The sequence below is a fragment of the Pan paniscus genome, chromosome 14, assembly GCF_029289425.2.
Source record: "Pan paniscus chromosome 14, NHGRI_mPanPan1-v2.0_pri, whole genome shotgun sequence".
Lineage (NCBI taxonomy): Eukaryota > Metazoa > Chordata > Mammalia > Primates > Hominidae > Pan > Pan paniscus.
In genome coordinates this window covers 45953821-46019438 of record NC_073263.2, presented here as the reverse complement: position 1 = coordinate 46019438, position 65618 = coordinate 45953821, and the positions used below count along the sequence as shown (strand labels likewise).

Here is a 65618-nt window from a genome sequence, read left to right as displayed (position 1 = left end):
AGTGCACACTACTCAAGTGAGCATTGTATGATGAAGACAGTCAGAACAGAGACCTCTGCATGATGGAAATGACTTGCCGGTGAGAACAAACCAGATTCTCTTTAAACTAGAGGCGATGAATGAAAACGTCCTGCTAACTTTCAGTTTTGCCCTGTTGGAGAATAACATTTGAAATATATGCAGGATAGCGCTCAAAACACAAGAGCAAGGATGTATCTAGCCAGTCGTAGAAAAATAAGTAACACATGACACCACTTATATGAGGTATCCATGTAGTCATATTTGTAGAATCAGAGTAAAATTGTGGTAACCAGGTTCTGGGAGGAGAGGAAGTGGAAAATTACTAATCAACAGGCATACATTTACAGTCAAACAAGATGAATAAGCTCTAGACATCTGCTGTATAACATGGTATCTAAAGTCAATGACAATGTATTGTACACTTAAAAATGTGTTGTGGGGGTAGATCTGGCTGGATGCAGTGGCTCAAGCCTGTAATCCCAGCACTTTGGGAGGCTGAGGCAGGTGGATCACTTGAGGCCAGGAGTTCAAGACCAGCCTGGCCAACATCACAAAACCCCATCTCTACTAAAAATATAAAAATTATCAGGGCATGGTGGCACACACCTGTAATCCCAGCTACTCAGGAGGTGCAGGTTGCAGTGAGCTGAGATCACACCACTGCATTACAGCCTGGGTGACAGAGAGAGACCCTGTCTGCCACCCCCCCCATAAAAAAGAGGGTAGATCTTATATTTTCTTATCACAATATATGTATTATAAACATTTATTTGTTAAATTATTTTTAACATCATAGTATTCTTATCGTAAGCAGTTGCTATTTCAGTACAACTAGCAGTAGAAGACTTTATACTGCTTACAAATGTTATTTCAAATGATAGTGTATCAATAAATAGTTCTATGGTCATAAAACTATAGATCCTGCCTAGTTCTATATATTTTTCCACCTTTAAGAGTCTCCTTTCAGTTTGTCCTTTTCCAGGGCAATGCCTCCATTCTTTCTGCATTCTACTTAAATGATTCTAAAACTATCCTAGCATCCCTGAAAAAGTAATACAGAAGAAGAAAAAAAAAGAAGGTTGTCTGTTGGTGGATAAGCTTTTCCAAAAGTATTTTAATAACTGTGCTATTGAACACAATAAAAAAAGGCAAGAGGAAAGGCAAGAGAAGCATCCCATTTTATTGATTACCCATACCCGAGGTGAAAACCAAGGTGGTTTTGAGTCAAGACAGTGGAGGAACACAGACATTTTTCAGAAGTGTGGTGCCGCAAAGAGTTGGAGAGACTCTTTCCTCTGCATTCAAAACGTACATGAGAATGACGAGAAAAATCAGGGCCATTGCTGATTGCTAATACATTGGCAAGCAGCCATGCTGCGACCCACAAAAAACCTTATGAGCATCTTTTCTATACCAAGAGATTTGGTAAGAAGAAAGTGTGATCATTTCCCTCGAGAAACATAATCTATTACAGAGAGCTCAGAAATAAATCTAAGCATAAAAGACCAAATAAGTTTTGACAAAGGCACCAAGAGGACACAGTAGGGAAAAAATAGTCTCGTCAATAAATGGTGCCAGAAAATCTGGTCGTTCTCATGCGAAAGAATGAAATTGGACCTTTGTCTTACACCGTACACTTAAATAAATTCAAAATGTAAGAAAGTCCTAAATTTAAGACCTGAAATCATTAAACTCCTAGAAGAGAACATGGGGAAAAACTCCTTGACATTAGAGTTGGCAATGGTTTTTTAATATCACACCAAATGCTCTGGCTACAAAAGCAGAAATAAATAATGGGATTACCTCAAACTAAAAAGCTTCTGCACAGTAAAGGAAACACTCAGCAAAATAAAATAGCAACCTGCATATCGGGAAAAATATTTGCAAACCATATATCTGATAAGGGGTTAATATTCAAAATTTATGAAGATTTTATACAACTCAGAAATAGATAAATAGATAAAAAATGGGCAAAGGCCCTGAATAGACATTTCTCCACAGAAGACATAAAAATAATCAACTGGTATATGAACAGATATTCCACATTTCATTGGCATTAATCATCAGGGAAATACAAATCCAAAACTCTTTTAGATACCTCCTTATATCAATTAGGATAGCTATAATAAAAAAAAAAGCGTAACACATTTTAGTAAGAGCATGGAGAAAAGAGTACTCATACTGTTGGTGCAAATGTGAATTGTGCAGCCATTATGGAATATGGTATGGAGGTTTCTAAAAAAATTAGCAATAAAAGTACCCTATGATTTAGCAATCTCTCTTTTGGGTATATACCCAGAAAAAATGAAATTACCACTTCATAAAGCTGTCTGCACTCCCATGTTCGCTGCAGGATTATTCTTGATAGCCAAGATATGAAAACAACCTAAGTGTCTGTTGATGTACAGATAGATAAACTGTGGTATCTAAAAAACAGTGGAATATTATTCAGCCTTAAAAAAAGAGATTCTGCCATTTTTCACATCCTAGGTGAATCTGGAGGAAATTATGCTATGTGAAATAAGCCAAACACAAGAAGGAAAATATTGCATGATCTCAATTATGTGTGGCATCTAAAAATTATATACAGATATAGAGAATGAAACAGTGGTTACCAGAGGCAGGGGCCAAGGGAAGGAAATGGAGATATGTAGCTCGGAGGATATGATGTAACAGATATGGAGGAGAAATGTGTCTAGAGATGTAATGTACAAGGTGAGGACTACAGTTAATAACACTTGAGGACTACAGTTAATAACAGATTTGAGATTTGAGATTTGATAAATGAGTAAGTTTTAGCTACTCTTGCCACAAAAAAAGAAAAAAAAGGGCAATTATGTGAGATAATGGATAATTTGCCTCACTGTAATAACCATTTTACTATCTGTATGTATCACATAACCTTATGTTGTATATCTTTAATATACATAATAAAATTTGTTTTAAAAATTAAGAAAAGAAGCTTAGTCTATTAGGTAAGAAATGTATCGATTTAATAGTGTTGTAATGATAACTGGAATAGAGATGTAAACAAGTAGCTATTTTAACTCTAGGAAGTTGGAGAATATATTCAATAGAAAGTAGGTAAGTCCTCAGCAGCAATTTTATTTTATTATTATTATACTTTAGGAATTTCTTAAGATGTTTTCTAGTTTTCTTGCTGTGTAAGAAGAGTGTCTATTGCAAGTTCTGCCAGGGATTAACAGTTCTAGGCCTGTCTCTGATATACATTAAGACTGTTACCAAATGTACATGGTTTAAGAACCTTACCTATATAGTCTTTTAATCAGCAAAATAAATATGAGGTACTATTTTCCTCATTTTACGAACTTTCTTGTCATTTAGTTTCTTATCAGTTAGAATTCCATTTTAAACACAGTCTGCCTCCAAAACCTACATTTTTGTTTTTTTTTTTTTTTGAGACGGAGTCTGTTGCCCAGGCTGGAGTGCAGTGGTGCGATCTGGGCTCACTGCCAGCTCTGCCTCCCGGGTTCACGCCATTCTCCTGCCTCAGCCTCCCGAGTAGCTGGGACAGCAGGCGCCCGCCATCACGCCTGGCTAATTTTTTTTTTTGTATTTTTTTAGTAGAGACGGGGTTTCACCGTGTTAGCCAGGATGGTCTCTATCTCCTGACCTCGTAATCCGTCCACCTCAGCCTCCCAAAGTACTGGGATTACAGGTGTGAGCCACCGCACCTGGCCCAAAACCTACGTTCTTAACTGCAAATCGTATAGCCTTTCTATCCTTTTAAGGTCATCATTACATTGAGAATGATGTTTTTAGAAAATGTGAAAAGTTCCCTACATGAGCAGTTTAAGCAATGGGAAGTTTGAAGCCAATGATCAAAACTTCACTTCTGGAGGAGAAACGATGCCCTTAGTCTCTAATATGTCAAATGGTCACTTAGTAAATGCTGTCGAGAAGTTTAAGGAATGAATGTCTTTAAAAAATAATACTTAATACTTTCTCCTTAGTAATTATTTCTTTAATCACAGTACCTTTTATAATCTGAAATGTATTAAATTGCTTTTAATTCTTATAGTGCTTTTCGGGAACCTAAAAGATAATTTTTTAGACATAAAAGGAAAATAAAAGATCACTATTTGGATAAGGGACCCACCCTCATAGGGAATTGAATTAGAAAATTAGCAAACGACCTCCAGTTCTCTAAAGTCTTATTTTGAGGGTTTTTTTTTTTTGCCTGCTTTTTTGAAAAAACTAATTTTTATACTGTGAATCTGTTTATTCATAGAAATGCTAATTCTTCATCTCATTTTTGTGAATCCTTTCATTAAAGATTCTGGCAATGAGTGGAGGTGAGGTAAAGACACAGTGAAGAATACAGAGAAGTAGGAGTCTTTTTTTTTTTCTTGTCTTCTTTGCAGCAAAAAGGTTTGAAGGAAGCATGCAAAATTTAGGCTGCGATTCTAATGTTGAACAAATGAGCATATCACTTCTCTTACAGAGACCTTAACTGCTTGAAAAAACAGGGGTTTCTTATAAGGAGGAAAAGGCAATGCCACCCTCAGGATTTCTATTTATGAACTTAAATCCTCCTAAAAAGGACCATTGCCATTCTTGAATTTCAAACATTTAATATTTTAATGCTATTTATTTTAATTTTTCTCACTTTCACAACCATCTTTAACACAATTTACTTTCTTTTTTACATGAGACTGATTATGACCTACTTCAAACGGGTTATTAAGTTTGCTAAAAATTTAGGTCTTCAGTGCCTTGAAATATTTTCAGATTTTGTAGAAAAAAATAGCAAACATAAATTGCAACCAATTTTGGTAAATGAGAGAACAAGTTATTGGATTTGTTCAAGAACTGTTTGGGATACATAGAGGTTAGGAAGTTTTGCAGAATTTTGATAGCCTTGGATAATTTAATCGAATGTTTCCATACTTATTTATATTATGATATAAAAGTGCAGTTACTTAAAATGTAACCCAGGTGTACAGGTTTTCAAGGAGTCTCTCTCTCTCTGCCAGTTAAAACACCACACACTGACTATGATGTTAAATTATCTCTGATTTTTATTTATGATAACTGAAGGGCTGAAAAACCTACATAGCATGACAAATACAACACATCTCAACAAAACTTCTCTGGACCTTCAGAAACTCTAAGGGACAGGCTGCAGGGTGAATCACTGTTGGATGTAATTTTTGCCTGGACGTAGCGAAATTACAGTGTATCAGAAAAGTTCAATGCCAGAGTGGATTTTAGACCTGGGATCATGTTGCCATTTATGAGGAACTAGACAAATACTCTGTATGTTTTCATTTAAGGGAATGTTTAACATGATCTGCACATCTTAGCTCTCAAGTCAAACTTGGCATCAGGACAAACCCTAAAAGAAGGCAGATGAGGAGTGAGCTCCAGAGAGCAGAGCCAGTACCTAGGTGTCTTCCCATAGTTCCAGTGTTCTGAAAAGTCCATTTCTCCTGGACGGGTTATTTGATGTTGAGGCCAATCAAAATGCTACTTCATCATTTTTGAAAGCTTATCTTTATTTTTTTTTAGATCAAAATTGTTACTCTGAATTGTTTCTTTAGGATAGATCATAAAAAGGGAAATTTGGGGTTTGAGTTTTTTGCAGTTGTTGTTTTGTTTTGTTTTTGAAACAGGGTCTTGCTCTGTTGCCCAGGCTGGGGTGCAGTGGTGCGATCTTGGCTCACTGCAACCTCTGCTTCCCGGATTCAAGTGATTCTCCTGCCTCAGCATCCCTAGTGGCTAGACTACAGGTGAGCACCACCGTGCCCAGCTAATTTTTGTATTTTTAGTGGAGATGGGGTTTTGCCATGTTGGCCAGGCTGGTCTCGAACTCCTGACCTCAGGTGATCCACTCGCCTTGGCCTCCCGAAGTGCTGAGATTACAGGCATGAGCTGCCATGCCTGGCCTAAATTGTCATTTAATGACATTCAACACATTTTGCCAAATGTTTCCCCAAAACATTATGCTAATAAACAATCATATCAACAAAGTAAAACTGTGGCAGTGTCCCTGTGTTTGAAGTCCATTTTGAAATTTACTTTCACTTTTCATGATTATGCAAATACTATTTATAAGTTCCTATTTTTGTGAACAAATACTTTGTTTCCTCAAGACTAAAATAAATAATGCTACTTTATGTAGTGCTTTCTTTTGTTCCAAGAGATAATGTGTATACTGGAAAATGAAGATATTATGTGTCAAATAGTATAAATGGTACATTTTCTCACACCTACATTGTATTAACAGGACATATATAAACTATTTTGTTCTGGCTGTGCTATGTAATGCAGGCAAGAAAGCCAAAATTTACTTAAGCAGCTCTGTAAGTTGTAAAGACATTTTAATATTTCCAAACAACATTTAGTGAGCACTATAATTTATTTCTGTCTAAAACCTATTTAGTGCAAAGTGCATGTACTAATTTTATGAAAAAATTCTAAACAATTTCCTATATTCTACTTTTCTGTCTACTCATGAGAAAAAAAAAACATGTAAGTCTCTATTGAGTAGTTGAATTCAATGAAACCTTAGCCAAGGTTGAATAGTACAAGGAAAAGGAGTGATTTATTATTTATTTATTTATTCAATCTTAGATGCTGATTATATATTTTCCTCAAACTAGTATATCTGCTAAATACAGAAATATGTGCATTAGACACTGGCATTTCCACAGCAGAGATGCATAATAGAGACAAAGTCATTTTATGTGTGTTGATACTTTGCAAGCCATGTATCTTATGTACTCAGTATTGACCAAGAATAATTGCATTACTCTGCACTGAGACTTATGTTTTCTTTTATTACATAAATGCATTAAGAGAAGGTTTGAATTTCCTATAGCAACTCTCTGCTCTATATGTTTTGAGATGTGTGTGTATGTGTGTGTGCGTGTCAGTCTTTGAATTAGGACTACTTTTTTCAGTGTATTTTCTGAAAAATGTTTCTGAGTAGGCCTTTTTGGCTAGATTGGAGATACTTCATCTTAATTATAATATTAAAGGATTTCTATGATGTGTCTCTCTGTATAATTACAAATTACTTTTAATTTTGTAAGGTCTAGAAAAATGAGCTGCTGTTTTCTATGTTCTATCATATATTCTTTTTCCATAGCCCTGAATACAAGGGAAAAAAGTCTGAAAATATACCTACACTTGCTAATTATTGAGTATCTTCCCCTTTTATTAAATGCATATTGGCAAATAAGTCTCTGTAGGGAAAAAAAGGCTATCTAGTTATTTTTCCTTAGTAAACTGTATTTCCATTCTCTTCTCATTGTCCTCAAGTTTAAAATCTAGACAACTATTTTCTATTCAGACAAACCCCTCTAGACAGATGTCATTGTGAAAGACCCTAATGGGAGGTTGTTTCTGGTGAAGGCTCATCATTTCTGTGGCATGAAATCAAGAAGTGGAGAAAACGTCCATTCACCCTCATTTATGGAAGTCACTGATCTCCGATAAAGAAAAGTGAAAACTATTTCTACAGTCAGGTAAAATCTGATAAATAACCCATGCTATTTTGATCAATCTTTGCTGCAGATAATCATGTTGTTAAATTAGGAGAATTCAGGATAGTAGTGAAAATAAGTGATTCTTCTTCCGCCATTGAAAATTCTATTGAGAATAAAAGTCAGGCATTTAAAAAGAAAGCCTTTTTCTGTAATTATTTAAGATTAAGTTTCAATACATTAGATTATTAATGGTGACTGTGGAGAGAGTGGATTTTTTTTTTCCATGTCATACTTTGAGCTCGGCTGAGATATTATTTTTTTTGACAAGATCATTGTTCTTCTTCACTCTTAAAATTGTGTTAGAAGTATTACTGCCTTTCCTTTTCTTTTTGTTGCTTATCTGCTGAAACTATTCAGTTCTTCTCTTTTCTCACATGCCACTACTCTTGTTCATTTTGTTTCCATTTTCAGGTTAGCAATGTGTGTGATAGGTAAAAAGGGGGTGTAAAGAGCCTTCCCCACCTAACACTAAGTGTTCCAAGCATCCAAGCAATCGACGTCTCCCTGCCTTGCAGAAACACACCACTGTAGGGAGTGAAATGTACACTGCTTCTGATGTGATATAATTATCTCTTTGGGTTATACGTTGAAAGACACCTAAAAGACCACATAATAATTTAGTTAATTTATGTAGTATAAATACTCACATGCTTACTTTTAAGCACTTACTTTATAGCTGACAGTGTTTGAAGTAAATTTGCATGCACAAACTAATTTATAGCTCTGTAAAATAAGGCATAAAGAGGATTAATATTAGGGCCCTGCTTCCTAGCTTGGGAGAGACTGACCCTTATAATGAGTGAATAAATTATGTACTATTTTTAGAAGGGATGTATGCTGTAGAAAAAAAAATGAGGCAAGGAAAGGGCAATGGGGGAAGGCAAGGGAACTTTGCAATTTCCAAGAGAGTGGTCATAGTACATCTCAGTTACAAGGTGGCATTGTAACAAAGACTTGAGAAGGTGAGGAAACAAGCTTTGAGATATCTCAAAAGAAAAGAAAGAGTGTTCTAAGCAGAAAGAAGGAACTAAGGGATTGGGACAGGAATACATCTGGTGAATTTGAACAATAGCAAGGGGACCAATGTGGCTGGACGAGGTTGATTATAGAGAACAATTATAGGATAATAAGGCTGAGGAAGAGCAGCCCACCTAGAGCAATGGTTCCCAACATTGGCTGTGTGTGAGAGACACTCAGAGTTCTTTGCAGCAACATGGATTGAGTTGGAGGCCGGAATCCTAAGCAAATTAACAGAAACGGAAACCAAATACCACATGTTCTCACTCGTAAGTGGGAACTAAAACATTGAGTTCACATGGACATAAATATGGACACAATAGACAATGGACTACTGGAGGGTGGAGAGGTGGGTGGGTTTCAAAACTACCTATTGGGTACTGTGCTCACTACCTGGGTTATGGGATCTGTACTCCAAACCTCAGCATCGTGCAACATTGCCATGTAACAAATTTGCACATGTATTCACTATATCTAAAATAAAAGTCGAAATAAAAAGTCTTGAGGCAGGGCTAATTAAATCACAATCTCTAGGGTAGAATCCTGGCATTCACAGTTTTTAAATTATGTGCAGCCAAGGTTGAGGACCATTTCAGCCGAGGCCTTATGGGTGATTGTAAGGACACTAGCTTTTAAATGAGACTGGGAGCATTTTGAACAGAAGACTTGCAAGATCTGACTTGCCACAATCACTGTGTTTGCTACATTGAGAAGAGATAGAAGGGGGTTATTGATGCCCATCGTCAATGACCACCTGTAACAAGATTGGGTTTATTGATAGTTGCTAAGCAAGGAAAATAGCCTACTAGGAGAAACTGGGACGTGGCTTAACAAGAGGAACTTGTTCTAGGATTTGGACTTGTGTTGGGTCATTTAGAGAAGGGCTCAAGGAAGCAAGAATTTTCTTTTGATTGGATGTTTTCAAGAAATAGGATAATTCTGTAATTGTATATCTGAACAAATTTTATTTAGGAGGTGAGAGAAATTGAACTAAAGTTATAATTAGTTAAAATACAATACTCATGTCAGTCAGGAAAGGGGAATGAATATTTGAGGAGTTTCGAGTTTACGCTGTGATCTTTTTTTGTCTGTGTTCAGAAATGAATAGAGTGGCCTTCTTTTTGTGTGGTTTTATTTCTCAGTCTACGGAGTGACCTTGTTTAATGTTGTTGATATGTGCAAATCTTTATGTTCAACGGAAGATCACTACAGCTCAGCTGTTATTGTAAGTTCAGGTACTAGCAACACCAAAGTCTAGACGACATCACCAGCAAACTGCCAACTGTTGGCCAGTGTCAGAAATGGAAGCAGAAAGAGCAGTTGGGGAGTATTCCAAGGACTGAATAAGGAAATGATGGTGACTTGAGCTAGGTAGGGAGAGAGCAGTAGAGATGGTCAGAAGTGGGCAGATTCTGGATCTATTCTGAAGGCAGGTAGAAGTGAAAAGCTTTGATAGAAATGAATAAATAATATAAAGATAATAAAGCAAATCAAAGAAATCAAACATTGATTCTTCAAAAAGATTGGTAAAATTGACAAACTTTTAACGAAATGGACCTAGGGAGAGAGAGAAAGGGAGAGAGACAGAGAGAGGGATAGACAGAGAGAGAGAAGATTCAAATTACTATAATCAGAAATAAAAGTGGGGACATTACTTTCAATTCTACATAAATAAAAAAGATTATAAGATTAGAGTACCATATACAAGTACATGCCACAAAATTGGATAACTTAAGTATAATAAACAGATTCCTAGAAATGTAAAACCTACCAAGATTAAAGCACAAAGAAATAGAAAATCTGAATGGACCTACAACTAGCAAAGAGATTTGATGAGTAATGAAAGATCTGCCAACAAAGTAAAGCCCTGGAACTGTCCCATTAGTGTCAGTGGTGAAGTTTGCCAAGTATGTAAAAAAGAGCTAACAACAATCCTCTCAAATTTTCCCAAAAAATTGAAGACAAGGAATATTTTCTAACTTATTCAATGAAGCCAGCATTACCCTGAGACTCAAGCCAGACAAAGAGACTGCAAAAAAAACTATGAACCTATATCCTTTATGATCATTTATGCAAAATCCTCAACAAAATATTAGCAAACTTATTTCAGAAGCATATTAAAAAGATTATACAACATGACCAAGTGGGATTTTTTTCCTGGAATGCAGGAATGGTTCAACCTAGGAATATCTGTCTATGTAATGCACCACATTAACAGAACAAAGGAAAGAAAAAAACACGTGGTCACCTCAATTGATGCAGAAAAAAACATTTGATACAATTCAATATTTAATTCAGGATAAAAATACTCAACAAACCAGGAATAAAAGGAAACCACCTCAACATAATAAAAGCCATGTATGAAAAACTCACAGCTACATTATACTCATTGGTGAAAGACTAAAAGCTTTTCTTCTAAGATCAGGAATAAGGAAAGGATGTCCATCCATATCCATGTTTGCCACTTCTATTCGTAGTACTAGCAAAAGCAATTAGTTTAAAACATAACAAAAAAGAAAATAATAGGAATAAAGAAAATGAAATAAAAGTCATACAAATTGGAAACAAAGAATTTTTATATGTAAATATCCCTGTAAGTTCTACAAAAAACCCTGTTAGAACTAAAAAATGAATTCAACAAAATGTAAAGTTAAAATACAAAAATTGGTTGCATTTCTTTACATTAGCTATGAACCATCCAAAAAGGAAATTAAAAAACCAATTCTCTTGCAATAACATAAAAAAGAATAAAAGTCTTTAGGAATTAAGATGGTGAAAGACTTGTACAATAAAAAATAAAAAACATTTCTGAAATAAATTTTTAAAAATATAGGTAATGAAAAGATATTCCATGTTCATAGATCAGAAGATGTAATATTCTTAAGATGTCAGTATCACTCAAAGTGATCTACAGATTCAATATAATCCCTGTTAAAATACCAGTCACATTTTTTAGCTGAAATAGAAAGTAAGTTCATATTGAATCTCAAAGAACCCCAAATAGACAAAATAATTCTGAAAAAGAGGAACAAAGTTGGAGGACACACACACCCTGATTTCAAAACTTATTACAAAACTACAGTAAACAAAACAGTATGGTACTGCCAAAAAGACCAATGTATAGATCAGTGGCATAGATTACAGAGTCCAGAAATAAATCCTCACATATATGAAAAAGTGATTTTTTTTTTTTTTGGCAAAGGTGCCAACACCATTCAATTGGTAAAATCCAGTATTTTCAATACATGCTGCTGGGAAAACTAGATATCAACTTGCAAAAGTATGAAGTTGGACCCTTACCTAACTTCATATTCAAAAACTAACTCAAAATCAATCCATAAACTAAATATAAGACCTAAAACTATAAAACTCTCAGAAGAAAATATAAGACAGAAACCTTATGATGCTGTGTCTGTCAATGATTTAATGGATGACACCAAAGACACAGGCAACAAAATAAAAAATAGACAAATCGGACTTTATGAGAGCTTTAAAATTTTTTGCATCCTAAAACACTATCAACAGAGTAAAAAGGCAACCCCAAGAAGGGGAGAAACTTCTTGCAAACTATATATCTGATAAGGGATTGATATCCACAATATAGGAGAGAACTTCTAAAACTCAATAATAGACCAACAGCTCAATTCAAAAATAGACAAAATATTTTAATGGACATTTCTCCAAAGAAGACAAAATATTTTAATGGACATTTCTCCAATAAGCATGTGAAAAGATGTCCAACATCACCAACATTAGGGAAATGCAAATCAAAACAATGAGATACCACCTTGCATCCATTAGATTACTACCCAAAAATAATAAAAACCCAAAACAAAACCAAACAAAAAACCAATCCAGAAGTGAACAAGTGTTGGTGAGGATGTGGAAATCAGAACTCTTGTGCACTGTTAAGGAATGTAAAATGGCATAGCTACTGTGGAAGAGGAAAGCAATTCTTCAAAAAAATTAAAAATATAATTACCATATGATTCGGCAATTCCAGTTTTGGGTATATAGTCAAAATAATTAAAAGCAAGATCTCAAAGAGATATTTGCACACTCGTGTTCATAGAAACATTATTCACAATAGCTAAAACCTGAAAGTAACCCAATTATTCATTGACTGATGAGTGGATCAGAAAAATGTGGTGAATGCATACAATGGAATGTTATTTAGTCATAACAAGGAAAGAAATTCTGACATGCACTACAAAGTGAATAAAACTTGAGGACATGGCCAGGTGCGGTTACTCACACCTGTAATCCTAGCACTTTGGGAGGCTGAGGTAGGTGGATCACCTGAGGTCAGGAATTTGAGACCAACATGGCCAACATGGTGAAATCCCATCTCTACTAAAAATACAAAAATTAGCTGGGAGTGGTGGTGTGCATCTGTAATCCCAGCTACTCAGGAGGCTGAGGCAGGAGAATTGCTTGAACCTGGGAAGAGGAGGTTGTAGTGACCTGAAATCGCTCGTGCCACTGCACTCCAGCCTGGGCAATAGAGCAAAACTCTGTCCAAAGAGATAAGTAAATAAATGAAAATAAATAAAATAAAAAAATAAACTTGAGGACATACTGCTCAGTGAAATAAGCCAGTCACAAAAAGAAGTAATGATATGATTAGACTTATCTGAGGTATAGTGAATAGCCTAAATCTTAAAGACAGAAAGTAGAATGGTAGATTCCTGGGCCTGAGGAAAGAAAGGAGTGGATAATTCTTGTGTAATAGGTACAGATGTCAGTTTTGTGAGATGAAAAGAGTTTTGGACATGGATGTTGGTGATGGTTGTGCAACAATATGAAAGCACTTAATACTCCTAAGTTGTGCACTTAAAATGGTTTAGATAATAATACATTTTATGTTATGTGTATTTTCTCACAATAAAGAAAAAGTAGGGGAAAAAGCAAATAAGAAGAGGGCTTGATATACCACTGCTGGTTTAAAGATGTAAGGAGCCACATGAAAAGATATGACAGGTGGGCTTAAGGAGATGAAACAAATCCTCAGCAGACAGGCAGCAATAAAACAAGGATCTCAGTCTTGTAGCCACAAGAAACTGAATTCTGCCAACCATCTAAATGAGAATAAGCCAGGAAGTAGATTTCCCCCCCCAGCCTCCAGATAGAGCCATCGTACCTTGTACTTTTATTACTACCTTTTGAGACCCTAAGCAGACAGCCATGCCATGCCATCCTAGACCTCCGACCTACAGAAACTAAGAGATAATAAATGAGTGTTGCAAGTCTCTAGGTTTGTGGTTGTTTGTTACATAGCAATAGAAAACTAATAGAAACTAAAATAAAACAAATGCCCTGGGTATCAATAGAAAACAAATGCACTGGCAGTTACTTTCTTTCAACACTCTAAAGATAACATTCCTTTTCCTTCTGGTTTCCATTGCATCTATTAAAGAGGTCTAATAATTATTCTTTGAAGGTGATTTATGCTTTTTTTTCCAGCTGCTTTTAACATTTTTCTCTCTGGCACAGATTTTTGGCAGTTTGGCTAGGGTGTGCCTATGTGGGTTTTCTTTGTATTTGTTCTTTTGTGCTCACAGGGATCCTTGAAATATGGCTCTATATTCTTTTCAGTTTTGAAATTTATTAGACAGATTTTTCAAATATTTCTTCAGTTCCTGGAAATACTGTATGCCCCACAATGAGTTCTGAAAGGAGGCCAACATTATTTCAACAAACGATCAACAATATAATTGTTAAGAGGGAATGGGAAGTAGTGATAAAATAACTTACAACATCAGGCATACATAGTCATGAAATAAGATGGAACTATCAAGCCAGGCTCAGTGGCTCACACCTGTAATCTCAGCACTTTGAGAGGCTGAGGCAGGAGGATCGCTTAAGCCCAGGAGTTCCAGACCAGTCTGGGCAACATGGCAAAACCTCATCTCTACAAAAAATACAAAAATTAGCTGGGCATGGTGGCACATGCCTGTAGTCCCAGCTACTCAGAGGCTGAGATGAAAGGATCTCTTGAGCCTGGGAGGTTGAGGCTGCAGTGAGCCGTGATCATGCCACTGCATCCAGCCTGGGCAACACAGCGAGACCCCATCTCAAAAAAACAAAGAAAAGAAAAATGGAATTATTAAATTGTGCTACAAGACATGGGAATATTAATGCAATTGCATTGATTTGGGTTGTAAAAATGGGTAGCGTAAATATAAATAATTCCTTATATCCTGGAGAGCAGGTTATCTTGGGTAATAAGAGATCCCTGTGAATTTTAAGCAAGCAACTTGAGTTTTAGCTTAAAATATTCATATTTTGGCTCTTTAGGTAATTGAGCTTTTGTCAAGAAGTATGAAACATTTGAGATCATTAGCCTAGTCTGGGGAAAAAAAAATATATATATACACACACATATATATAATGCAAAGACAATATAAATAAACACTTAACATGACAGAAAAAAATCACGTTACTTTAAAAATACATCACTGATTTCGGCCTACCCCCAGAGAAAAAATAGTAGGGTCTTTTACGAATCATACATTTTGTTCATCTATATTACTATAGTATACTGTTAATGTGATTATCTAAAAAAAATTATACTATTTGTCTAATAACAACCCACCTCATATCACCATAGCACTAACAATCTTCTCATAAATGTAAGCATAGTAGTGGGTACTGTTATTAACATGAGCTGACTAATACAATTTCACATTTCAAACGCAATTGTGGGTGCTGTGCTACTCCATATTATATTAGTAATTATTGTTCTCTAAAGGTTCTTAAAAGCAAATAAACAAATGCAAGGCAAAACATACGAAATGCAAGGCAAAACATACGAAATGCAAGGCAAATGCATTAAAAACTTTTGAGTGTTAATATATAGATTTTATTTTATCTTTTTAATTTCTTTTGCTTAACCAAATAGATTATGTAGTTTTGATTAACTGGCCATGAAATAGCTCTGCCTACATAGAATTTCCCATGAATAATTGGTTGTGGAGACTTTTGTGTGTGACCCAAATCCTCCCTCAAAATTGAAGTTTGCCCAGCTATTGGGAGTGTGGGCAAATCATGCCTCTCAGCTGATTCTCTCTAGAATTTATTCTCAGGAGATCTAATTAATAACTTGTCAAGCTGATGTCCATCCTTGGGGACAAGTAGTATCTGAAGAATGGCCAGTGAAAGGTATTAAAACTCCATACTCCTGCCTCAATTTAGGGCAACTCTGAAGGGTCACCCCAGCTTCTCAGCTCCCCCTTGAGATTAGCTGAGGTATTTGTTGTGACTGCCTCACATCTCAACTCCCTTTATCCAAATCAGCTTTTTCGCCACAGTTGTTAGTTCCTAGGATTTTACCCAGTTAAATGTTCTCTACACAAATCTCTATCTCAAATCTGCTTTACAGGGAATGTGGCCTCAGACAGGTTTTCATTAGGTTCTGGACATAACTCTCATTAGTCATTGATATGATTCGGCTGTGTCTCCACCCGAATCTCACCTTGATTGTAATTATCCCCACATGTCAAGGATGGAGTCAGGTGGAGATAATTGAATCATGGCGGTTTCCCCCTACTGTTCTCGTGGTAGCGAATAAGTCTCACGAGATCTGATGGTTTTAAAATGGGAGTTTCCCTACACAAGCTTTCTTCTCTGCTACCATTTAAGATGTGCCTTTGCTTCTTTTTTGCCTTCTGCCGTGACTGTGAGGAGTCCCCAGCCATGTGGAATTGTGAGTTCATTAAACCTCTTTCCTTTATAAATTACCCGGTCTTGGGTATGACTTTATTAGCAGCATGAGAACAAACTAGTACAGTCTGTTCTATAAGCCCAAGTCGGATCACAGAGTCCTGCTTTCTGTTTTTTTTTTTTTTCTAGCCCATATTTCTACTAAAACTTGACTCATATAGACTTAAAACAAAATAATTAAGCATGGCTAATATTTATTTAATATTTTATACGTGTCAGGTACTGTATTTTGTAATTTATCTTTTAATAATCTTTCCAAATCTCTAAAAGGAGAATTCTGCTCTTTTATAGAGAAAATAAGGATGGCTCTGAAAATGTTAGTATTAGGGGAAGTAGGGTGAGGGACATAGGGGGCACTTTGTGTTATTTGTGCATTTTACTATCAGTCTAAAATCAGGTCAAAATAAAAATTAAAAAAATGAGTAGTAGAAGCAGGTTGTTAAGATTTTCAGTGTGACTCTAGAATTTTTTTGTTTGTTGTTTGTTTTGGAGTGTAGTGGTAAGATCTCTGCTCACTGCAACCTCCACTTCCCAGGCTCAAGCAATTCTCCTGCCTCAGTCTCCCAAGTAGCTGGGATTATAGGTGCCCGCCACCACACCCAGCTAATTTTTGTATTTTTTTTTTTTTTTTTTAGTAGAGATGGGGTTTCAGCATGTTGGCCAGGCCAGTCTCCAACTCCTGATTTCAAGTCATCCGCCCGCCTCAGCCTCCCGAAGTGCTGGGATTATAGGCATGAGCCACCACTCCTGGCCCAAAGTTCATATTTTAACTACTAACCTAAATTATTTTAAAAACAAAAGTCTCCTTAGACTCAAACCAGGTCAGAGTGACATGATCATGTGCCTGTTTTGTGCAGGGTGAAGTGAGATTATTATCTAGGAAATAGCTGAAATGTCCTAAAGGTGACAAAGAGGAGCTGTGTTTTCAGCCAAATATCAGAACCAGGGCCACTGCCTGCCGCCGAACCCCAGCAGGCACCCCTACTTTGTGTTTATCTGTGGTGGCTACACTTGCCCACCTGGGTGGGAACCCCGAGAATGACTCCAGACTTTTCCAGGGACTGCATGCCAGGGTATTTTTACAATTTATGTGTAGACTTTGTTCGGGTGGAAAAGTTATTTTATGAAGACGAAACAAGCAATTGGGGTACCTACCTTATGGCATTTTTTACATTGAGAGTGTTAAAAATACCCCTCCCCTAACCAAAACCCTGACAAATAGAGCCAGGGAAGCCCACGCAAAAAAGGATTCCTGGGCTTGTATGCCTGATAACAAAAATTTATCACAGAAGACTGCAAAAAACACAATCTTGCACAAAGCCCATTGCAACTTTGCACACAACAATGCTTCTGAAGGATATTTGCCCAACAACTGCCTGTCCAACCTGGGCCTGGCATCACCTTTGTTATTGATCTTTGTAGCCAAGGATAATCATTTCCAAATGATCATATAATCTTCCTCATTTTTTCTTTTGTCTTCCTTTACCTCCGTGAATATGCATATAGTTTACTCTGGCTTGCCTATTTCTATTGCAAGGCTCTGTTTCCAAACGAATATCTTTTTCTTGTGGAGAGCCTCTCTCTGTTTGTTATTTAGGTTGAGAAGAGAAATGTGAACATTTGAGAGCTCAGGTAAAAGGCCTTAGTCTACAGTGAAACTTTTTTGCACCCTTAGATGCTTACTTCCACTACAACTTGCAGGTGGGCCTTGAAAAGTTCTTGGAATAAGTTTGAGCTTCGGTCTTCTCCGATTCATTTAGCATAGATTCTCAAAGTGTGGTCCCTGGACCCACAGCATCAGCATCACCTGGAGATTGTTAGAAATGCAAATCATCGGGCCTCATTCCAGACCCTCAGCTGGAAACTCTAGGGGCATGGCCAGACCCTCTGTAGCTGAACAAGCCATCCAGGTGGTTTTGATGCAGCTAAAGTTCTGGAACAACTAATGTAGCACCATTTGGAAAACTTGGCTGTACAGGCCTCCCTAGCTGGTAAGCTGCTAGCATTTTTTGTTTGTTTGTTTGTTTGTTTTGATACAGGGTCTTGCTCTGTTGACCAGACCGTGACCTCCTGGGTTCAAGCGAGGACTCAGCCTCCTGAGTAGCTGGGACTACAGGTATGTGCCACCACCATGCCCAACTACTTTTTGTATTTTTTTTTTTTTTTTTGTAGGGATGGGGTTTTAGCCCAGGCTAGTCTCAAACTCCTGGACTCAAGCAATCTGCCCACTTTGGCCTCACGAAGTGCTGGGATTATAGGCATGAGCCACTGTGCCCGGCCCTGCCAGCTTTGTATAAGCTGAGGAGTTTTTAAAAATACCTAGACTCAGGGCAAACCCCAGACACTTAAGTCAGATTCTCTGGGAGGTGAAGCCCAGGCACTGGTATTTTTAAAGTCTCTACAGATGGTTCTAATGTGCTGCTAAGTTAGAGAACCGCTGATCTAGACCAGGCCTTTTCAAACTTAATGTGCACGTGAATTACCTGGACCTTGTTAAAATGCAGATTCAGTCTGCATAGGCCTGGGGTGGAGCCTGAGCTTCTGCATTTTTAACAAGTCTCTAGAGGATGCTGCTGCATCTGGGCTGCTAACTACATTTGGAGATAGGAGGTTCTGGAGAGCAGAGGAAAGAGCATGAACCATAACCTAGGGGCTGGTAGTCCTGACTTCCGAGCCAAGGTTTGCCTTTATGTGGCTGGCAACTTGCTTGGACTCCTACCTCAATTCTTTGGGCCCAAGGTTTGTCCTGCCTCAGAAGGATGTCAAGAAAATTGAGTGAGTAATGCAGAATTGTTTCTTAAAGTGTGTGCAGATGCTCCATGAATTTAGAGAGTATGTGGATACACATTAGTAAATTTTAATAGTTGTGAACATGTTGTTATGAGTACTTAGAACAAGTAATAATGGCTTTTGATGTATAGTAGTAAGAAAGCTTCCTTTTAAAAGGCATGTATTTAAGTTTCAAAAGTGGGGCTATTTAAAAATATATGAAATAAATAATAGTAGAGATAATTGACAGAGCAAAATTAGGAAGGCAGGATGAGAATGACTCAAGCTTGGGAAATGCTGAGAAAGCAGATGCCCAAGGGCTATGAAAACTTAAAAAAATAGGTAGCACTTGATTTTGATTGGCTGAATGAGATGATGTGTTTGATCATTTATGGGGTTGGCATTTGGCAACATGCACTGGGTGGCTGGGATCACTGTTTATTAAAAAATATTTGAGTCTCTACTTTGCACTAGATACTCTTTTAGTCTCTTGGAAAAGGGATTGGGGGGCAGGCAGGATAAAAACAAATCATTTATGCCCACAAGAAAATTGCAGGAAGATAAAAGTCATGAAATAAACTCTATGCTTCTAATTTAATATTTTTTTATAGATTATGAGAAAAAAGTTTGGCCCACTATCAGCTAGGAAAGCTGTCTTAGCACAACCATTCATTCTTGCACAAATCAAAATCAAGACAAGCCAGATTTAATTTAATATTTTTTCACAGATTATGAGAAAAAAGTTCTAATTTAATTTTTTTATAGATTATGAGAAAAAAGTTTCGCTCTCTATCAGCTAGGAAAGCTGTCTTAGCACAACCATTCATTCTTGCACAAATCAAAATCAAGATGAGCCAGAAGGCTCCATTCTGACAGCTTCTAATGGAGAAGCTACATTTACTGGACATGGGGAAAGTTGCTGGGCTCTAAGGACTGTGCTCATTTCTTGAACTAGATAAATGGTCTTGGTGTAGCATAATACCAAAACTTCTTGTCGCAGCCCGTAAGGACAGAACTCAATCAGCCTGAAAAGGAAGTCAGTGACTCCGACTCAACACAGGAATGTTCTGTGATTCCTAAAGAAGGATGTAGGAGTGTGGCACAATTCAACCACAGTCTGTGGCCCTGTGCCTCTGCCTTGACATGAGTGGGATTTCCCAGCTGGTCATTTTCTTCTTATCTAAGACATTGGGAACAAATTACTTGACCTCCTCTGGGCTTCAGTACTCCCACTCATCAAATTAGAGGACTGGGCAGTCGCTAGGCTCTCTTTAGGCATCATATTTTAGTTTCTGTGATTTTAAATTTGAGAAGGGGTGTCTAAGGGAGAATACATAGGGGAGGGGGAAAGGCTTATTAAAAGTGTAGTTAGACACTGAATTTTTAAGAATTGCACTTTGTAATAATACCTTTACCTAATCAGGACTGACAATCTTACCTGATGACAGCACCTGGAGGAATGGCTGCATTCAAAAATAAAAATGAAATAAAACAAGACCTTATTTGAACTTAGCAATAATGCTGATTCCTCTTTTGGATTTGAGGAGGTTATAGCTGTTGTAAATGCTTGAATTGGGTCTGCCCAGGCAAAACGGAGTCAAGAGTCCATGTCTGATGAATTTTAACAATGTAGACAATAGAAAGGGTTGCTTAAACTGCCCCTCTTTTACCAAAACACATTTACAAATGAAAGAAAAACACTTCCATTTTTTTAAAACATTTTTTGAGATGAAGTCTTCCTTTGTCACCCAGAGTGGAGTGCAGTGGTGCGATCTTGGCTCACTGCAAACTTTGCCTCCCGGGTTCAAGTGATTCTCCTGCCTCATCCTCCCGAGTAGCTGGGACTACAGGCGCCCACCACCATTCCTAGCTAATTTTTGTATTTTTAGTAGAGACAGGGATTCACCATGTTGGCCAGGCTGGTCTCGAACTCCTGACCCCAGGTGATCCGCCGACCTCGGCCTCTGAAAGTGCTGGGATTACAGGCGTGAGCCAACACGCGTGGCCAAAAAATTTCCATTTTTAATTGCAGGGTCTGGGGAATTAAAATGCATCCGTAATTTCTTGCATCTCTCCGCTCGTGCTTGCATGAATGCAGAGGGATGGAGAGGACATCTTGAGGCAAGCATCCCCCTCTTGTCGCCTGCCATCTGGAGAGAGAGGGCTGTGATTTATCTCACTTTAATCAGGAAGGACCCGATGGGTGGATGGAGAGGTCTGATGGCTTTGTTGCTCCATGTGGGAAAGAAACGGACAGAGTGAATTTGTGTATGATTCCTAAGGAGAAACCGTCTTTGTGCTCTATTTCTTTTTGACCTGGAGCCCCTGAAAGCAAGCTAGTTACAAGTTGAAATAGGCCGTTTCTAAAGTGTGATTTTGTTTGTGTATGAGTCCCTGCCTCGTGGGGGGTGCCTCCCCCCCTGCGATGGGGGTCCTAAGAGCCGGGGTCGGAAGAGCGACTGCCTCTGAGTCCCCGCCTCGCGAGGGGTGCCTCCCCCCCCTGCGATGGGGGTCCTAAGAGCCTGGGGCGGAAGAGGGGCTGGCTCTCAGTCCGTGCCTCGCGGGGGGTGCCATCGTCCCTGCGATGGTGGTCCCAAGAGCCAGCGGGGGAAAAGGGGCTGCCGCTCAGCCACCACAACATGGGGGGCCTTTATGTTCAGATTTTGCCCAAGAGTCAGCTTATTTGCTTCTTGTACTAGCAGGGCAGTTGCTGCCAAGGCCCTCAAACAGGGGAGCCATCCTTCAGAAACCCTGTCTAGTTGTTCAGAGACGTAGGCCACCGGCCTCAGCCAGGGACCCACAGTTTGGGTTAAAAGTCCAGCTGCCATCTTTTCTCTCTCTAACGCATACAATGGAAAAGGCTTTGCCAGATCGGGTATCCCCGGGGCTGGGGCTGCCAGAAGTTTTTCCTTTAACTCATGAAAGACTTGCTGTTGTTGGGATCCCCATTCCAAAGGTTCCGGTCCCCGCCCCCTTTGTGACCTCATACAAAGGCTTGGCTAATACTGCAAAGTTTGGGATCCACAGTCTACAAAACCCCACAGCTCCTGAGAATTCTCTCAGCTGCCTTCAGCCCTTAGGCTCTGGTAGATTGCATATAACCTGCTTTCTTTCTGTTCCCGGGCGCCGGACCCGTCCGAGAGTAAATCCCAAGTAAGGTACCTGCCGTCGGCAGATTGGAGCTTTCTTCTTGGACACCTAATACCCACAGTCCTCCAGGTGAGTCCTAAGGATCTTAGGATCCGCGATGGGGGTCCTAAGGCAGGGGGGAAGAGGGGATGGCTGTCACCCAACCCAAAATGGGCGGCCCTTATGTTCAGGTTTTGCCCAAGAGTCAGCTTATTTGCTTCTGGTACTATCAGGGCAGTTGATGCCGCGGCCCTCAAACAGGGGAGCCATCCTTTAGAAACCCTCTCTATTTGTTTAGACACGTAGGCCACCGGCCTCAGCCAGGGCCCCAGAGTTTCGATTAAAATTCCAGCTGCCATCTTTTCTCTTTCTGACGCATTCAATGGAAAAGGCTTTGTCAGATCGGGTAGCCCCGGGGCTGGGGCTGCCAGAAGGTTTTCCTTTAACTCATGAAAGACTTGCTGTTGTTGGGATCCCCATTCCAAAGGTTCTGGTCCCTGCCCCCTTTGTGGCCTCATAGAAAGACTTGGCTAATACTGCAAAGTTTGGGATGCACAGTCTACAAAACCCCACAGCCCCTAAGAATTCCCCCACCTGCCCCCTTTGTGACCTCATAGAAAGGCTTGGCTAATACTGCAAAGTTTGGGAGGCACAGTCTACAAAACCCCACAGCCCCTAAGAATTCCCTCACCTGCCTTCTGCCCTTAGGCTCCGGTAGATTGCAAATGACCTGCTTTCTTTCTGTTCCCGGTGTTTGGACCCCTGTCGGATAGTAAATCCCAAGGAAGGTACCTGCCGTCAGCAGATTTGAGCTTTCTTCTTGGACACCTAATACCCAGAGTCCTCCAGGTGGGTCCTTAAGGTTCTTAGGATCCGCGATGGGGGTCCTAAGCCAGGGGAGGATGAGGGGCTGGCTCTCAGTCCCCGCCTCGCCGGGGGTGCCTCCCCCCCCTGCGATGGGGGCCCTAAGAGCCAGGGGTGATGTGGGGCTGGCTCTCAGTCCCCGCCTCATGGGGGGTGACTCCCCCTCCTGCGAAGGTGGTCCTAAGAGCCAGAGGGGGAAGTGGGGCTGTCTCTCAGTCCCTGCCTCGTGGGGGGTTGCCTCCCCCCCCTGCGATGGGGGTCCTGAGAGCTGGGGGGATGAGGGGCTGGCTCTCAGTCCCCGCCTCGCGGGGGGTGCCTCCCCCCCTGCGATGGGGGTCCTAAGAGCCGGGGGCGGAAGAGGGGCTGCCTCTGAGTCCCTGCCTCTTGGGGGGTGCCTCCCCCTCCTGCGATGGTGGTCCTAAGAGCCAGAGGGGGAAGAGGGCCTGGCTCTCAGTCCCCGCCTCGTGGGGGGTGCCTCCTCCCCTGCGATGGGGGTCCTAAGAGCCGGGGTCGAAAGAGCGGCTGGCTCTGAGTCCCCGCCTCGCGGGGGGTGCCTCCCCCCCCTGCGATGGGGGTCCTAAGAGCCGGGGTCGGAAGAGCGGCTGGCTCTGAGTCCCCACTTCGCGGGGGGTGCCTCCTCCCCCTGCGATGGGGGTCCTAAGAGCCTGGGGCAGAAGAGGGGCTGGCTCTCAGTCCGTGCCTCGCGGGGGGTGCCATCGCCCCTGCGATGGTGGTCCCAAGAGCCAGCGGGGGAAAAGGGGCTGCCGCTCAGCCACCACAACATGGGGGGCCTTTATGTTCAGGTTTTGCCGAAGAGTCAGCTTATTTGCTTCTTGTACTAGCAGGGCAGTTGCTGCCAAGGCCCTCAAACAGGGGAGCCATCCTTCAGAAACCCTGTCTAGTTGTTCAGAGACGTAGGCCACCGGCCTCAGCCAGGGACCCACAGTTTGGGTTAAAAGTCCAGCTGCCATCTTTTCTCTCTCTAACGCATACAATGGAAAAGGCTTTGCCAGATCGGGTATCCCCGGGGCTGGGGCTGCCAGAAGTTTTTCCTTTAACTCATGAAAGACTTGCTGTTCTTGGGATCCCCATTCCAAAGTTTCCAGTCCCCGCCCCCTTTGTGACCTCATACAAAGGCTTGGCTAATACTGCAAAGTTTGGGATCCACAGTCTACAAAACCCCACAGCCCCTGAGAGTTCTCTCAGCTGCCTTCGGCCCTTAGGCTCTGGTAGATTGCATATAACCTGCTTTCTTTCTGTTCCCTGGTGGCGTCGGACCCCTGTTGGAGAGTAAATCCCAAGTAAGGTACCTGCCGTCGGCAGATTTGAGCTTTCTTCTTGGACACCTAATACCCACAGTCCTCCAGGTGAGTCCTAAGGATCTTAGGATCCGCGATGGGGGTCCTAAGGCAGGGGGGGAAGAGGGGATGGCTGTCACCCAACCCAAAATGGGTGGCCTTTATGTTCAGGTTTTGCCCAAGAGTCAGCTTATTTGCTTCTGGTACTATGAGGGCAGTTGATGCCGCGGCCCTCAAACAGGGGGGCCATCCTTTAGAAACCCTCTCTATTTGTTTAGACACATAGGCCACCGGCCTCAGCCAGGGCCCCAGAGTTTCGATTAAAATTCCAGCTGCCATCTTTTCTCTTTCTGATGCATTCAATGGAAAAGGCTTTGTCAGATCGGGTAGCCCCGGGGCTGGGGCTGCCAGAAGGTTTTCCTTTAACTCATGAAAGACTTGCTGTTGTTGGGATCCTCATTCCAAAGGTTCCCGGTCCCCGCCCCCTTTGTGACCTCATAGAAAGACTTGGCTAATACTCCAAAGTTTGGGATGCACAGTCTACAGAACCCCACAGCCCCTGAGAATTCCCTCACCTGCCCCCTTTGTGATCTCATAGAAAGGCTTGGCTAATACTGCAAAGTTTGGGAGGCACCGTCTACAAAACTCCACAGCCCCTAAGAATTCCCTCACCTGCCTTCTGCCCTTAGGCTCCGGTAGATTGCAAACGACCTGCTTTCTTTCTGTTCCCGGCGTTTGGACCACTGTCGGATAGTGAATCCCAAGGAAGGTAGCTGCCGTAGGCAGATTTGAGCTTTCTTCTTGGACACCTAATACCCAGAGTCCTCCAGGTGGGTCCTTAAGGTTCTTAGGATCCGCGATGGGGGTCCTAAGCCAGGGGGGGATGAGGGGCTGGCTGTCACCCAACCCAAAATGGGCAGCCTTTATGTTGAGGTTTTGCCCAAGAGTCAGCTTATTTGCTTCTGGTACTATCAGGGCAGTTGATGCCGCGGCCCTCAAACAGGGGGGCCATCCTTTAGAAACCCTCTCTATTTGGTTAGACACGTAGGCCACCGGCCTCAGCCAGGGCCCCAGAGTTTCGGTTAAAATTCCAGCTGCCATCTTTTCTCTTTCTGACGCATTCAATGGAAAAGGCTTTGTCAGATCGGGTAGCCCCGGGGCTGGGGCTGGCAGAAGTTTTTCCTTTAACTCATGAAAGACTTGCTGTTGTTGGGATCCCCATTCCAAAGGTTCCCGGATCCCGTCCCCTTTGTGACCTCATAGAAAGACTTGGCTAATACTCCAAAGTTTGGGATCCACAGTCTACAAAACCCCACAGGCCCTGAGAGTTCTCTCGGCTGCCTTCGGCCCTTAGGCTCTGGTAGATTGCATATGACCTGCTTTCTTTCTGTTCCCAGGCTGCATTCGGACCCCTGTCGGAGAGTAAATCCCAAGTAAGGTACCTGCCGTCGGCAGATTTCAGCTTTCTTTTTGGACACCTAATACCCAGAGTCCTCCAGGTGGGTCCTAAGGTTCTTAGGATCCGCGATGGGGGTCTTAAGCCAGGGGGGGATGAGGGGCTGGCTCTCAGTCCCCGCCTCGTGGGGGGTGCCTCCCCCCACTGCGATGGGGGCCCTAAGAGCCAGGGGAGAAGTGGGGCTGGCTCTCAGTCCCTGCCTCATGGGGGGTGCCTCCCCCTCCTGCGATGGTGGTCCTAAGAGCCAGAGGGGGAAGAGGGGTGCACACCCAGTTTATGATCAGGTCCCAAAATCAAATGTCCAGTTTTTAACTAGGACCCAGTAACAAGAGCTATTTTTCAAAGAGAGAAAAGTTATTTGCAAAATATAACATGGATTTGCTGCAAACCGCCAGGGGTCTGCACTGTGATTCTCGTTTCAGGGCTAGCTGAAGGCTCCATACAGTGTCTCTATCTGCCTTGGACACTTTAGGCATATGTGCCATATATGACAGAACATCTTGCACAACAGCCTGAATTTGCTGCAACCCTTCTCTTGCTCTGGGCCCCACTCAAAACCGGCAGACTTACAAATTCCTTCGTAAATGGGCCAGGGCAGCATGGTAAAATGTGCTGTATATTACCTCCTAAAACAACCGTCAAGTATTTTTTTTTTAACTCTTTCCTAGCATAGGAGTACATGATGCAGCAATTTGTTTTCATTTGAAGGAGATAACCAACATGCCTCAGGCCACTGAACTCCTAGAAATGTCACATGCTCAACATATTATCCATATAATGGACTAGTTCTGCATTTTATGGGATGTTGTGATTATCAAGACCCCTGAAGCCTTGCTTATGACAGAACAGGAGAGTTGCCATAGACCTGAGCTCAAATCGTGAAGATGTACTGCTGTCCCTGCCATGTGAAAGCAAACACCTTCCAAAAGTGCCTGTAACCAATACAGCAGGAAAAAAAGTATATTTTACATAAATAGCTGCATCCCACATGTCAAAAGCCATTTTGATTTACTCTAGTAAGAATAACATATTTGAAACAGCAGCAGCAATCAATTAAATATTGATAATAAGCAATGGAGAGATAACAGGAAATCACGTAGAATATATCATTGTTTGCCAAATATTCTGGCTCCTTTCCTACTGAGGAATCATACTTCCTTAACTGCAGTCTTGTCCACGTGACTTGCAAATGAAATGTGAACAAAAGTGACATGCGACACCTTTAGACAGAAGATCTAAGAGCTGATGTGTGTCTAAGAGCTGATGTGTGCTTTGTTATGATGTATTTTCCCTCTGCCATAAGACTAAGCAATGTTCCAAACAGAGGCTGATCCACAGCCTCCATCTGGAGTGAAGATAAAATGGAAAAGAGCTTCAGTCAAGCTGCAGTGGACACATAGCAAGAATAAGAAGTTAACTTTTGTTGGCCAGGCGTGGTGGCTCACGCCTGCAAACCCAACACTTTGGGAGGCCAAGGTGGGAGGATCACTTGAGGTCAGGAGTTCGAGACCAGCCTGGCCAACATGGTAAAACACTGTCTCTACTAAAAATACAAAAATTAGCCAGGTGTGGTGGGGGGCACCTGTAATCCCAGCTATTCAGGAGGCCAAGGCTGGAGAATCGCTTTTACTTGGGAGTCGGAGGTTGCAGTGAGCCGAGATCATGCCACTGCACCCCAGCCTGGGCAACAGAGCGACATTTTTGTTGTATGCCACTGGGATTTTTGATGACACTACCAAAGCCTAAAATAGCCTGACCCAACATATACAGTCTCAGAGATTAGCAACAGTTGAGAGTCAGTGTTCAGCGATCCTGAAACAGTCCCAAGTATTTTCCTCTCCCATGACAATGGCCATGGGTCTCTTAGGGCTTGAAGAATGATTTTTAGTATATATTGCAGCAATGTCAGTGCGCTCCAGGTCTGCAAAATTGTTCAGCTCCTAGAACTGGGGGAAGGGCCATGACTATTATGGTGATCCAAATTAGAATTCTACTTACCTAATAATTTCTAATTATGTAGATCAACATATATTTTAGTAGGCTATTTTATTCCTAGAGATACTACCAAAGACCCTCACAAGTCAAAAACATTCATTTTACCACTGTGGCCCTGCTGCCCATGAAAGTAACTGTGCCCACTGTGTCTCTGGTGTTAAACACTGTCACTTGGTCTCTGAAATAAGGAAGGCAATTTAAAGAGTAGCATTTCTTATTGTCACCCCCAGCAGGCAGAGGATACCTGCTACAAAGCTCCTAAAGGGAAATGGAGCTCTCCTCCGCACATTTTTTTTTGTAAGAGAAGGTCTCACTCTGTCACCCAGGCTGGAGTGCACTGTCATGATGACAGCTCACTGTGGCCTTGACCTCCTGGGCTCAAGCCATCCTCCCACTTCAACCTCCTGAGTAGCTGGGACTAGAGGCATACACCACCATGCCTGGCTAATTTTTTATAGAGATGGGGTCTCCCTACATTGCCCAGGCTGGTCTCAAACTCTTAGGCTCAAGTGATACTCTCGCCTTGGCCTCCCAAAGTGCTGGGATTACAGGCCTGAGCCACCACACCCAGCCTGCACATTTCTTAAAACCTCATTAAAGGGAGTGTCCTCTGGGCCCTGAGGGACACAGTCAAGGGATGAATTTTTTTTATAATCTTAGTGTGAAGGTCCACATATGATGCAAAATAACAATGGCTGCATGAACGTGATCCCAACTTGTTCCCACCAGGGTCAGGTGGCTAACTTCATAGGATATTCTACCTGGCTCTGTCTGCCCTCCTACCTAGTGGTGAACAGAGTGCTGGCAAATGTTTAACAACCAGATCTCCAGAGCAAAAACAAAACAAAACAAAGGCCTGATTTGTAGCATCTGTCAGTATCTGCAGTATAAGCACTCCCATTGTGTCCAGAATTTATTTCTTCTGGTGGATTCTTGGTCTCACTGACTTCAAGAATGAAGCCAGCCGGGCGCGGTGGCTCACGCCTGTAATCCCAGCACTTTGGGAGGCTGAGGCGGGTGGATCACGAGGTCAGAAGATCGAGACCATCCTGGCTAACACGGTGAAACCCCGTCTCTACTAAAAATACAAAAAATTAGCCGGGCGTGGCAGTGGGCGCCTGTAGTCCTAGCTACTAGGGAGGCTGAGGCAGGAGAATGGCGTGAATCCGGGAGGCGGAGGTTGCAGTGAGCTGAGATCAGGCCACTGCATTCCAGCCTGGGCAACAGAGCAAGACTCCATCTCAAAGAAAAAGAATGAAGCCATGGACCTCGCAGTGAGTGTTACAGTTCTTAAAGGTGGCGCGTCTGCAGTCGTTTGTTCCTCTCTGTAGGTTGGTGATCTGGCTGACTAAGGAAATGAAGCTGCAGGCCCTGGCAGTGAATGCTACAGCTCTTCAAGTTGTTGCGGACCCAAAGACTGAGCAGCAGCAAGATTTATTGATTAAGAGCGAAAGAACAAAGATCTCCGGGCGTTGAAGTGGACCCTAGCGGGTTGCTGCTGCTGGCTCAGGTGGCCAGCTTTTATTCCCTTATTTGGCCCCCATCCATGTCCTGCTGATTGGTCCATTTTACAGTGTGCTGATTGGTCCATTTTACAGAGTGCTGACTGGTTCATTTTTACAGAATGCTGATTGGCGCATTTACAATCCTCTAGCTAGACATAGAGCGCTGATTGGTGCATTTACAATCCTCTAGCTAGACAGAAAGTTCTCCAAGTCCCCACCCAACCCAGAAGCCCAGTTGGCTTCACCTCTCACCATCGTGGCCAATATCAAGCTATCAACAATGTCAACGTGCAGCTGGGAAGATGTGCAATAGCACATTTTACAGTATTTCTACCAGACAGATACAACAGACAGAAATAACCTCAAGAGCACAGACACTAGTGAATAATTAGGAAGTGGTGAAGTTTATTTATTGCCTTTGTCTTTAATATAATCTATTTAACTATGTTTATATAACTTAATTGTTAATGTCTGTAATAACCGGCTCACAAAATTCCTGAAAGTGTGACAATCTGCTCTCATACACTGCTGGACCAGTTCCAGCACGCCACTGTTCCTGCCCCAGTTGTGGGATCTGCTCTAACCTCCAGCTGCCCCACGCCTCAGCATACAGTCACAGCGAAGGCATGGTGGGCAAACTTCTGAGTTACATGGCCACAGCGGTTTCTTGTTTGCTTGTTTGTTTTTGTATGTTTGTTTGTTTAGAGACAGTTTGCTCTGTCCCCCAGGCTGGAGTGCAGTGGTGTAATCGTGGCTCACTGCAGCCTCAAACTCCTGGGATCAAGAGATCTTCCCACCTCAGCTTCCCAAGGGGCTGGGACTACAGGCACATACCAACACACCCAGTTAATTTTTTTAATTTTTTTTTAAGACAGAGTCTCACTCTGTCGCCCAGGCTGGAGTGCAGTGGCACGATCTCTGCTCACTGCAAGCTCCGCCTCCCGGGTTCATGCCATTCTCCTGCCTCAGCCTCCCAGCTAGCTGGGACTACAGGTGCCCATCACCACGCCCGGCTAATTTTTTGTATTTTTAGTAGAGACGGGGATTCACCATGTTAGCCAGAATAGTCACGATCTCCTGACCTCATGATCCGCCCGCCTCGGCCTCCCAAAGTGCTGGGATTACAGGCGTGAGCCACGGTGCCCAGCCAATTTTTTAAAATTTTTTGAGGCCAGGAACAGCAGCTCCTGCCTGTAATCCCAGCACTTTGAGAGGCCGAAGCAGGAGGATCTCCTGAGCCTAGGAGTTCAAGACCTGCCTGGGCGATATAGGGAGACCCCATTTCTACAAAAAATTTAAAAATTAGCAGGGTGTGGTGGTGCGTGCCTGTAGTCCCAGCTACTCGGGAGGCTGGGGTGGGAGGATTACCTGAACTGGGAGGTGAAGGTTTCAGTGAGCTGAGATCACACCACTGCACTCCAATCTAGGTGAGAGACCTTGCCTCAAAAAAAAAATTGAGCTCCTGGGCTCAAGCAATCCTCCTGCCTTGGCCTCCCAAAGCACTGGGACTTTTACAGGCACCACCAGTTATTACAGAACTCAAAAGCAACTGTGCACTGGACCACTCTGTATTGTGTTTGGTGAGGCTGTGCCCGCGTATAGATACAGGAATGCTGAGGAACAGCACTGAAGAGTGACCTAAACGGCAATCACCAACTGCTGGTGTTTGGCTTTGTTCCTCATATGAAAGGATTCGAAGCCCAGGGAGTAGGCTGGTTGAATGAAAAATATTTGCTTGACACGATAGTTGCTATTTCTAGATGAATTCAGGGAACTATGGGAGCCTCTCACAAGCATGAAAAATCCAAGTATTCAGATGGAAGTTGGGGCTCTTATTTTCCAGCTTGGGCCTGTACCAGGGCTACAAGGACATACAATGCTAAATGAATTAAAAACCAAAATCTACTCAAAACCATTTATTTCAAAAAAGTTCTGGAGATGGATGGTGGCGATGGTTACACAGCAATGTGAATGTGCTTAATGTCACTGAACTGTACGCTTAAAAATGGTTAGGATGGTAAAGTTTTTTTTTTTTTTTTCCTTAGGGGGATCCTTTATTTCATTCACTTCCTCCTTACAAGGTGAAATTTCAATCTGTACAGGTTGTGTCTGCCAGTTCAGTCCACAGCTCAGAGTATCACCTTGTCCTCATTCCATGGTATAAGCTGTTGCGGGGGGACAGGTCTGAGGGTCGTGGATTCACTGGACTGGATGGGACATGATCCAGAACTCCGCTCCGTTTGGCTTCCCAAGGATCCCACCACCTCATTCTAATCAGTGATCATTGAGGAAATGCATTGTATTCCTATTCACTATTTCAAAGATCAGGCCTACCTCAATGGCATATTAAGAAAGTTTTCTCAAGTATATTTAGTGTTTATCATTTTACTATAGTTCTTCAAATGTCTGACATTCATCTTTTCCCTACCTCTAAATTCCTTTCTTTTTCACATTATCTTTCTTGATTGCTTTTTAATAGAAAAACAAACAAAGACATGGATTTACTGTGCATATTAGCAGATCCATACTGGAAAATGCATGGAGGTTTCATATTACCACTTACAGTAAGTAATAACTCAGAGTATAAAGTCGAAAAGAAAGAATCTGAAATATTAGACTTGTTCTGAAATAAGCTTACCTAGGATGATACCACTTTCGCTTAATCAGAATTTCCCCTTTCCAACTATTTAACAGTGGCAAATATAAAAAATCTGGTAGTTAAAATACACAGCAGTCACTTCATATTACTGCCTCCCTCAACCCACTCAACTTCTGAAGAACAGGGCTTTTTCAAGTTTTGTTCCCCTTTAAGTTTTAATAGAAAAAAAAAAAGTTTTAAGTCATGTTGTACCAATATATCCCCAGCAAGAATTGCAATTTACCAAGGTTTTCACATGTTTTGAGAGAAATCTTACTGAAAGACTAGTGATGTCCATTTTCCAGTAAATACTGAGCGAAAAACAATTTTTATACCCCAATGTGAGGTATAAACTTGCTTTTTGTGGGATCACAACTGCTGTAAATTAGACAATTGTAGCAACAATCCAAGACAATAACAGAATGCCTATGACAGTCTGCCATATTCTGGTGAGTGTCTATCAAAGCTCATCATGATTTTTTGTGAGATCTTCCCCGTAATTGGTAGCTTGGCTTCCAACAAACATGTTCCAGTTCTCCAATATTTCCTCTTTAGTTAGCTTCTCATCCTTGTTTTTGTCTGACTCATATACCAGATGCCTGGCCTCAGCCTGTGCATGATCATAATCTTGAGGGAGGATCCAGTGGCGAATCTCATCTTTGTCTAACTTCCCGTCCTTGTTCAGATCCTGGAATTCGTTAAACTGCTCCCGTTCTGATAAAACCCAGTCTAGCTCAGGGCCATTCTCCTCATGGGAAAACATATCCGCAATATACTCATCCTGATCCACAAACCCATCCCCGTTCTTGTCGATGTCCTCTAGGGTTTCCAAAACCACAATTTCCTTCATATGTTCAAACTCTTCAGGATGCAGAAAGGCAGTGAACTCCTCCCGAGTAGCTGTCAGGTCACCATTGAGGTCTGCAGCTTTGAATCTTCTCTCATCACGTGGCAGCATCTTTTTAAAGGTGTGATGATCTGAAGAATCATGAAACGCTGCGGGGTTTCCTAGGTAGTAACCATAGGTGGCTTGTTTGTATTCTTCCCAGGAAATTTTATCAACCTTGTCCCTATCATAATCCTTCCAGACTTTGGCGACATTATCAAAGATGTATCTTTTCTGCACCCATTTGATCCAGGTTTTCAGCTCCTCAGTAGTGACAAAGCCATCCCCATCATTGTCGATTCGATCAACAATCTTCCCTAGCCTCTCCTTGCTCTCGTCCGGGGTGAGCTGGTCGAAGGTCTTGGAGTCCTCCTTGCCCAGGAAGGCCTCGTGGTCGTACTGGAAGCTCTGGTTGTCCTCAGGGGGCCGCTCGCCCAGCTCCGAGTCGGGCCGAGGGTGCGCACTCTTTGCGCACCGTGGGCTTGGCCCGCAGAACCCGCGGCGCCAGCACCAGCGCCAGCAGCAGCCCCAGGGCTAACCCCAGGTGGCGGCCGCGGCCACCGCGCGCCATCGTCCCGAGGAGAGGGCGGCCGGGAGGGAGACGCTGAGCGAGCGACAACAGCGGCAGCTCGGGAATGGGGGCTCGGAGCGCGGCGGCCAAGTTTTATGTTATGTATATTTTACAAGTAAAATTTTTTCACCTCAGCCTGAACTGAACACTAGCTGACAGACGTTTTGATTTCTTTGACCATCACGGAATCTTGGCCAAGCGCGGTGGCTCACATCTGTAATCCCAACACTTTGGGAGGTCAAGATGGGCGGATTGCTTGAATCCAGGTGTTTGAGATCAGCCTGGGCAACATGACAAAACCCTGTTTCTAGTAAAAATACAAAAATTAACCAGGCTCAAGCCATGACCATGCACCATTGCACTCCAGCCTAGGCGACAGAGCAGGACCCTGTCTCAAAAAAAAAAAAAAAAAGAAGAAATCTCAGCAGGCTGAGATGGAACTCATTCTTCTCATGAAGAACGTGGCAAGCATTATACAGAGGGGCCATAGTCTGGAAAGCAGGGGATGCTTACAGACATATAAGTTGTTTCCAGTGTTTTGCTCTTGGTACTCATGATTCCACTATTTACATCAACCTTTTGAGAAACAGATTTATACACTGTCTTATATTTCCCTCCTTTGCTACAGAATGAATCTACTTGTAACCTACCAAAAATTTACCCTGTCACATTTCCCCAGCTGCTGGTTTAAAAATAAATATCCTGGATTTAAAGCCAATTGTGTCTAATAGGTGCCACCATCCAAGTGAGGATTTCACTGTTCACAGGCATTTGAGACACACCAGCGGCCGGCAGTTCTCACTGCTCTTCATATGGAGGCAACCATATATGGGTAAGTCATTTAGTCTCTTAGGTAGGAGAACTGAGGCCAATCTCCCCACTTTTAGGGCTGTGAAACTGTTCTGTATGATACAATAATGGTGGATATGCATCACTATACATTCGTCCAAATCCACAGAATGTACAACACCAAGAGTGAACCCTACTGTAAACTATGGACTCTGAGTGACAATGATGCATCAAATAGGCTCATCAGTTGTAATAAATGCACTGCTCTGGTGCAGAATGTTGATGATGGAGGAGACAGGGGTACATGGGAATCTCCGTACCTTCCATTCGATTTTGCTAAAACTACTCTAAAAAATAAAGAAAAAAAAAAGCTCCCCTCTTTCCCCAGTTTTATAATTTATTTATGCTTTGTGAAATGGAGTCTCACTCTTGACTCCCAGGCTGGAGTGCAGTGATCTCAGCTCAATGCAACCTCCACCTCCCGGGTTCAAGAGATTCTCCTGCTTCAGCCTCCTGAGAGGCTGGGATTACAGGCGCATGGCACCATGCCCAGCTAATTTTTGCATTTTTAGTAGAGATGGGGTTTCACCATGTTGGCCAGGCCAGTCTCGAACTCCTGAACTCAAGTGATGTACCGTACCCGGCCCCCAATGTTAGTTTTTAAATAAACGACTATGTTTAATTCACATGCTAAAACAGGCACCTAGAGAATACTTTCAAGTAAAAAGAAAGATTAATGAACCCACTTCGCATTGAGTTAGCTGGTTGTTTTCTGCCAACCAGGTGTCCCTGCCTGGTCCACAGTTGACCAAGGATCCCTGCTTCTGCCTCTAGCAACACCCAACACTGTATGAAGGGCTGAGGGGGTCTGACAGTTCACGTCACTGACATCCTCTCACTGGTATTTCGAATGCCAAGCCAGCCCTCAAATCAAGTTCACTGGCCTCGACTGAGCTGCCAAGTATTTCATACATGGGGAGGGGGGTGGGGGGGGGGTTAGGGGGATCACACAGGTGCCAGGCAATGAGTAAGATTATCCCAGCAACTTCTCCATGCAGAGAGAAATGTCTGCAGCTGCAACACTATTTCTACTCCAGCCTTCTAGACTCCATGTAGTTTGCCTTTGTTTGAATGTTTCTATTTATCTGAAATAACCAGAAATCATTTTTATTATTATATATTACTCCAGTTTATTAAATAAATGAAACAAGGCTTATGCCACATATTCCAACGTTTAAAGAACTTGAAATATAAAGGCTTATGAAAACTTCATACTCTTTATATAATGCATACTATTTCTAGCACATGAATAAATATAAAGGACAGGAGCCACTTTTTATATTATGAATCCACAACATTAAGCATCAATGATTACACAAATCCATAAGCACACAAACAAAAAAACCCATTGGTTATAAAAACTAGAATTCCTTTTGGCATATTTAAGAAAACCCAAAGGTGGGGAGGGACTTATAGCCAGAACCCTGACAACGAGGGGACCAAGTCTCCCAATTCCTTAAGTTGTTTCTTGGTTAGAAGCTTCAACAATTGCATTAACTCTTTCAAAAAAACAGAAAAAGCAGGTTAAGATCCTGTTCAATAAGGCACTTAATAAGTCTACACTGAAGAAATACTATGCTTTTATCTTAAATCGTGCTTAAGTTTTACCATGAGATTTGAATTTCTTTCCACCTTGGTAGGAACATGTATGTAATTTGAATAAACTGGTAATAATGAATACTGTCTGACATTCGCTCTTTACATGGTCATTAAAATGAATTTGCTTCTACTGTTTTAAAAATTGTATGCATATTTGAAAAAGTAAAATTTTTCTACATTAATAAAAGAGTGTTTCAAGAAAAGCAATCTTTAAACTCAAAGAACTCAAAAGTGAAAGCCTCTCTATAGAAAGTCTTTATAAAATCAATGGAATGTTTTGGAAAGAAGAAAAAATCCTAAGGTGTAGTTTAGAACAAGCAGCAAGGCCTGAATGAGCTCTGGGGTCCTCTGCTGCCCTCTAGGGTTGCCCAGGGAGAGCTGGACTTTCATCTGAGTCTAAGCAATTAACAGGTAACCCTACCCCACTGCACCCCGCCCCCGCCCCCACCTTCTGTTATCCTCTCTTTTTGATGACTTTGTCTTAGCTCTCACTTTTGGAAATAATATTCAAAGGGACCATTCATTCATAAGGAAGGCAAGGGAAAAATGCCTGGGAGGAAAAATTATCTCATCCTCCAAAAAAACCTGCAGTCCTTCTATTCAGTCTCAACAAAGAGACTGGCCAAACTGGGAATTTGGCCGCACTACTGTGGAAGGAGAATGCCCTGGAGCCCCAGCTAACATGTTTTTAATGTTGTTCTCAAAGGGGGAACTGAATAGACCCAAATAAATATGTTCCCTGTCCTGTGGCTGCCTCCCAGAAGTGGAAGTTCTTGGGGTTCTCACAGTCATCTTTTATTTTGAAAAGACTAAGATGAAGACAAGAAGGAAGAGGGCTCTTTCTCTGAAGCAGGTTAGAGTAAAGAATAAGAAAACAGAAAAAGAAAAAAAGAAGAGGGAGAATGACTTATTGTGTCTATAGAAGGAAAGAAAAAGGGAAAATATTACATACCACCTATCAGAAACTAGCTAAATAGATGCACTAAAGAAATCATTTTTAAAATTTCAAGCAGGTATTTTCCATCCAAACTAAACAGAAAGTCCAAGACAGGCACAACATAAACTAAAGTAAAAACTGGAAACCTGGAAAAATCAACTCTTTGATTCACTACCAACATTTTGCTAAGGAAAATGTACTAAAGCCTGAACTTATACAGTGTTCTTTCTTCAACAAGACCTTAACAAAGGGCTTCATTCACAATTACCATGAGAAGCCCATGAGAACATGCCGCTCTTCTACATAGACTGTTTAGAGCTGTTCCACAGCATGATGTAAACACATTTACCTTTCCAGTCAAGTAGCAGCAGCTACTATTTGTTCTTCATTTGACCCTCCACATCAATAGACGTTATTATCCCCATTTTACTCATTGAGAAATACATATGCTTTGCTAAAAATCATAAAGCTAATTACTAACATGACCTAAGACAGAACCTAAGCTGCTTGAAAACACCCCCCACCAATACAGACCTTGCAACCTTCAAAGCCAACACATAACACCACCACGAATTTAGAGATTATTACTTTGTAACAATTTCTCACAAATGTCAAGTCTTCAAAGCTTAAAATCACTTATTGTAAGTGGAAGATCCTGCCAAAATAGGAAATGATAAAGCAGTGCGATATTCCTAGGATCCATTTCCTGCACCGTTTATACCTGGGGTTGAACAGTCCAGGTCTCCATACATGAAATTTCTTCAGTTGACAAGGAGCAAAATCTCCCAGAAATTCAGAAACCATAACACCTTCTCGGAGGCTCCATTCCATGGTTCCAATGAGCTTTTCTAGAGCAGTCTGATGTTCTCAGTCATGAGCTGAGATGCATCAGGAGCTACTCTCCCTGAATAAAACAATACATCGCTCCTGATTTTCTTGCAAGTTTTCTTTAGCAAGAAACATGCATTTCACATATTATCTTTGATGTTGAAGGGCGCTTCAGTGGTAAAGACTAGTGTTTGGATGTTAGTTTATGCCATTAAACGTTTGATGAAGAGCATCCAATGCCAACACACAGCAATCTCAACTAACCCAGTCTTCATCTGTTGCTCACATCCCAGAATCTGTGATGAGCCAAGCAGTGAGAAGCAGAGTGAAACACAGGAAGATTTGCTGTTTCAGAAGTTACCATTTTCAGAAAGATGTCTCATGCAGCCTTGGCTTGTCACAAATCCAATTTCTTCAACTGCTCGTATGTCACAAAGAACTGTGGTTATGGGTTAAAGATGACACAGAAAATGCCATCTTCACAACTCCAGTGCATAACAACAGACTTACAAATGGCACACTTAATAACAAATAGGTACAGGCAGACCCACGCTATGGACACGATTAAATAAAAGGGGTTCCACCCTTAACCACATCAAACTATCTGCCCATAAGCCTTCCAAGGTCAGCTTGGAACAGAAAGATCACAGCTGAGATATGTAAATCCCCTGGTATCAGCCTCTTCTGAGATGGCATCTACACTGATAAGCTTTTGTGGCTTTGCTGTGGTGGAAAAACTTTCCAGCACTGTAAGCTTTTGAGAGAGAGAGAGAGAGAGAGAGAGTTAGCAAGCCCTGGGAAGCTCTCCTCAAAGGCTTCCACTATGCATCCTTCCTTGGGAGGCAGGAGCTGATGAAGAGCAACAAGAGGACAGCAAAAGCCAGCATTCCTGCTTCATCACTCTGCCCTTCAGTGTCTAATTAACTGCCTCACGGGCGCGGTGGCTCACGCCTGTAATCCCAGCACTTTGGGAGGCCAAGGGGCAGGTCACTTGAGGTCAGGAGTTTGAGACCAGCCTGGCTGACATGGTGAAACCCCATCTCTACTAAAAACACAAAAATTAGCCAGGCGTGGTCGTATGTGCCTGTAATCCCAACTACTCAGGAGGCCAAGGCAAGAGAATTGCTAGAACCCAGGAGGCGGAGGTGGCAGTGACCCGAGATCACGCCACTGTACTCCAGCCTGGGCGACAGAGTAAAGACTCAGTCTCAAAAACAAAAAAAAAGTTAACTGCCTTTCCTTTCCTGCCTCCCACTGTGGCACATAGGAAGCGTGCTGGCCTGCCAAACAATTCCGGAGCTAATTCCTGTTTATCTTCAGGCACTTTCTAAGATAAGCATTCTAAGACACTGTTGCCGACCACATCCTTCCCAAGGTGGCTAGGGCTATAAAGCCAATCCTCCTCTCTCTCTCTCTGAAATCGTAAATACCCTCAGCTTCTAGAACAGAGTCTAACTAAACCTTTTTAGTAGTATCACTACTTTTGAATAATACCACCATCAAAGCAAGATTCAGTGTCTAGCACGGAGACTTTACACTTCCTAAAAAAGAAACTAAGTAGTGACTTCTTAGCATCAGAGGAACTCAAAATAATCAGAACCTACTTCTAAATTATAATTAATAACATGAGAGTTTATACAAATAGTATTCTTTAGCTGTATCTTTTTTCAGATCTATTGCAACAGAAAAGGATACAATGATATTCCAAGGACCAAGTCTCAACCAATTTGGCCAAAAGCCTTTATAGAGAGCAAAAAACCCTTCATTCTTCCATGTCTGTTAAAAGAAGAAAAAAAAGTTAACTTCCAACTTTCTAATTATGCCAAATGCATTAATAATTAGTGGCCAGGCCGGGCGCGGTGGCTCACGCCTTTAATCCCAGCACTTTGGGAGGCCGAGGCGGGTGGATCACCAGGTCAGGAGATCGAGACTATCCTGGCTAATGCAGTGAAACCCTGTCTCTACTAAAAATACAAAAAAAAATTAGCCGGGCATGGTGGCAGGTGCCTGTAGTCCCAGCTACTCGGGAGGCTGAGGCAGGAGAATGGCATGAACCCGGGAGGCGGAGCTTGCAGTGAGCCAAGATCACGCCACTGCACTCCAGCCTGGGCGACAAAGCGAGACTCCATCTCAAAAAATAATAATTAGTGGCCAGACTGATTTATTTTTCTTAAAAATAAAATCCTGTTTGGAAGGACTGCCTAAGAAATCTTTGCTCTTTAGAGGCTTATGTGGGTGGAAGACTAAGGCTCCATGCCCAACAACCCCACACAAAGGATTGAATGAACTCCACACAAAGGAGATAAACAGTGTTGAGTGAGGAAAAAATTAGATTTAATTCCAATTAGGGTCTGTTGCTTCCGTGCCATGTGGGCTCCTGAACAGGTCACAAATAAAGAAGCAATAGTGGTAGAGATATCATTCAGAGTACCACTATTTCCCAAGATGTCAGGTGGATGAATACGATAAGTGTCTTTGCTTCATTAAGGCAACACCTGAAGAATAAAATGTGCTAGTGTCATGTTGGAAAACAGGAACCACAAAAGTGGCCCCTGTAGCCATAAAAAAGAAATCACGTTCTTTGCAGCAACATGGATGGAGCTGGAGGCCATTATCCTGAGCAAACTAACACAGAAACAGAAGATCAAAAACCACATGTTCTCACTTTTAAGTGGGAGCTAAACAATGGGTACACACGGACATAAAGATAGAAGTAACAGACACTGGGGACTCCTAAAGGGGAGAGGCTAGAGTTGAAAAATTATCTGTCTGGTGTAATGCTCACTATTTGGGTAATGGGTACATTAGAAGCCCAATCTCCACCACTACGCATGTGCCTATGTAACGCACCTGCACATGTACCCCCTGAATCTAAAATACATTAAAACTTGAAAATAAATAAATAAATATCACCTTAAAAAAAAAAAAAGTGACTCCTAATCCTACTACTGGCAATCTAGCGGCAGAGACAGGTGAAACCTTTCACCCACTCATAAAACAGGAGGCCCAATTATTTAAACTGAGAATTAAAGTAAGATTGATGTGTTCCTTTAACAGAGATGTCTGAATGAGGGATATTCATACTAGTTTGACCCAACAGGAAGAAAGTACATTTTGGAAGGAGACCCAGTTCTTTTATAATCACAGGAAATATTTCCTCACCTTTCACAGCAGATGGAGGTATAAAGAAAACAACATTGTATTTATAAAAGCTAAGCACAGTGTGGCAAAAATGGTCTCACACATGTACATCTCTGGGCTTTAAAGCATCATTCATCTTAGTTTTAGTAGCTTTCATAATTTAGTTACTTCTTAGATCAAAAAAATATATAATTCACAACCCTGCAGAGACAGACATCTGCTCTTACCTGTAACAAGCAATCCAGGGTTCCTGTGTAGCCAGAACATCTGCCATCTCGAAGCACTCTCTGATTCATCATACGTGTCCTCACAACATCAACAGGGTTTGAGGCCAGGGCCCCTGCCAGACCACAGGTGAAGCTTGAGCTATAAAGACACCATTGGAAAAAAAAAAAAAAAGTTAACCATCACTGAGCTACAACCACCATCAAAGGCAGAAAACAGCTTCTGCCCAAACTATGGGGTTTTCTTGTTTGTGGTTTTCGTGTTTTGTTTTGTTTTGTTTTGTTTTTGAGACGAGTCTTGCTCTGTTGCCCAGGCTGGAGTGCAATGGTGTGACCTTGGCTCACTGCAACCTCTGCCTCCCAAGTTCAAGCGATTCTCCTGCCTCAGCCTCCCAAGTAGCTGGGATTTCAGGTGTACTCTACCACATCCAGCTAATTTTTTTTGTATTTTTATTAGAGACGGGGTTTCGCCATTTTGGCCAGGCTGATCTCAGACTCTTGACCTCAAGTGATCTGCCCACCTCAGCCTCCCAAAGTGCTGGGATTACAGGCATGAGCCACCATGCCCAGCCCCAAAACTATGTTAAACTAACATGTATCAACATGAAACATGTCAAGAAGAGCCATATCTAGAGAGCTTGATAAACTGCTTACATATTAGCACCGATTATACTAGCTGATAAATCCCAGCGACAGCTAAGAATACCTGACATTCTAGAATGTCAAAGGATCATAAAACATAAAGGAAATCCTCCAAGGATGATCTTTTCCATCTATTTACCTGTAAGTGGACATCAGAGTAATTCTAGCCATATCATAATTATATCATTTCCTAGATATCAAAGAAAAAGATCTCCTTACTATAATGCTCCGCAAAGGTCTTAGGTTCTGCTATATTTTCAGTCCCACAAGACTACCACAGACCATACTTTATATCAATTAACCCAGAGCAAAGTTTCTCAACCTCAGCACTAGCTATATCCCTGGCCTGGCCCCACTAGATGTCAGTAGTATTCCCCCCTGGTTGTGACAATCAGAACAGTCTCCACACATTGCCCACCAATGGATTATGTATGAATATATATATATATATATATATACACACACACACACACACACACACACACACATATATGAATGATAATATGTATGATATATCCATACAATGTGATAATCTGCAGCTATTAAAAATAAATGAAGGCCAGGCCGGCAATGGCTGACACCTGTAATCCCAGCAGTTTGGGAGGCTGAGGCGGGTGGATCACTTAAGTCTAGGAGTTCAAGACCAGCCTGGGTGACATGGCAAAACCTCAGCTCTACAAAAAATACAAAAATTAACCGGGTGTGGTGGCATGCGCCGGCAGTCCCAGCTACTTGGAAGGCTGAGGCAGGAGGATCACTTGAGCCCAGGTGGTAGAGGTTGCAGTGAGCCGAGATCACACCACTGCACTCCAGCCTGGGTAACAGTGAGACCCCGTCTCACATAAATAAATAAATAAAGTCTGTAAGTACTGACACGAAGTCTGTAAGCACTCAAAGATATTTGGAATATGTTGTTAAATCGCATTTTATTTTAGAGACAGGGTCTTTCTCTGTTGCCCAGGCTAGGGTTCCGTCGCCCAGTCAAGGCTCACTGCAGCCTCACCTTCCTGAGCTCAGGCAATCCTCCTGCCTCAGTCTCCCATGTTGCTGGGACCATAGCCATGCACCACCATGCCCAGCTAACTTTTTAATTTTTTGTAGAAATGGGGCCTCATTTTGTTGCCCAAGCTGGTCTTGAATTCCTAGGCTCAAGTGATCCTCCTGCCTCGGCCTTCCAAAGTCCTAAGATTACAGGCGTGAACTACTGTGCCCAGCCTGTTGTTACATTTTAAAAAGCAAATAAAAGAATGTAAAACATGATCTTATTTGTGTAATAAAGTTCATATAATACACTTTTGTAGACATATTTGCATACACGTAGAAAACGCCTGGAAGATACATATCAAACTGTTAATAACAGCTGCCTATGTAGAGGAATAAGGACTTCTACCTGGTCCTGCTTCACTTCTGCATTGCAACTTTTCAAATATAAGAATATTATACTTTTATAATAAACTTTCTTTAGAATTTCTATAATTTTTTTTAAAAAGCCATAAACATACAGGAAGTGGGTATACACAGTGTCTCCCATCAGGCCTGAGAGAATAAGATGCTTCTTGGTGATGTCATAGACTGGCAGCTCCACACCAACAACAATAGCAGCCCTCTGCGCAGTAAGGGACACACCCTGGGTAAAAATATTAACAATAAAAATGATTCTGATATGCCTCTGTAGAACAAGCCTTGCAAATGTGCAAAGGTTCTAATCCATAAACTATGATCAAGGTTTATCTTTTCCTCTGGGGAGGCAGAAATGTAGAGTGACAGAGCGGAAAAGATCACAGAGCAAGAACTCAAAAACGCTGAAGTCTAATTCTGATGCTGGCATTAACTATATGACCTTGGGCCAGACTTTGGCCAGGACAAGTCACCTCTCAGAGCCTCCAGTTTCCTTCTATGAACTGAGAGATCACACTGGATGATCTTTAGGGGCTATTCTATGAACTGACAAGTCATTAGAATACTAGGAAATAACACTCTACACCACATGCTTGCCTAATAACACAGACTTCAGTTACAAGCCATGAAATTGTATGGATCAAAACACCCAATGGAACTGTAACCTAAAATCCTTCTCCATAAGAATAAAAAAAAAAAAAAAAAAAAAAGAGCAAAAGACCAAACAACAACAAAAAAAGTGCTTATCCTTCACACAACATCTTATACATAAATTATTCAAAAGCAACTTTAAAAATCATGACATAGGCCAGGCGCAATGCCTCACAACTGTAATCCCGGCACTTTGGGAGGCCGAGGCAGGCAGATCACCTGAGGTCAGGAGTTCGAGACCAGCCTGACCAACATGGTGAAACCCCATCTCTACTAAAAATACAAAAATTAGCTGGGTGTGGTGGCGCACGCCTGTAATCCCAGTTACTCAGGAGGCTGAGGCAGGAGAATCACTTGAACTCAGGAGGTGGAGGTTGCAGTGAGCCAAGATCGTGCCATTGCACTCCAGCCTGAGCAACAGGGCAAGACTCCATCTCAAAAAAAAAAAAAAAAAAAAATCATGACATATTCCTTATATTCCCATTTTATAGATAGGGAAATAAAGAAAGATATTTTCATGGGCAGAAGATGCCACTCCTCTTCCCTTACTCCATTACGACACTTGGATTAAAATTAAGTGATAGAACAAATAAATTCAAAAAAGGAAAAAAGAACTAAATAAATCAGTTCGATCCATCCTTCTGGCTTACCTTCCACAGTCCTCTTGTCCCCTCTTGCTGGTAAATGTTCATGAAGTTGCCTATCATTCCTCCTTGAATGGTGTTGCTTTGCGCTTGCATCCGAATCTAGAGATTATTTTAAAGACCAACATCAGAAAGAAACTACCACAATCCCACCCACAACCAATGTATACCTCTGACAGTCAGTCTGTCAGTCAGTTGCTTAATAACCATTAGCAAGGAAAAAACTGTCATATAAATACTGCTATGATGCTACCTTAAAATGACTAAAACGTATAAAAATTTATTCTTAGGAACTCTGAGATCTCCAAAAAGCATCTAAGAGAGTCCAGAGTCCTACGTACAGCAGTTCATTAAATGTCAAAAAAAGAAACTGATTTTTGTGAAAAAAGTCTTTCTAGGATAGAAAACAGCATACTTCCCTACTACTATATAGGTGAGAGAAAAGTTAATTTCAAAGGTTTAATCTAATTAATGAGTTATCCAGTGTACTTGGCAGCACTAAGCACAGGCGAGCATAGTTCTTAAATTAGCTGCTCCAAGCCACTACAGTCTCCAACCAGCTGAACCAAAAGGTATGCAGGCGAGCTAGCCAAGTGACAGCCACATGATACCTGTTACACTCTGTTACACTTTAATTAGTGGAATCCACATGACCAAGATTCCAACATAAAAAGAATGTTTGATGTAGCTCTTTGCATTTTTAAGAATGAAAAAAGATTTTTTACTACAAAATGTGTACCTTATTTTTGTTTAGGGAGCAAATACGTTACCACTAACTTCTAAAAGAACTGTTATTGCCACACTAACATGGGAAAATAAACCAAGATATAGGAACTGCCTTCCCATAAGGCCTAAGATATAATTAAGAAATTAATGAGAGTACGAATATTTTTCTCTAGCTCTCTTACCCCAACACTGGTAAACTTATGGCAAAGGTACCTTGTATTCCTTCCTTACCCACGAGGTCCCTTTGCTACAATGCATATATAACTGCAGTGTCCCCAGAATACTGCAGATGGCTGTAATGCTTGTCAGAATCCCCTATTAGATTGAAGGCTCTCTGAGGGCAGGGTCCTTGTCTTACTCATATTTGGATTCTAACCATGGCGTATACCAACTGGTACAAGATAGAAGCATAGAATACTAGTTAAATAGTGGGGCAGAAAAAGAAAAGAGGGGAAGTAGGAAAGGAATATTCTGTGGGGTTCAAAAAGTAAGTCATGCCGAATTTTTATTTTATTTAATTAGTTGCTTCCAAAAAAGGATTTAAAGATGCTCTATCCCTAGTATTTGCAATAAGGTCACCTAATGTGTTATGTAATCTAATTGTAGTAATTAAATTTTTTCATCTGTATTTCCTGAAATAAAATTTAACAAAGAAGATGCAGGCCAGGCACGGTGGCTCACACCTGTAATCCCAGCACTTTGGGAGGCCAAGGCGGGTGGATCATGAGGTCAGGAGTTCAAGACCAGCCTGGCCAAGATGGTGAAACCCCATCTCTACTAAAAATACAAAAATTAGCTAGGCACGGTGGCAGGTGCCTGTAATCCCAGCTACTCAGGAGGCTAAGGCAGGAGAATCACTTGAACCCAGCAGGGTGGAGGTTGCAGTGAGTTGACATCGTGCCACTGCACTCCAGCCTGGGCGACAGAGTGAGACTCCATCTCAAAAAAAAAAGATGGATTCAAAAATAGTCATTAATGAGCAGCCTAGATGTGTGCAAAACTTGCAGTCCATCTATATTTAATGAACCAATAAAACAAGGAAGATTTTCCATGAAAAACGAAAATGAAATGCAGTCCAAGCCTAAATAATTTTTTCTCCTCAATCACCGAAATCTTTGTCTCCAAAATGAGCTCTGCTTTTGAGCTCATCTGTATAAGTGGAAAACCCACCTCATGGACCTTTAAAAGTTAGTCTTCATGGCACTTAAATTATAAACAGATTCACATATACACAGATGTTACATTCACAGATTCCATTACCCGAATGTTGTTCTCAATAAGAAAATGTGGAATGTGCCTATAAGATACAGATAGCACAGCTTACTTTCAAAACATCAGTTGGATTAGCAATGGTTGAAGATATGACTCCAGACAGAATTCCACATATCACATTTATCGGTAGAGTTTCATCTGTAAACAATGACACATTATTTGACTCTACATATTTAGAGTTCTTCGCGTGAGAAACTCAACTATAGGTCTAACTTATTTACACATTACTTGTTCACCTTAAGATGTAAAAACATATGCTTCAGGCCGGGCATGGTAGCTCACATCTGTAATCCCAGCACTTTGGGATACCAAGGTGGGTGGATCACTTGAGGTCAGGAGTTTGAGACCAGCCTGGCCAACATGGTGAAACCCCGTCTCTACTAAATATACAAAAATTAGCTGGACATGGTGGCAGCTGCCTGTAATCCCAGCTACTTGGAGGCTGAGGCAGGAGAATCACTTGAACACAGAAGGTGCAGGTTGCAGTGAACCAAGACCACGCCACTGTACTCCAGCCTGGGCAACAGACCAAGACGCCATCTCAAAAAAATAAAAGTATGTTTCATGAATCAAGTAATTTTAAAAGGATTAGAAATTTCACTAATGAAGGAATTTTGCTTTGCAAAATTTATTGATATCTAAATGTGATTTTATTTTTTTTCTCTTGAGATAGGGTCTCACTCTGTTACCTAGGCTGGAGTGCAGTGGCACAATCACAGCTCACTGCAGCCTCGACCTCCTGGACTCAGGTGATCCTCCCATCTCAGCCTCCCCAGTAGCTGGGACTATAGGCGTGCACCTCCACGCCTGGCTAATATTTTGTATTTTTGGTAGAGATGGTGTTTCACCATGTTGCCGAGGCTGGTCTGGAGCTTCTGGGCTCAAGTGATCTGCCCGCCTCAGCCTCCCCAAAGCACTGGGATTACAGGCACGCGCCACCGCACCCAGCCCCAGTTCACATTTATGTATAAATTCAGACCATCATAATTAAGATGAGCTATATCTGTTAGGACAATAATTCCTATGAGATAACATGACGACTTATTTGGCACAGAAAGTTTTTAAAGCACATCGTATGTATTTAGTTTGAAATATCCTGAAGTATTTCCAAAGCATCTTAGCTCTTGTTCACCACTCTTACATAATAGTGTCTGGTACTCATCCCATTGTGAAAAGAGATGAAGATGGACAGTTCTATGGATCAAAACAAAGCCACAGAACCAAAAAGCCAGAGTATTAGCATTCAGTGTTGTTAATATTAAGAAATGTATTCACTGTTTTCCTGAAAAATAGATGACAATTCATATGATTTTAGCAAATTTTAAGTTGGATGGAATAGTAACAACACATCCCCTGGTCTAGGCATTTTGGAGATGGGGACAACTAATTAAAATGTTTGCAGAGATGGTTCCTTTTCATTATTTCTCCCCTCAATTGAGTTGATAACCAACTTGTTTTCAGCACAATTAACTAAGACTTTACACCCAGAGTTCTTGTAGCAGTAGGAAAGTCACAAATAAGCTGAAGAAAACCTGCTCCAAAACCACTTGAATAAAAAGACAGACAACCAACCTCCTGTCCACAGTGGAAAACAGATTCCCCACTCACCTTCTGGGCGTTCAACGAATAGTCGCTTCAAGCTCTGGTAAGTGCCTATCTTGATGGTGCCATAGGATGCCTGGCGTAACATCGCGGGGGCAATCCTGTTAAACCAATGTACAAAGGGACAAAAGCAATCTAAAAATCACTTAACATCGGCTAGGCAACCCACATGCAGAGTGCCATCCATAATCAAACTACATTCTCTAAAACAATTTTTTTTTTTTTTGAGACGGAGTTTCGCTCTGTCACCCAGGCTGGAGTGCAATGGCTTGATCTCAGCTCACTGCAACCTCTGCCTCCCGGGTTCAAGCGATTCTGCCTCAGCCTCCCGAGTAGCTGGGAATACAGGCACCCGCCACCACACCTGGCTAATTTTTGTATTTTTAGTAGAGACGGGGTTTCACCATGTTGGTCAGGCTGGTCTTGAACTCCTGACCTCAGGCCTCGGCCTCCCAAAGTGCTGGGATTACAGGCATGAGCCACTGCACCCGGCCTCTAAAACGATTTCATAAAATTCAAAATCCAACAAAAACACAGGTGGGTCCAGATGTGCAAATTATTAGCTCACTAAGTGAAAGCCTAGCCCCTCATATTTATTCTCAATGAAAATGTAAGTGAACAAGTTCAAGACAGAATCAGGAAAAACAAGCCTACTTTCCTCCATCCGATATGCCTGTCCTATTATCCTCTCCAAACCACAACCACGTTGTGGCATCGACACTCCCCAGGTGTCTTTCTGCATTTCCCCACTTCCTTCTTGAATTGCAATCAGGGTTTCTGCTGCCCTCACCCTCAAAACTCCCCTCTTCAAGGTGACCAACTGACATCTTTGTTGCTAAGTTAAATGAGGCTTTTCAAGTAGGATCTTGTATAAGCTCTTTGCAGTGTGTGCCACTGTTTACCCTTTGTCCTACTTGTAGCTGTCTCCTCCCTGTTCTGCTGTAGCATCACCCCCTCTGACTTCTTTTCTTTTCTCTACAGCATCCTACCTGTGTCTGCTGGGGTTCCCCAGAAATCTATCCTATGCTTCTTCTCTCCTTACTGTACATGTTCCCTGTGTGAGCTCACCTACTCCCAAGGCTTCAACTGCCATCTAAAGGCTGGCCAGGCACGGTGGCTCATGCCTGTAATTCCAGCACTTTGGGAAGCCAGGGCAGGCAGATCACTGCAGCTCAGGAGTTTGAGACCAGCCTGGAAAACATGGCAAAACCCCATCTCTATAAAAAATATAAAAGTAGCGCCAGACACGGTGGCTCACACCTGTAATCCCAGCACTTTGGGAGGCCGAGACGGGTGGATCACTTGAGGTCAGGAGTTTAAGACCAGCCTAGACAACATGGTAAAACCCCGTCTCTACTAAAAATACAAAAAACTGGCCGGTTGTCATAGCTGGTGCCTGTAATCCCAGCTACTCGGGAGGCTGAGGCAGGAGAATTACTTGAACCTGGGAGGCAGAGGTTGCAGTGAGCCTGGGCAACCGAGTGAAACGCCATCTAAAAAAAAAAATTGTGTGTGTGTGTTTGTGTGTGTGCAGCTAGGTGCAGTGGCTTGTTGTGCCTATAGTTCCAGCTATGTAGGGGGCTGCAATGAGAGGATCACTTGAGCCTGGGAGGTAGAGGCTGCTGTAAGCCATTTTGTGCTACTGCACTCCAGCCTGGGTGACAAAGCAAGACCCTGTCTCAAAATAAATAAATGAAAAATAAAAGACTGATGACTCCAAATCCATGCTTCCAACATGGATCCAAAGACACATTTCCAATCTTCCGAGATTCTCCATTTAGATGTCCTGTGTATACCTTCAGATAGGGTCCCACACTGAACTACTTCTCTTCCTTCTCCAAACAGTCATCTCTCCTCTTGTGTTTCCTAAACCAGGACATGGAAGCTCCAGCTACACACTGGCAAAAACCACCAATTGAGACATTAGTCTTGGCTCCTCCTTCCCTTCTACCCGCTTCATGTATGGAAACCTCATATTAGGTCACGTAGTGCTATCAGTCCTACACCCTAAATAGTTTTCTAGCCTGTCTTCTTTTTCCTCATCCCCAAAACCAATTCAGATCCTCATCTAGTCTTCCTACATGACAGCCCTGCTTCTAGTGCTCCCTGTCTCTTAATTCTTTCTCTCCATGGCAGGCAGGTGATGTTTACAATGTAAAGCTGATCAGGTCCATCCTCCTACTTAAACACTTTCAGTGGCTTCTGTCTGCCATAGATATAGCAAACTCAAATGCTGACAGGTACCAAGAAAGCAGATGCCATGAGTGAATGATCCAGGCTGGGTCGAACTGCACACACATATACTATGTGAGTGACAGAGGTTTTGTAAACCAGAGACAGTATCCTTCACCCCAGCTACTACTGTCGTAACTGAATGAATGTGGGCCTAATGTTGATTTCTCTCAAGAAGATGGAGTCCCAGATTTTTATGTGCAATTTCTCATTTTTAAAATATTGGCTCAATTAAAAAAACAAAAACCTTTGGGGATTGGTGGATCCATGGCAGGGCTGTGGGTCACCAGTTTGTGCTGTGGTATACTGGAGAAAATCAAGATGCTTAGCGTGGCATGAGGCTGTCCACGTTCTGTTCCTGCAGGTATTCTGATATAGGTCCCACTCACTATCCAGTGCCTACAGAATACTGTTCATTAAATACTGAAAGACTGGAAAGTAGTTCACTGCAACTCTTATCAACATCATATAATTTTCATTATGGCAAAAACCTCCTTAATTCAGAATATCTAAGAAAAAGAGCTATTTTCAAAGCATGAAAAACCGAACAGAATGTTTTTAAACAAACATAATTTTTTATTGTTGTCTGTCTGTACTTGAATATAGTAAAACAGTTTCACCAAAACATCTGCTGCATAATATATATACTTAGAAATTAGAGTTGAAATTAAAAGTGAAAAATCTATCATGCTATTTGTTCTTTTCAAACACACCTCAAACTTTTTACTTGTGATCTGTGCAGTCTTGGTCTGAAGTCTATACCCATGTGAAACAGTGAACAGTGACACAGAAATGCATGAAGGCCTACTCACCCCGAGTAGAGTGCTTTCAGCCCTTCTTCTCTGCCTATCCTCACTAATGCGTGCAACATTCCTCGATATCTAATTTCCTTAAATTTTGCATCATTCGTCTGGCCTTGAATCTGGAGCCGTGTCTTGGTTAAATCAATTGGAAATGTACCTTAAAATTTAAAAAGAAATTCACTTAATAAAAGGAAATTCCACTAAATAAAGGATACGTAGTGATATATTACTGAGGAAACATTCAGACTACAATATGAACTAAGAAAGTGATTAAGAAATGGCACTTTGCAATCTTGTTTATATTTTTAAAAATTGAGGAATCAAAAGATTAATAAAACCCAAAAAATGCATAGATATATTTTCCTTTCTTTATCTTTTTATTTATACCTCATCTTATTCTACACAGGATTTGGGTAGGCTGCACTGTTGTAGAAAGCAAATACATGGTATGATTTACCTAAACAGGAAATCCATTGAAAAACATAAGTTACTATTCTGTATATAAATGAAGGTTAATATGGGGTTGAATGTGAACAAAGAGGTAAAAAAAGTTCATTTTCTAAAGTGGTTTTCCACTTGGGAGAGTGTTTTATAGTCTAAAATTAATCTGGCTAGGCACAGTGGCTCATGCCTGTAATCCCAGCATTTTGGGAGGCTGAGGTGGGCGGATCACCTGAGGTTAGGAGTTCCAGACCAACCTGGCCAACATGGTGAAACCCCGTCTCTACTAAAAATACAAAAATTAGCTGGGCGTGGTGGCAGGCACCTGTAACCCCAGCTACTCAGGAGGCTGAGGCAGGAGAATTGCTTGAACCCAGGAGGCAGAGGTTGCAGTGAGCCGAGATCATGCCACCATACTCCAGACTGGGTGACAGAGTGAGACTCTGTCTCCAAAATAAAATAAAATAAATCTGATAATGCAGATAAATATGTTAAATACTGTACCTAACAAATAGTCCACCCAAATATATAAAACCCATCCTCAGACAGTAACCTTGATTCACTGTGTCAACGGGAAAGCCCACCAGCACAGAGAGCCTAAGCTGGTGAGTGGGTGGTTACCACGGCTCATCCAGCTTACCCACCTTGGCCTCAATTCTCCCCAGTCCCACAGGGGCAGTATTCTATCCTTGGACAGCAGTGACTGAGCCCTGGAAGCAATGATGTGTCCCCAGCCCAGCACAGGGCATTCAACAGCTGCTCAATCAGTGTTTGCTGAATGAATGACTCCAGAGAATAAACAAACAGGATCTGATGTGGAACCCAACCGATGAGGAAGTCACAAATGGGAACTGGATAATGTGCATCATCAGAAAGTGACTAGATAACTACAGTCCATCTCATCTGGCTCAGGGAACACCCTTGAGCTTCTCAAACCTCTTTACAGCCAAACAGGTTAACAGTGGCAAAGCTGGGGGAAAGGACAAGGAAAACGGACAGACACAATCCAAAAATGATTCATAAAACTTGTGTTTGAGGCTGAGCACGGTAATAATCCCAGTACTTTGGGAGGCCAAGGGAGGTGGATCTCTTGAGCTTGGGAGTCGAGACCAGCCTGGGCAACATGGCAAAACTCCATCTCTAATAAAAATATAAGAATTAGCCGGGCGTGGTCGTGCACATCTGTAGTCTCACCTATAATCCCAGCACTCTGGGAGGCCGAGGCAAGTGGATCTCTTGAGCTTGGGAGTCGAGACCAGCCTGGGCAACGTGGCAAAACTCCATCTCTAATAAAAATACAAGAATTAGCCGGGCATGGTGGTGCACATCTGTAGTCTCACCTACTTGGGAGACCCGGGTGAGAGGACCGCTTGAGCACGGGAGGCGGAGGCTGGAGTGAGCCGAGATCAGACGACTGCACTCCAGCCTCAGCAACAGAACCAGACCCTGTCTCAAAACAAAAAATTTTTAAAAACTTGTGTTTGGTCAATAGGATCAACTTTCTCTCCACTAAACTTCGAACCCTAAACTGCTAATAGCAGCCAAAATGACTATTTTGTCTTAAAAAGCATTACCAAAAGAAAACTTTCTTTTTTTTGAGACTGGGTCTCACTCTGTCACCCAGGCTGGAGTGCAGTGGTTCACACATGGCTCACTGCAGCCTCGACCTCCTGGACTCAAGCAATCCTCCCACCTCTGCCTCCCGAGTAGCGGGGACTACAGGCCTGTGCCACCATACCTGGCTAATTTTTTTTTTTTTAATAGAGGTGAGGTTTCACTCTGTTGCCCGGGCTGGTGTCGAACTCCTGGACTCAAGAGATTCCCCTGCCTCAGCCTACTAAAGTGCTGAGATTATAGGCGTGAGCCACCACACCCAGCTAACAGACATTTTGAATTCTGAGACAAACATTTCATCATCTCACATTCTACACTTGAACTACATTCACATCAAACACCATCACATACAGCAGGCTACGTGATCCACCACCCTCAGGTCCTTACCGCACTCAGCAGTGATGGAGGCCAGCCCCCCGTACACAAACGGCTTCCAGTTGAGGGCTGACATTCTCACACTGTCTCTTCTTTGATTTATAGAAACATTGCCTCCAGTGCAGTTTTTCCTGGACACAACAATAAGATATTATCAAGCTGTAACTTCTCACACAGGCAGTTTCTTCTCCAAACTCTTCCCCTAGGTTTTATTTGGAGAGTGCTATCACCAAAACCCCTGCAGCAATTCCCAAGGGGAGCCTCCCCTTAATAAAGCAAAGCACTCCTATTTCCTCAACCTCAAATCAACAATTTCCAATCTTACTTTATCAGTGATCTTAGTTTGTACTGTGACCTCAAGAAGTAATCAGCTACTTTGATACCTTGGTATGCGTGTATGTATTCAGTGTAGTGCAGCGGAAGCTGTTCTCTGGGAAGTCTATTTTATCTTAAATCTATTCTTCATGCAATAAGTATTTGCAGCAGCCATGATGGCTCACGCCTGTAATCCCAGCATTTTGAGAGGCCAAGGTAGGAGAATTGTTTCAACCCAGGATTTCAAGACCAGCCTGGGCAACACAGTAAGACCCTGTGTCAAAAAAAAAAAAAAAAAGTATTTGCTATTCGTTCACTGCTATCTTAGTGAGTCCTTACTGGGGGGGTGGGGATCACATCCCTCAGGTGCACTGCAGCAGACAAATGTTGCAAACTTGTGTCATAAGGTAAAATGACAATTACTTAAAATTACAAGCTACTTCTTTTTTTGTTTTTTTTTAAGACAGGGTCTCACCCTGTCACAAAGACTAGAGCGTAGTGGCACAAACATGGCTCACCGTAGCCTCAACCTCCTGGGCTCATGTGATCCTCCCACCTCAGCTTCCCAACTAGCTGGGACCACAGGCACACACCACCATGCCCGCCTAATTGTTTTATTTTTTGTAGACTGGTCTCTAACTCCTGGACTCAAGTAATCTTCCAGCCCTAGCCTCCCAAAGTGCTCGGAAAAGAGGTGAGAGCCACTATGCCCAGCCACCACAGGCTACTTGTAGTCTACATTCTATAAATATCGGCTCACTTCTCTTAGCCTTATTACGTTACCAGCTGTGAGGCAGTTTGGCATGAGGAAAGAGGCTGACTCTGGGGTCACAGCCACCCCACACCCTTCCTAGAGAAGTTCCTGCTAACCTGAGTCTCGGTTTTCTTCTTCGCCAACACCATCATCACCACAGCAGGCAACACAACCAATTAGGGGGACATCCATACTTTTATTCACTAAGTTAAATAAATGTCAAGCTGTAGGCCTATTGTGGGCATTAAGCCATATATATTTTAAAGACACTCACAAATATTGCCCTCCATCTTCCTTTTCCATAATAAGACCTTGCTCACTGTGACATGTACTTATGTGCCACAGCTAAGGCCTTTCACATTCATGACATGTTCTGCAGTTGTATGTAATTAGAGCTGGTAAATGTGGCCTCACACCCATTAACAGGAGACTCATATGACTAATACTTTTGTATATATACTATCAACTATAGCTACTGTTGGTTTAAAATAAAATTTCTAACTTTTCAGTCATTATTGGCAAGCAATATGCCAACATGTTTACTTTGCCTGTGTTCAGGAATTTCCCAAGTCTCCTTTTCCCAGGAGAGGACTACCACAAGTCACCACTGCCCAGAATATCAGTTTCCAACACTAGGACCCCCCATCGGGCACCTTGAATAAATCTATTAATCATTATTCCTTGTTTATGGATATTAACCAAATTCATAGCAGTTACAAATGAGTAAAATAGAAGGTTCTGTAAGAATGAAACATGAAAACCACTGTATGTTTTTAGGTATTTCAGTACTAAGGAGCAAGCCCTCTCCCAAAAGACTCCTCTCATCTCCCTATTATCTTTGAAAATATTTAATAACTGCACTTAAGTAATTCTTAGCCTTATTAAATTCATAACTCATATAATAGTTAAGATTGTAAGAGACTGTAAGAACCTATTAATAATAAATCCAATAATTCATTTACCACCCAGTACTAAGTTCCTCAACCCATTCTTAGACCTAGCTGATTGCAGATTAAAAAGCAAAACAAAGCCAGGTGTAGTGGCACGCATCTGTAGTTCCTGAAAGGATGGCTTGAGCCTAGGAGTTCAAGACCAGCCTAGCCAACAGAGTCAGACTCCATCTCTTTTTTTTTTTTTTTTTTTTTTGAGACAAAGTCTCACTCTTGTCCCCCAGGCTGGAATGCAATGGCTCAATCTCAGCTCACTGCAACCTCCACCTCCCAGGTTCAAGTGATTCCCCTGCCTCAGCCTCCCAAGTAGCTGGGATCACAGGCATGCGCCACCATACCCAGCTAATTTTGTATTTTAATGGAGACAGGATTTCGCCATGTTGGCCAGGCTGGTCTTGAACTCCTGACCTCAGGTAATCCACCTGCCTTGGCCTCCCAAAGCGCTGGGATTATAGGCCTGAGTCACCGTGCCTGGCCAGCTAGTTAAGTTTTAATGAGATTTGGCTACTTTTTCCTCTGTCGGTTTTGATATTAAGTTTTCAGTTGGTTAGGTTAAAATCCAGAGGCTCTGGGTTAATACTAATATGCAAATACTCAACTAGAGCTAAAAATGTGATGGAATTGCTTCTTCATAGTTTTCAATCACATGGGATGAATCACATGCCCATTCATTCAGAAGTACCACCAATAAAACTTTTCTACAAATTAGTATCCACTCCTGGATCAGCATCCTATAAGCAAGTACTTCTATTCAATTATGATTTTTAAAAGTTAGCTAGTCAGGAGGTAAAAACAACTTTTTGGCCTTTCTCTTCCTTTCCAAAAGGTAGGACTAGATCCCTAAGCAGTTAATATTACTGGAACTTATCAAGTTAATGTTTGCTGAGTAAAAGAATAATTTGGCTTAAATACGAACCAGAGAGCCGCAGTACATGGGCAAACATCCAAATAAGGAAAAGGGGGCGGGCGCAGTGGCTCATGTCAGTAATCCCAGCACTTTGGGAGGCCGAGGTGGGCGGATCACCTGAGGTCAGGAGTTCAAGACCACCTGGCCAACATGGCAAAACCCAGTCTCTGCTAAAAATACAAAACTCAGCCAGGCATGGTGGCGGGTGCCTGTAATTCCAGCTACTCAGGAGGCGGAGGCAGAAGAATCGCTTGAAACCGGGAGGCGGAAGTTGCAGTGAGCCAAGATCTTGACACTGCATTCCAGCCTGGGCAACAAAAGCGAAACTTTGTCTCAAACACACACACACACACACACACACACACAAATAAGAAAACGGTTCTAGTTAGAACTGGAATAAGTAAGTAGATGTCCACTAAGCTGTACTGGCCACAGCAAGCTGTGACAGGGCTATAAGTATCTTAGGCTGAAATCTCTGTTCAGTAAACTAACCCATTTCTTTGTTTTGGAGCTCTTTCTGAAGGGAAGTCTCGTGAAACACTTCCTTGAATTCCAAACACAGTTGTTTGGAAAAATCCCAACTGGATCTACAGAAGTCCCAAGGCTGACAAGCCAAGACAGTTAGAGAGATTAATGTGTCCTTAGCAGTCAATAGTGTCTGGGCAGCATCTCGGGGAAGGAATTACAACTTTGCAGAAATTCCAGTGTCGGGCAGTGGCTGTAGATCACTTCTGATTTGACAGTCCTCTTACAGCCATGTTCTCTAAGCCATGCTAAAACCCAGTAATTCCTTACTTCTCCTTGCTGCGTTATGAACGTAATACTAACACTAGCAGTCATCCCTGAATACCTGCTGTTAGGCACTGCTATACATTTTCCTCACAGTCCTATGAAAGAGGTATCATTATCCACATCTCACAACTAAGCAAACAGCCTCAGAGAAGAAAAGTAACTTTCCCTAGTCAAAGCTACCAAATATTCAAACTAAGGTTTCTCTGAAGGATCACATGACCCTTTCTCTAGATAGTACTTTGCAGACACTATCTTCCAAGGGCTGTTAAAAAAAATATTGGTGGGGGGCAGGGCAGGGAATTCTATACATTCAGAATAAATATAGAATTTTCCAGCAGAGGAAATAAAAAATTTTATTTTTAAAAATGTTAGCTGTTGGCTGGGTGTGGTGGCTCAAGCCTGTAATCCCAACACTTTGGAAGGTGGAGGAGGGTGGATCACTTGAGGTCAGGAGTTCGAGACCAGCCAGGCCAACATGGTGAAACCCGGTCTCTACTAAAAATACAAAAATTAGCTGGGCATGGTGGCAGATGCCTGTAATCCCAGTTACTCGGGAGGCTGAGGCAGGAGTATAGCTTTGAACCCGGGAGGCAGAGGTTGCAGTGAGCCAAGATGGCGCCACTGCACTGTGGCCTGGGTGACAGAGCGAGACTCCATCACAAAAAAAAAAAAAGAAAGAAAGAAAGAAAGCTGTTGGTGACTGGCTGAATAATTTTTTTTTTTTTTTTTTTTTGAGACTGAGTCTCGCTCTGTCACCCAGGCTGGAGTGCGGTGGTGCTATCTCAGCTCACTGTAACCTCTGCCTCCCAGGTTCAAGCGATTCTCCTGCCTCATCCTCCTGAGTAACTGGGATTACAGGCACGCGCCACCACGTCCAGCTAATTTTTGTATTTTTGGTAGAGATGGGGTTTCACCATGTTGGTTAGGCTGGTCTCGAACTCCTGACCTTGTGATCTGCCTGCCTCCGACTCCCAAAGTGCTGCGATTATAAGCATGAACCACGGCGCCCAGTCCAAATTTTTTAAAGTTAAAAACAAAACAGGCCGGGCACGGTGGCTCATGCCTGTAATCCTAGCACTTTGGGAGGCCGAGGCGGGTGGATCACCTGACGTCAGGAGTTCGAGACCAGCCTGGCCAACACGGTGAAATCCTGTCTCTATTAAAAATACAAAAATTAGCCAGGCATAGTGGTGGGCGCCTGTAAATCTAGCTATTCGGGAGGCTGAGGCAAGAGAACTGCCTGAACCTGGGAAGCGGAGGTTGCAGTAAGCTGAGACCGCACCACTGCACTCCGGCCTGGGCAACAAAAGCGAAACTCCATCTCAAATAAATAAATAAATATATAAATAAATACAAAAAAAAGTGAAAAATACAAAGTAAAAAAACAACAACAAAAATGTTAGCTGGGCTAGTCACACATACCTGTAATCCCAGCTACTTGGGAGGCCGAGGCTGGAGAATAGCTTGAGGCCAGGGGTTCAAGACCAGCCTGGGCAACAGAATGAGACGACCACCTCTACTAAAAAAATCCAAAACATTATCTAGGTATGGTGGTACGCGACTCTAGTCCCAGCTACTCCGCAGGCTGAGGTGGAAGGGGCACATAAGCCCAGGACTTCAAGGCTGCAGTGAGCTAAGACCACGACACTGCACTCTAGCAGCCTGGGTGACAGAGCAAGACCCTGTCCCAAATAATAAATAAAGGTTAAAAACAAGTTTTCTGAATGAAATTGTCTATACGAATTAAGAATTTCAAAGGATTCTCCCTACACTTAGGATATATGCTAAGTTACACATCCTGTCTACATTTTCTCTTACATGGTTGCTTAGTATTTATTTTCACCCACCTGACCTCATGTGTACAGCTGTAAAGGGAGGTAATTAAATATAATACTAGCTGTTCGTACTTTTGAACGCTTTCCAAGTTTCTCTTATTTATTTATTTAGAGGCGGAGTTTTCTTCTTATTGCCCAGGCTGGAGTACAATAGCATGATCTCGGCTCACTGCAACCTCCGTCTCCTGGATTCAAGCGATTCTCCTGTCTCAACCTCCCGAGTAGCTAGAATTACAGACATCCGTCACCACGCCCGGCTAATTTTGTATTTTTAGTAGAGACGGAGTTTCTCCATGTTGGCCAGGCTGGTCTCGAACTCCTGACCTCAGGTGATCTGCCCGCCTCGGCCTCCCAAAGTGCTGGGATTACAGGCCTGAGCCACCGCTCCCAGCCGTTTCTCTTATTTAATTCTTGGTAAGTTCTTTCAGTTTTACTTCCTGTTCCCTTTTTAGTCTTAAGTCTTAAAACTGTAATTGCACAGCCTTTAACGTGCTCTCATACATTTATTGTTCCTTGCTGGACCGACTGCCCTTTCAATAATGCCCTTTCATGAACTTTTCCTATTTCCTATTCTTTTTAAAGGTGCAGAAGGAAAACTAAGCTCATCACAGACTTACAAAAAGCCGGGTTTAAAAGAAATCTTCGAAATTATCATCTCGTTTCACGTTAATTAACTGAGCCCGCGGTCACAAAGCTTCGCAACGGCAAAGCCAAAAGCAAGATTCATGCCTTTCAACTTTCTCACTACCCAAGTAGCACCGCAAGCCGAATCCGCAGGGCAGTGCCAACATTGTTTGCTACTCTTGCGCAGAACAAAAATGCTAATCACTGCAACTGCTTTACATGAAATTGCACCTAGAAAGACTTCAAAACCCAGAGGTACATTAACTTTCCAGGCAAGTTCCTCCCAGCCTGTGTGCCACGAGCGATTCCGAATGTGGTGTGCCCTCTCCCAGAGTGCGAAGCTCGCGGGCGCTCAGGCTGCCGTTTGAATGAACCCACGAGTGGGAGGGACGCACAAGCAGGGTTGCAAGCCCGGGGCTCGTGTGCAGACGCGGAGATGCCAGGACGGGCTTCGCACTCGGATCTGAATGACCCTGGAACAGGAATCACCCCACGCCAACAGCGATGGGGGCCCCGCGGCACCGGCCCGACCCAAGGAGGCAGCAGCCCGAGAAGCAGAGCCCTGTCCCCAGTCCCCGGAACCTCGCGCCCCGCCGAGCCCGGCCCGGCCTGCGAAGTGGAGAGCACAGGCAGCCCCGAGCACGCCCGGTTGCAAAGGAGGCTCCTCGGAAATCGCAGCCCAACCTTACCCCAGGCCCGTGTTCCAGGAGCCGCAGAGAAAGCGGGGCCGGCGGGAGGAGGCACGGGCCAGGACTTACCTGGCGGCAGCGGCCCCGCACCTCCTCCAACCCGGACTCAGTTGTAACAAGAACCTGAGGCCGCTGGAGAAAAGGAAAAAATGCCGTCGCGGGCGGGGCGGACCCAGGAGCCTGCACGCAGCCCCGCCCCGCCCCGTCCGCGCAAACACGCGACCTCCTCAGCTCCCATTGGTTTCTGCCAGCACTAGCCACACCCCTGACCGCCCCAGATGGGGACACGGAGGGGCGGGGCCCGTCCCAAGTGCTCCTCAGGATCTTCCCCTGCCGCTGCCTGAGGAGGGAGCTGCCCGGGACTCGGTGACACCTGATGTGGCCTCCGATATCGACTGGGAGGTGGAAGAGAAATTTGGGGAACGCATCGAGAACCGTGGAAAAGCAACCTTCGCAGGGGGCAACCTTCTCACGGTGCCCCCGTGAACCTTCACAGTTGGATGGAAGTAAACTTGCCCTTTTTTTTTTTTTATACCCCAGCTTTTAGCTTGAAAATATACAGATTAGCCGGGCATAGCGGCGGGCGCTATAATCCCAGCTACTTGGGTGGCTGAGGCAGAAGAATCGCTTGAACCTGGGAGGCGGAGATTGCAGTGAGCAGAGAGCGTACCACTGCACTCCAGCCTGGGCAACAAAGCGAGACTCCGTCTCAAAAAAAAAAAAAAAAAAAAAAAAGCCGGACCTGGTGGCGGGCGCCTGTAATCCCAGCCACTCGGGAGGCTGAAACAGGAGAATCGCTTGAACCCGGGAGGCGGAGGTTGCAGTGAGCCAAGATCGCGCCACTGCACTCCAGCCTGGGCGACAGAGTGATACTCCCTCTTAAAAAAAAAAGAAAGAAAGAAAGAAAATGTCCAAACAGAACAAAAAATTAAAAGAACCGTACTATGAGTAGAAACCTTTACATATATATCTAATATACATATATGTAAATATTTATTTATATATTAATATATAACATTTTTAACGGTATGGCAGTGTTTGTGTTCAAGCATACCCAGGTATATTTTTGTTTTGTTCTGTTTTTAGACAGAGCCTCACTCTTGTTGCCCAGGCTGGAGTGCAATGGCACCATCTCAGCTCACTGCAACCTCCGCCTCCCAGGTTCAAGTGATTCTGCTGCCTCAGCCTCCCGAGTAGCTGGGATTACAGGTGCCCATCACTACGTCCGGCTAATTGTTGTATTTTTAGTAGAGATGGGGTTTCTCCATATTGGTGAGGCTGGTCTCGAACTCCCGACCTCAGGTGATCCGCCTGCCTCGGCCTCCCAAAGTGCTGCGATTACAGGTGTGAGCCACGGCACCCGGCCGTGAACTCATGATTTAAACATATAACTGGGGCCGGGCGCAGTGGCTTATGCCTGTAATCCCAGCATTTTGGGAGGCCGAGACGGGCAGATCACCTGAGGTCGGGAGTTGGAGACCAGCCTGACCAATATGGAGAAAACCCATCTCTACTAAAAGTACAAAAATTAGCCGGACGTGGTGATGGACACCTGTAATCCCAGCTACTCGGGAGGCTGAGGCAGGAAAATCAGTTGAAGCTGGGAGGTGGAGGTTGAGATGAGCCGAGATCACGCCGCTGCACTCTAGCTGCTGCACTCTAGCCTGGGTGACAGCGCGAGAGAAAGAAAAGGAAAGGAAAGGGAGGGGAGGCGAAGGGAAGGGGAAGGGGAAGAAAGGAAAGGGTAAAGGAGAAAGAGGGAGGAAGGAAGGGAGGAAGGGAGGAAGGAAAATGCATATGTATAAAACTTGCATCTGTTGATGCAAAGTGCTACTCCAGGAATCTTTACATCCCTTGGTTCATTCAAGACAAAGAAATGTTATTTCCATTTTACAGATGACAGAACAGAGGTTTCATGAGATAACTGCCCTGTTACAGAACCAGGGCCCAGGGCCATCTCTCTCTCATTTCCTTCTCCTGTGTCTCCAGCTCAGGCCCCAGGTTGAGCTTAAACAATCTCTTTTCTGTACTCCAACTTGGACTCTAGATGAGTACCTGGATTTTTGGCCACACAATGTTTTGAAATCAATAAAATTTGGACCCCTTTGAAGTATCCCCTGAATTCTGGCCATAAATACAAATACAATCCCCAGCCTGTGGGGGAAAGTCATTGGAATGCTTGCCTTTCTAGGGCAGGGAAATAAGTACATGACCCTTTCTACCTCTCTCTCACCTCACCAAGTCCTTTCCAGACTCATGACTGTGTGGTACTACATACAAAGCACTGGATTCCTCCCTTTCCTGTAGAGCTTTTGGACACCCAAACTCTACCATTACCCTAAGCCCCACCAGCCCATGCTAATACTCAGATAATACTTAGAAATACACAGGAATGGCCAACCTTCAAGTATGAAGATCCCTTTGTGGGTTTTTTTGTGCTTTTGTTTTGTTTTGTTTTTCAAGACAGGGTCTCGCTCTGTCACCCAGGCTGGAGTGCAGTGGCGCAGTCACAGCTCACTGCAGCCTCGAACTCATACTCAAGCAATCCTCCTGCCTCGGCCTCCCAAAGTGCTGGGAGTACAGGCATGAGCCACCATGCCTGGCCAAAGATCTTTTTGAAAGAAAACTGAATTTTTTTAAAATTTGGAGTCCCTATAAAATAGATGGTAGTATTTTCAGTGTCCATTATGAAAATGCATATAGAATTTGTGGAGCCCCTGCAGTAACCTTGGGTTCCTCCAAGGGTCTTGGCCCAGGGATTGGAAACTATTTCTCTAGGGAATAGTAACTTGGTTGCAGCAGCATAACCAGTTTAGAAACAAGAATAACAAAAAAAGGCCAGGCGTGGTGGCTCAGGTCTATAATCCCAATACTTTGGGAGGCCGAAGCAGGTGGATCACCTGAGGTCAGGAGTACAAGACTAGCCTGGCCAACATGGCGAAACTCCATCTCCACTAAAAACACACAAATTAGCCGGGCATGGTGCTGCCTGCCTATAGTTCCAGCTGCTTGGGAGGCTAAGGCAGGAGAATTGCTGGAACCTGGGAAGCAGAGGTTGCAGTGAGTTGAGATCGTGCTACTGCACTCCAGCCTGGGCAACAGAGCGAGACTCCATCTCCAAAAAAAAAAAAAAAAAAAAAAAGAATAAAACAAAAGTGGTAAGTCCAGAAATATATCTACGAACTATTCATTGCCAGTCCCTGTTGAAAGCAACTTCTTTTTCATCTATTCTTTGCCTTCAACTTTCCCCCTATTTGGCTCTTTGTGCATGTTTTTTATCTGACTACAGTTAACACACCCAGGTAGCAATATGGAAATGAAGACCTAGGTTCTACTCAATTCTGGCCACAATTTATTAGCTCTCTGGCCTTGAGTTAATTAAAGTCCTCAGTTGCAAAATGGAAACAATACCCTCCCTACAGAATGTTAAATGAGGCGACGTGTGCAAAAACATACTTTGTAAAATGTAAGTGCTGTAGAAATATCTTTGAATTCATCTGGCCATGGCACTCACCAGCTTAAAATTCTTCATTGGCTCCCCAGTGTCCTCAAGATTAAGGCCCCTGACCACGTGGTCCTTAGAGCCCTCCAGCCATAAGAATCCAGTTCCCTATCCTCCTCACCCATGCACTTGCCCCTCAATCCTACATTCTAAAGTCTGGCCATATAGGCACTTCTCAAGTAGCTGGGCTTTTATTGCCATTTAGGCCTTTTATTAGCAAACTGTTAGAACAGTAAGATCCTCACAGCCAAAAGCCCTCACTACACTCCCTTAGGTGGATGATGCCAATCTCTATGAGGAGCTGGGCAGCAGGAACCATTTTTTACCCACATCATGGTTTTCATCATCTTGGCAATTGTGTGTGCACTATATAGTGGCAATAAATAACAAATGCTTTGGAATCAACTACAATTTGATAAATGTTTGTTTAATTACATTAAACTACAGGAATGATGCAGATAATATGGACCTGCATCTTGTCAAGAATGAGTCTCACAAGTTTTTCTGGATGGTTGGTGCTTGCAGAATGAAAGGGCTTAGTCAGACCTTTTAGGGGTAACATTTGGTGGTTGGCGGAAGGAGGAGGTTGTATCTGACTGAGACATCTGGTCACCTCCTCTCCTTGGCAAAATGGAGCAGCAATGAGCCATTGCTACTCCTAAGAAGAACACCTGGATAGGCCAGTGTTCCTAGCTGGTGTACTGGGAATGAGCCCATAAAATTCTTTATCATTATATTTTATTGCAGCGGTTCTCAATCTGAATCAGATTTTGCCCTCCAGGAGAAATTCACAATGTCTGGAGTTTTTTGGTTGCCTCAACTAGATGCTTGCTACTGGCAAGTTGGTAGGGACCTGGGTTGCTGCTAAACGTTCAACAATGCCCAGGAAGGTGGCAACAGTACTGAAGTTTTAGAAATCCTGTTTTGTAGGAATGTTGCTTTGGGTATTTGTTTTTCCTGGTTACAGGTGCTTTGTTGAGAATGCATCTTTTGTGTAAGTCACTGAATGGTTGTATAAAATACTCACAGCTCCCCAAACACAGGGATACTCCCTTTTACCTCTGCAACTTGGCACACACTGCATTGCATCTGCTGAGTTATTTCTCTTGCTAAGCCCTTCTCATTCATCAGGCCTCAGTTTGGACACCATGTCCTCCAGGAAGTCTCTCCTAATCCCTAAAAACTGGGTGAAGTGGGTGCCTGCCCTCTTTGTGCATCCATGCTGCTATGAGAACAGTTACCGCACTTCAAAAGAATGAGCAGTTTTCTCGACAGTCTTCCCATGAAACAGTAAGCTCGTTGGGGTAGGGACCCAGTCTTGCTCACTACTGTATTCTTAATGCTCAGCATAGCACCTGGCACTGTGGGCCCCCAATAAATATAAGCACATTTGGAGAGTCTCTATAATTTGAGAGTTGGCAGGAAGACAGAGGTCAGGATGGACGCTTTTTCAAATTGTCTGTCCCTTCCCATTGATATTACCACAGTTGTAAGTACTGCTCAAAAGTACTTCTGCTTCCTTAGATGTGTTCCAGTAGACACAATAGTAAGAACAACAGTGCAGGGAAACTCATGTGAAGTCTGGTGAGCTGTACTTAGAAATCTGGTTTATTTAATTTTACGTTAATCTCTGCATTTACTTATTTTGATATCTTTTTAATTTTTATGCCCAAGGGTTAGCAAACTATGGTCCATGGACCAATTTATCCAGTTGCCTGTCTTGGTATAGCCCCAGAATTAAGAATAGTTTATATATATATTTATATATATAAATATGTATAAATATATAAATATATATGTAAATATATAAATATATATAAATATATATAAATATATATAAAAATATATATAAATATATAAATATATATATAACAATATATAAATATA

At 42.5% G+C, this 65618-nt stretch overlaps 2 protein-coding genes and 1 long non-coding RNA gene across 9 annotated transcripts; 1 reads left to right on the top strand and 2 right to left on the bottom strand.

The window, feature by feature from the left end:
* Positions 1-7354: 7354 nt before the first annotated feature.
* Positions 7355-29295, top strand: LOC134728799 (uncharacterized). 2 transcript variants are annotated; one of them, XR_010109609.1, is made up of 5 exons: positions 7355-22262; positions 22881-24403; positions 25024-25164; positions 25732-25833; positions 29117-29295. It is a non-coding gene; the product is annotated as an uncharacterized LOC134728799 (long non-coding RNA). The 2 variants fall into 2 exon arrangements; XR_010109610.1 differs by having other exon boundaries at positions 25689-25833.
* A 2018-nt stretch (positions 29296-31313) lies between these two features.
* LOC129393619 (reticulocalbin-1-like) lies at positions 31314-33400 on the bottom strand. The gene is given in 2 exon segments (XM_055096736.2): positions 31314-33270; positions 33272-33400. Coding segments are annotated over 2 exon segments (996 nt in total). The 5' UTR covers positions 33386-33400; the 3' UTR covers positions 31314-32388.
* A 1938-nt stretch (positions 33401-35338) lies between these two features.
* SLC25A30 (solute carrier family 25 member 30) lies at positions 35339-60441 on the bottom strand. 6 transcript variants are annotated; one of them, XM_055096740.3, is made up of 10 exons: positions 60230-60441; positions 53376-53494; positions 50943-51090; positions 47905-47999; positions 46349-46434; positions 44305-44400; positions 43108-43232; positions 40967-41105; positions 39294-39374; positions 35339-38037 (listed from the first exon to the last, which is right to left on the bottom strand). In XM_055096740.3, exons 2-10 carry the CDS (start codon positions 53437-53439, stop codon positions 37996-37998), a joined length of 876 nt encoding a protein of 291 aa, XP_054952715.1. In that variant the 5' UTR covers positions 53440-53494; positions 60230-60441; the 3' UTR covers positions 35339-37995. The 6 variants fall into 6 exon arrangements, with proteins under 6 accessions (XP_054952715.1, XP_054952714.1, XP_054952712.1 ...); XM_055096739.3 differs by having other exon boundaries at positions 60299-60425; XM_055096737.3 differs by lacking the exon at positions 39294-39374 and having other exon boundaries at positions 35339-38352; positions 60299-60425.
* Positions 60442-65618: the final 5177 nt, after the last annotated feature.

What these genes read in the sequence shown, in the direction of transcription:
- SLC25A30 (XM_055096737.3), bottom strand. Translation starts at nt 53,439, where the DNA reads ATGTCAGCCCTCAACTGGAAGCCGTTTGTGTACGGGGGGCTGGCCTCC. An exon ending in CTCCATCACTGCTGAGTGCG is followed by an intron (nt 51,091 to 53,375) that starts GTAAGGACCTGA and finishes TTAAATTTTAAG; the next exon opens with GTACATTTCCAATTGATTTA. An exon ending in ATCCAACTGATGTTTTGAAA is followed by an intron (nt 44,401 to 46,348) that starts GTAAGCTGTGCT and finishes AATAATCTCTAG; the next exon opens with ATTCGGATGCAAGCGCAAAG.